Genomic DNA, 60,948 nt, shown 5'->3' with positions numbered 1-60,948 from the left:
CTGAGATCTGCTGTAGTTTAATTAACTCGGGTCTGTAAACAGAAGCGCTGTGTCTTTAAATCACTGAAGGCCTTCTCTGTCCGGCTCTTCATTACAGACCGGCCGTATATCCAGAAACTCCATCATAAAGCAGAGTTTTACTGCCGCTGGAGATTAATAATCCACTCTGACTGACACGTGTGTGTGTGTGTGTGTGTTTGTGGTGGGGGATTGTGTGCAAATGTCAAGTGTGTCGCGAATAAAAGCATCTGCTGTTTTCTGGAGAGGTCACGAAAACACGTCCTAAAGGTCACCGGCGTCCTGCTTTAAACATTTTATTCCTGAAGCCCATAAATGTGTTTCATTCCCAAATTAATGATGTCTGTCAGACTGACGGCTCAGTTTAACACAACAGCGCTGACTTTACTGTCAGATCAGCAACACCTCAGAATAAAGGGCTTTCACATTATACCACACAACAGAAATATCACTGCATATTGGGTGTGTTTAGATTCATGTTTTTATTTATAAGCTGTTTATTTCTGCTTTTGAGTTGCATTATGGGATCTTGATCTGTCCTCAAGCCACTCTTAACCTTTAAAAACCGAGTTTTAAAGTCCCCATGAAATCAGAACTGACCATGCTGATTTTGTGAGCTCACATTGACTAGTTTTGTGCTCAACAGTTCATCTGTGCATGTCTTTAAGAACAGAAACATTAGTTTGCTCTTGTAATCTTTCATTGAAATCTGAAAATGCACTTCCTGTTTGTTTTCAGTTAAATTCTCAGATTAGGTCTGTCTGAGGTATTGGGCGTGGCTAACATACTTAACCACGCCCCTCCAGCTGTCAGTGCTATGACAACAAACAGAAATGGAGAGGAGGAGGAGTCTGGTTGTAATAACTCTCCCCAAACCCTTTTCCCCATCTTTCTGAATGAAACGCCTACTTTACTACATCCAATCAGCTTGCATTAGATGAAAACAAGCCACGCCCACTGTTTTCTCATTTAATAATCTGTTTCTGTAGGAACTGCGGCCCAACATGGGGAAAAATGGTCAAAGCTTCTGGTTCATGCGGACTTCACCTATTAGACAATCTGGAATCTGAGTCCTTTTAATATCAAAAGACTGAGTAAATCACCTTTACAGCTAAACACATGTTACTAATCAATAGTTTTGATATATTTACAACAGAAAATGTACAAAATGTCTTCATGGAACATGACGTGTGTGTCTCTGTGTGTGCACCTTATATTCTTTACCAAATGTCCCCACAAGTATAGCAATACACACAGTATACATACACATACTTACTAGATGCGTGTGTATCTGTCTCTGTGTGTGTGTCTGTAAGTGTGTCTGTGTACAGGAATAACACAGGTTATCAGTGTGTAGTTTGACCTGTGTGTATGTTTTCCGGCTGTAATGCAGTGCTCTGCTGGCTGTAATTGGATAATGTTTAATGGTTATCAGCGTCTCCGTCTCTACTGTCTCTCTAACCCAGTAAACACACAGTAATCTGATCCAGAGTCAGTCTCTGTTTCTGCATCTCTGACAGGATCCAGACTCATAATGGGGTCAGAGACTCTGCAGTATATTGTCAAACAGTGACAGTCTCTATGTGCACTATGTGTGTGCATACTAGGATACATATTGAGTCTAACTTGATACATGAAAATAAAACTGACATGCAAATTTATATATATATATATATATAATTAACTAATTAACTAAATAACAAAACAAAAAAACAGCTAAATTATAATTAGACCGTCAGAAGCTGAAGAATAGGTAATTAGTAAATATTATACTATAGTAAAATGTATAACATAACTCTCTGTTAATGAAGCATACTATAGTGTTAACCATAGTGAACTGATAAACTGTAGTAAATAATGTAGAGTATACTGTAGTTTACACTACAGTAAACTGGTGTGTTGTAACATAAAATACCCTATAGTTGTAGAGAACTACAGTATTGGGTTATTTGTTTATATTACTGTAGTTGTTGTGTTACCATAGCAACTGTACAATTACCACAACAGATCAATTACTGCAGTTGTCGTGTTACCATAGCAATGATAGAATCACCACTACAGATCAGTTACTATAGTTGTTGTGTTACCATAGCAACTGTAGAATGACCACAACAGATCAATCACTGTAGTTGTGTTACCATAGCAACTGTAGAATCACCACAACAGATCAATTACTGTCGTTGTTGCGTTACTATAGCAACTGTAGAATCACCACAACAGATCAATTGCTATAGTTGTTCTGTTACCATAGCAACTATAGAATCACCACAACAGATCAGTTACTGTAGTTGTTCTGTTGCCATAGAAACTTGAATCACAACAACAGATAAATTACTACAGTTGTTGCGTTACCATAGCAACTGTAGCATCACCACAACAGATTAACTCAAGGTCTTGGCTACAGTATTTTCTATAAATGACTACAGTATTTCTTCATGTAATGTATATGCTCTTGTAGGGCTCAGCCTGATCAAGAGCAGAGAGCACACTCAATAGTGAGCGAGTGTTCTGTGTTCTCTGCCAATACATCAGTTTTAGCAGCTAATGCAGTTTATGAGGCTGACGATGAGAACACAGACCAGTTTAAGTCAATTAGCTAAGAGGACAGAGCTGGCTTAAATCAGAGCGCAGAAGAGCTTAGTCAGGACCAGCAGAGACACAGACTTCATATAAAACCTGTTCATCTGTCCGTCAGACACACAGCAGTGCTGAATCACTCCAGTGGAAGAGTAAGTAGTACACTGCAAAAAATGCTGTTCTTACTGAGAGTTTTGTCTTGTTTGTATTCTGAATATCTACAAACTCTTAAATCAGTCAACATCTTCAAGACAAGCACAAAATATAGTCTCGTTTTCAGAAATAATGAGTCAAATGAGGCAAGATTAAGATTAAAACAAGCAATATAATCTGCCAATGGGGAAGTGGAATAATCTTGCTTTTTGTTATTATTTCACATACATTATTCTCTATGTAGATAATTCTGGGGCAGTTTTTTAAATGTCCATTGTCCAAGATAAATAAAGAATTACATAATAATAATAATGTTTATAAACGGGTACTGGATGCTTTCATTAAATTGGTTTATCAATAATTTCATTTGGTTGTTTAAAATTTGTGAGCTATTTATTTACCATTCATTCATTCATTTTCCTTAGCTTAGTCCTTTTATTAATCAGGGGTCGCCACAGCGGAATGAACTGCCAACTATTCCAGCATATGTTTTACGCAGTGGATGCCCTTCCAGCTGCAAACCAGTACTGGGAAACACCCATACACACTCTTTCACACACACACACACACACACGCACACACACACACACGCACGCATGCACGCACGCTCGCACACACGCACGCACGCACGCACGCACACACACACACACACACACACTCATACACTATGGCCAGTTTAGTTGATCAGTTCCCCTATAGTGCATGTGTTTGGACTGTGGGGGAAACCAGAGCACCCGGAGGAAACCCACACCAACACGGGGAGAACATGCAAACTCCACACAGAAACACCAACTGACCCAGCCGGGACTCGGACCAGCGACCTTCTTGCTGTGAGGCCACAGTGCTAACCACTGAGCCACTATGTCGCCTCATTGATTTATTTGTTTATTAATTAGTTTATTCATTTTATTTATTTGTGTTTATTCATTGATCCATCTATTTTGTTTTGTATTAATTTGTTTATTTATTCATTCATTTGTGTTTGTTTACTTTTGTTTGTTCGTTTATTTATATATGCACTTATTTACTTTTATGTGTTTGTTCATTCGTTTATTTCTTTATTCACTTTTGTTTGTTTATTTGTTTGTTTATTCATTCATTTATTTACATATATATTTGTCTATCTTTGCTTCTTGTCTGAGATAAAGCTGTGGGTTTTTAATATGAGTGTAGCGCCAGCTAGTGGAAAATATCAGAAATTACATGACGTCAGATGTAAATAAAGCTGATGTAAACTAACTGTATTAAATAACTGCATTCTCAGTACACACACACACACACACACACACACAAACCCCTCTGGTTTACCACTGTTCTTCAAATCAGTGGATATTAGAGGGGGGATTACTGAATAATCCACATATTTAGACGCAGATGTGCTTCGTGTACAGTAATGTCTCTGTGTTTTACCAGAGTAACTTTGCTGTGGTTCTACTGGGATTTACAATGTAAACCTCACATAAACACCAGCAGTGCTTCTTTTAATGAGTATTTTTTCCGTTTTCCGTTTCTGTAATTCAGATAATATAGATCTGTAATACAGATCAGTCTATATCCGCCCACAGAGCTTAATGAAGGCACTTTTTGTCTTTAGAGGTTTAATTTAACTGAAATAATATTCTGAAATCGTTTTTAAACGCTGTGACACTTTTAACAAATCTCCATGTGTGTATATAAAGCTACATGTACATGTATCACTGTCCGAATTAAATCTCAATCTGATAAATTCATTATACAGTAAATGACACAGTTACTGTCTCCTCAACAACATTCGGTCCGCGCGGTGCATGCTGGGACTGCGGGTCCTCCAGGCGCTGGTAAAGTCTAGATGGGATACAGCTGCGGATAGTCACATCTATATAGCCTCATTTTTGTGATGCTGTCCAACATCATTAATATTTGTACATTATTGTGAGGGCTGGGTTTAAAGTTGGGGTAGGGTTAGACGTTAATGAACTACAATTTAATGGGTAATATAATAACTAATATAAATAATACTCAATAAAATTACTGTTTTTACATTACTGTGATGGCTGGGGTACATATTAATAAAATATAAGTAATGGATAATTTAATAAATAATATTAATAAGTCTGTTAACTTCCGGCCGCAGCTGTATCCCTTCTAGCAACAACCGCAGGCGCGCCTCCATCTTTAAACCCCAGAGAAGCGCTTCCGCTCCGCACCGAACACACAGATCCCGGTTTCACCGAAACATCATGACGGATTAACGGCAGGTCAGCGCTCCAACACCAGCAGAGCAGAGTCCCGGAGCCCCGAGCAGCGTCCAGCCCGCCGGCGGCTTCATTCTCGCGCTGACACACACGCAAACACGGCCGCAGCTTTTGTCCGCGCCGCTTTTGTCCGCCGTTTGTCCGGTTCCTGCCCGGTTTCTGTCTCCCGGAGCCCGGAGATGACCGGAGGAAGATGTCGGTGTCGGGACTGAAGGCCGAGCTCAAGTTTCTGGAGTCCATTTTCGACCCACATCACGAGCGCTTCAGGATCATCGACTGGAAACCGGACGAGCTGAGCTGCCAGTTTAACGTTACCGGAGAACAGCTGCTCATCATACACTGCAACATCACGGTACACACTGTATACACACACACACACACACACCGTACACAGTAAACACCCTAAAAACACACTCTGAACAAACAAACATAGATACACACTGAGAACGCAAACACACTAGACAATATACAAACCTCATACACTCTGAAAACACACTCCGAACACATCATAAACACACACAGCACACCATATATACTGATCACACATTCAAACACACACACTGTACAGTAAACCCCGAAAACACACATTGCACGCACACACACACACACACCTTACACACTGAAACCACACTGTGTATACACAGTGTACAAATACACATGGACTGCACACACTCTGAACACACACACTGATGATATATACACTGTACAGGCAACACACACGCATACAATACACAGTTAAGACACTGAACACACACACACACACACACACACACACACACACACACACACACACACACTCTCGCACCTTACACAGTAAACACACCCTGTTCACACTGAACAAACACTCTCACACAACATACAAACTGGACACACATACTGTAAACAACACACACACACTCTCTCTCTCTGATCACAAAACATACCATACACACTGATCACACATACACTATACAAGCAATACACTAAACAAACCTACACACACACCTAACACACAGTAAACGCACTGTACACAATAAACACTGAAAACACACACACAGTAAACATACACTGATTACACACAACATACTTATAAAGTATTCACACATGATATACTTATAAAGATGACACATTGCGTGCGTGCGTGCGTGTGTGTGTGTGTGTGTGTGTGTGTGTGCGCGTGTGTGTGTGTGTGTGTGTTTTATGTAAGTTCCTGCAGGTGTTGTTTTAGAGCTGTTAAATGTAGGAATGTTGATATGAACACGCTGTCAGTCAAATATTCACACACACACACACACACACACACACACACACACACACACACACACACACACACACACACACACACACACACACACACACCTCTTATCACTGCTATTGTCCACATTTACAGTCAGCAAAACTCTGACGCATTAAGGGGTTTGGATTATTTGGATAGTGCATGAAATTGTTAATGTTATGGTTTCTTGATGGTTTTATTTGACTGAATATGTAATAATAATAATAATAATGAACTATTTAAATAAAGTAAAATAAATCTTTCAGGGCTTGAGCTGTTCTCAGTTTCCAGCATCGCTGTGCATTATGGGTAATGCTGTGATCTTGCTCTTTCAGGAGTCGTACCCGTCGACGCCGCCCATATGGTTTGTGGATTCGGATGATCCGAGTCTGACTGGAGTTCTGGAGCGTCTGGAGGACGTCAGGAGGGGAAGCACACTGGTAAATCACTGTACTTTTACCACAGCATGCTTACTGTAGCATCTTTAACCTTTTAAACGGTGTTCTAACCACACGCGACGCTGCGATACACAACTAAATACAATCAAATCCTGAGCATCTACTAAATGCTGACTTACTGTTTTAGGAACGTTGTGTATATCCAATAAATGATTAAGAAACAATCATGATTGATTTTGAATATTTACTGCAAGTGTTACCCTGAATATAGCCAATGCTGCTGAAATTAAAACATAAATAAATAAATAAATAAATAAATAAAGGGTTTCACATAGGTTGAAGATTTGAACGTTAGAACTGTCTCTAGAATAATTTGCTATTCAGAAGGATAAAAATCTCAATAAATGATGAGGGAATGATCAGTTTTAAGGTGCTGTCTGTAAGTTTTTGACTTTTCTGCATCATCAAAACACCATGATATGTGTGCAGATATTCAGAAACATGCTCAGTGAACATTCTTGTTTATCTGAAAAACAATGCTGAAGTCAGATATTCTGCTTTGAATATGTGCGTTACGTGCCGAAACACTATCTTTGGTCATTTTACCCGCCCACTGCCTGTTTAGCCAATTATATTCAGCACCCGGGTTGCCAGATGGTGGAAAACAACGTATTTCATTCAGCTCCGAAAGCATGCGCCCGTGACCGAAATGGGACCTCCGATGAACAGTCGCAGACTCTGAAATGAGACGCAGATTCAGAGTTCCACATGAGGTTATTAATTAGCAAATAATATAAATATTACAGACGTAAACATTAGGTGAGCAGGTTATATTGTAACCCTGTGTCATAACAACACACTACATGACGAGATTTGCAGTGATGAGCAATTTGGCTGTTTGCACCAGACGAAACTCCACAGAAATGTAAATACAGCCATTCAGAAGCACAGAATATGCACTCAGTCATGAAATGGTGATGTTTATAATCTAATGAATACATCTTAAACCTCTTTAACACTATTAAATGTAGATGCTGAATCACTCATGTGTGTTGGTTTGCATTATTTCACAGTTCTAAAGTTTAATTTCAGATGGTTTATTGTATTGTCCAGATCTGAGCTGAACTATCTGCTGCTGCTTTCAGTATATGGCAATAAATGTGATGTAAAATGCCATTCAGACTCACATTATTAGCATTTAACACTGAATAAAGCACATGAGCTGTACCTGAGATGATCACTCTTTATCCGGTTGTTCACCTGTGAGAAATAGAAGCCGTTTCTAATATATCAATTCGAGGAGTTGATTAGGACAAAACTCATATTAACATGGAAATTATTCCTCCCATTGGGTGTGGTTGCTAGAACACAACTTAAGTCAGACTTGCTCCTCAATCTGGCAACCTGTGCTTGCGTTTGTTTTGATCTAGGAGTACAATACCTAGTTCAATCACAGGGTGTCAAATTTGCATACTGCACCTTTAAATTAGTTCTTTAAGTAGAACACAATATAAATGCTGAATATGTCATGCCTGTTTTAAAACATGACATTGCTTAAAATGATTATTATAGTTAAAAACACAATACAAGGAAGGAAATCATGTTAAAGTATTACAATTTCAAACAGAAACAATAATGATATTAATATGGATAAATGAAATAAAATACAGTAAATATATAGTGTTCTCAGCCTATCTTGAAGCTCTTGAACCCCTCTGCCCATTCTATCTCATACATTGTGATTTAACCATTATTTTAATTTAAATAAATGATGTGTTGTAAATGCTCATCTATGATTCTTTCTAACATGGTTATTATATCAAAATTACTAAAGAGTTCTGAGTATTTCTACAAAGAACTACCATAGTGGTCCACATGACTGCATGCATTTCAGTGTCTGCTACTCTTCTCTGTGACTTTAAATATGTATGCCTCTGTTGCCTTGCAACTTCTTGTTGGCAAAAGCATAACTTTGCTTCATATGTGTCTTTCAAACAGCATATTCAGTGCCTCAAAAAGCCCATATTTACTAACTATATGTAACTATACATTTATAGGCTGTTTTACTGAAAGGGTGATGATGACTTAATTAAACATGACCACAGATATTCAAAGCTTAAGAATAGTATCTCAATAGAAGCTTTGAATATAAATATGACCATCTTGTATTAGAACAGTCAGAGTGACCGCGATGGTAACTCTAATAGTTATGGGATTCTGGTAGTCCCAGTGTAAAAGAGAGCAAATGCTAGATCAGACAGCTGAAGTATTTCAAACGCTGAGATGAGTCAGGAGTCTGAGTTGACTCAGTAGTGCACACTCAGATTACATGATCACGCTGTGAATGTTGTGTAACGCTTGACTTCATTACAGCGTCGCTAGGCTGGTCATTACTGATTACTGCTGTTTGAAGCATCGTGATTACAACATCTGCTCTATTCTAAACCACCGCACCATCTTTAGATTATACACACACACACACACACACACACACACACACACACACACACATGCTGAATATTACTGTATTATTAACACACAGAGAGCTGAAGAATGACTTAAAGTGTCCTGTTATATTCACTTTCACATCTGAAAGGTCTGCAAAGCTCAATGTGCAGGTGAGTGGAGTTCTGTTCTCACTAAGAAAAGAATCATTCTGAACTGAATCGAGTCACTGGAGAATCAATCGAGTTACTGTAGCATCAAGAAAACCAATGAAGTCGCCGGAGGATCAAGTGAGTTAACCGAGGATAAATCGAGCCTCCGGAGGTTCAATCGAGCCGCCGGAGGATCAATCGAGGTGCCAGTGGATCAATCGAGGTGCCAGTGGATCAATCGAGGTGCCAGAGGATTAATCGAGTTGCCAGAGGATCAATTATGTCACTGGAGAATCAATTGAATCACCGGAGAATCAATCGAATCACCGGAGAATCAAGTGAATCAATCGGATCACCGGAGAATCAAAAAAATTAATCGAGTCACTGGAGAATCAAAAGAATCAATCAAGTCACCGAAGAAACAAAAGAGTCAATCGAGTCACCGGAGAATTAAAAAAATTTATCGTGCCACTTGAGAATCAAAAAAGTCAATAGAGTAACTAGTGAATCAGTCGAGTCACTGGAGAATCACAAGAATCAATAGAGGCACCGGAGAATCACGAAAATTAATCGAGTCACCGGAGAATCAATCGAGTCACTGGAGAGATCAAGAAAATCAATTGAGTCATGAGAGAATCTCAAGAATCAATAGAGGCACCGGAGAATCACGAAAATTAATCGAGTCACTGGAGAATCGGACAAGTCACTGGAGAATGAAGAGAATCAATCGAGTCACCAGAGAATTAAGAAAGTCAATCGAGTCACCGGAGAATCAAAAGAATCAGTAGAATTACTGGGGAATCAAAAGAGTCAATCGAGTCACCGGAGAATCTGTCAAGTCACTGCAGAGATCAAGAAAATCAATTGAGTCATCAGAGAATCAAGAGAATCAATCGAGTCACTGGAGAATCAAGAAAATCAATCGAGTCACCAGAGATTCAAGAGAATCAATCGAATCACTGGAGAATCAAGAGAATAAATTGAGTCACCAGAAAATAAAGAAAATCAATTGAGTCACCAGAGAATCAATCAAGTCACTGGAGACTCAATCGAGTTAATCGAGTCACCAGAGAATCTATTGAGTCACTGGAGAGATCAAGAAAATCAGTCGAGTCACCGGAGAATCACAAGAATCAATCAAGTCACCAGAGAATCAATCGAGTCATCACAGAATCTTTCGAGTCTTTGGAGAATCAAAAGAATCCGGTGACTCGGTTTATGATTCACAGGTCACTTGATTGATTCTCTTTAATCTCCAGTGAATTGACTCCTCTGTGATCATCAGTAAATCATGAATTGAATCATTGGTGAATCGGGAATCGTATATAAATGGAGTCATTTGTTTTGATCTTGGTTTAGTGTAAACCTGCTGTCGGAGAATTACAAAGCTAATTTAGGCAAATGTCTGCTAATATGGCAGAGCTGGGACACTTTAAAGGGATAGATCTAAACGTTGTATATAAAATAGTGCTGTAAAACTCCAGTCTGTCACATGACCCTTTAGAAATCTTACTGTTGAATTGTAGTTATGTGTGTGTGTGTGTGTGTGTGTGTGTGTGTGTGTGTGTGTGTGTTTTGAGGGAGCGTCAGGGCTGTTGATTGGACTGCTCTCTTCATTCTCAGTCTGGTTTTCATTACACACACACACACACACACACACACACACACACACACACACACACACGTGAAATGTGATCTGCTTCTGTTGTGGTTTAGTGACTGAACACAAACACACACACACGACTGAAAGAGGATCAGGCTGATCTTTATCACTGAAACAACAGATCTGGAGCACAAATGACCCATAATGTCCTGCTAATCTCACACACACGTCACCATATCCGGACACACACACACACACACACACACACACACACTAGCGCACTCGTCTTAATTACTTGTCAGATTTGTAAAATAGTTTTAATAATAATAATATTTTTGCCTTCTGCTGTATGCTAGTGCGGCTTCATCACACTGACTGTGACCTCACGAGTGTGTGTGTGTGTGTGTGTGTGTGTGTAGCTCCTGCAGCAGCTGAAGAGGCTGATCTGTGACCTGTGTCGCCTCTATAATCTCCCTCAGCATCCGGATGTGGAGATGCTGGACCAGCCGCTGCCTTCAGGACATCATACACACGACAGAAAGGTCAGCATTATTCACACACTGCTGCAGGACACACAACACACACTGAGCGTACGGTGTGTGTGTTCACGGTGTGTTAAACTATGATCGTGCACTGATACTGAGGTCTACGTGACCAGTGGAACTGCATGATCATGGTTTAATTAGCCAAAAGCTGAAGACAGACACACACTCTGCTTATGAGCGTGCTCAGTGTGTGTTCTGACTTGGATTGCACCAGTCATAACAACACTGCTGTTGTTTAACGTGTGTGTGTGTGTGTGTTATCCTGCAGCTCGGCACAACAGATGAGGTGACGTCAGAGGAGGAAGAGGAGGAGGACATGGGAGAGGTGTGAGTGTGAGAGTGTGTGTGTCTGTGTGCATGCATGTTTTTCTGTGTGTGTGTGTGTGTGTGCTAGTGCAAGTTTCTCTGTTTAACTGTGGATGGGTGTATGTTTCTCTTTGTGTGCATGTGTGTGCTCTTTACATGCGCTCATGCTTGTGTGTGTGCGCATTCACTCATGCTTATGTGTGTGTGTGTCAGCAGGACATTGATCTGGAGCACTATGAGATGAAGGAGGAGCCGGTGGAGGGGAAGAAGTCTGAGGATGATGGGATTGAGAAGGAGAATCTGGCCATCCTGGAGAAGATCCGCAAGACCCAGCGGCAGGACCACCTCAATGTAAGTGCGCATTCGGTAAGAGCCCTTTCCTTCTGTTCCTCTTCTGTTGTGTTCTGGGTCAGATGAGGGAAACTCGCTGATTGTGTGCAGTGAAGGTCAGAATCACTCGTGAAGTTCATTACTATTGATTTATCTGCACGCTGGCCTCATTCTGGCTAAATGTGTTGATGAAGGGTTTATTGTATATTTATTTATTTATTTATTGGATATGTATTTATTTATAAGTGTAATGTTGTCAGGGGATTAAATGCCATATGTTTGTTAGAGCTGCAGCATATATGGTCTCAGCATCGATATCACAGTGTGTGCATTCGCAATAGGCACATCACAGGATCTGCAATGTTGAGTTGGGGTTAAATAGTTTAGGATTATTCTATTATATAGCCATAGTTATATATTAACACGTCTTACATGAGTTTACATCACAGTTTAACCATAATGGAGTAAAAGTGTGTCATTTGCATGTATTTAAGGCCTAAGAGAGTTTAAAGCATTCAGACACGAGACGTTTTACCATCTGTAACATTAATAGAACATTATTTTACTGAATATTTAATTTGACAAGTCTTCAGTTTCTGTATCAGAGTACGATCTGATTTGGAGGTGTGTCTGAATCTGCTGTGATTGACCTGTGTTGTGTTGTGTTGTGTTGTTGTGTTGTGTTGTGTTGTTGCAGGGAGCTGTGTCTGGATCTGTTCAGGCGTCTGACCGCCTCATGAAGGAGCTGAGAGAAATCTACCGCTCTCAGAGCTATAAAAACGGTAAACTCCATTCAGCAGACTGTGCTGGAGCGACTCTGCTGCTGTTCTCTGATCAGTCTGTGTCCTCTGCTGTTCTCTGCTGTTTTCTGATCAGTCTGTGTCCTCTGCTGTTCTCTGCTGTTCTCTGATCAGTCTGTGTCCTCTGCTGTTCTCTGATCAGTCTGTGTCCTCTGCTGTTCTCTGCTGTTCTCTGATCAGTCTGTGTCCTCTGCTGTTCTCTGATCAGTCTGTGTCCTCTGCTGTTCTCTGATCAGTCTGTATCCTCTGCTGTTCTCTGATCAGTCTGTATCCTCTGCTGTTCTCTGATCAGTCTGTATCCTCTGCTTCAGGTATCTACTCAGTGGAGCTGCTCAATGACAGTCTGTATGAGTGGCACATCAAGCTGAGAACGTAAGTGTGTGTGTGTGTGTGTGTGTGTGTGTGTGTGTGTGTGTGTGTGTGTGCGCATGTGTGTTCACGACGACGACGACAATGATGGTGGTGTGTGTCTGTCTTGATCATGATGGTGTGTGTGGTTCTTGATTGTGAATATGTGTGTGTTTTATAATGGTGTGTGTGTGTCAGTGATGATGGTTGTGTGTGTCTTCATGAAAATGATGGTGTGTGTGTCTTCACAGTGCTGATTGTGTGTGTGTCTTGATGATGATGATGATGATTGTAATGTGTGTTCATTCATTCATTCACAACAACGATGATGGTGGTGTGCGTTTGTGTGTCTGATGGTGTGTGTATATGTGTGTGTTCATGATGGTGATGCTGTGTGCATGTCATCACAATGATGTTGGTGTGTATGTGTTCATGATGATGATGATGATGATGATGGTGTGTGTGTGTGTTCAGTGTGGATCCTGACAGTCCATTACACAGTGATCTGCAGGTGCTGAAGGAGAAGGAGGGAATGGACTACATCCTCCTCAACTTCTCCTATAAAGTGAGGTTCAGCTTTAGTTTAGTCATCAATATTTTAAGCAAAGTATTTTATTTATTTATTTATTTATTTATTTATATATGCCTCAAGTCTCTGATTTATTTTTTGTGTGTGTGTGTGTAAAACATAAATGTTTCATTATTTGATTGCATTATTAGTGTTTTTAAATCTCTGTTTATTTAGTTCTACTAATTATATTAGTTAATTGAAAAGCTCTTAGTTATTCTACAATAATCATAAATGTTTAGCACAGTGTGTGTGTTGTGTGTGTGTGTACAATCTAATATGTGTTTTTTTCCTGTCTTCAGGATAATTTCCCCTTCGATCCTCCATTTGTACGTGTGGTGTCTCCTGTTCTGTCTGGAGGGTAAGATTTGACTGTTTCAGATTTTTTTTAGATGTGTGTTTTATATGACTTTTACTAATTTATACGCAGAAGAATGCATCTATTATTATTATTATTATTATTATTATTATTATTATTATTATTATTATTCACTATTATTCAGTTCCTCCAGGATTTAGTGGAAAAAAAATTGTGACTAAAATGATTGTGACGAGTTTGTGCAAATTTGGCAGCCTTACTCTTATGTTTTACAGTGAATATACACACATTTACATACCTCAATTATTGTTCTTTTTTCTTTTGACCTGGAGAATCATTGATTCCTGTATTTTATATAAAGGAAACACTAAGAGAAACTAGACTTCACCCTGTGTGCGTGTGCGTGCGCGTGTGTGTGTGTGTGTGCGTGTGTGTGTGCGTGCGCGTCTGTGTGTGTGTCTGTTAATGTTATTGAGTCTGGAATGTTCTGAACTGATTGTTGTTGTTGTCAGGTATGTACTGGGAGGAGGAGCTCTGTGTATGGAACTACTTACTAAACAGGTCAGACAGAGCTTTACATGTGTGTGTTCTGTGTATCAATCATTGACTGCGTTCATTGACTCTTTGTCTCTCTGTCTGTCTGTCTGTCTGTCTGTGTGTGTGTGTGTGTATGTTCTCAGGGCTGGAGCAGTGCCTATTCCATAGAGTCTGTCATAATGCAGATCAACGCCACTTTAGTCAAAGGAAAAGCGAGAGTGCAGTTTGGAGCCAACAAGGTGAAAACAGAAACACACTTTCTGCTCTGAGGATGATGATGAGGATGATGATGATTGTGTTGTGAAGCAGGAGTTTAATTATAGTGTTTCTCTGTAACTGGACAGAATATACTAGAATAATAATTTGTCCTGGTGTTAAGATTGTCAATTAGAGTAAATACTGTATGTTTTTGAACCGTACTATAGTAAAGTGTATTATATAACTGGTCAACTGTAATAAACACTGTAGTATACTTTAGATTTCACATTCACTACCCTATAGTTGTGGAAAACTAGTATTTGGTCATTTGTTTATATTTCTGTGGTTGTTACCATAGCAACTGTAGAATCACCACAACAGATCAATTACTGTAGTTGTTTTGTTACCATAGCAACTGTAGAATCACCACAACAGATCAATTACTGTAGTTGTTGTGTTACCATAGCAACTGTAGAATCACCACAGCAGATCCATTACTGTAGTGTTGTGTTACCATACAAATGAACTCAGGTACTGTACTACAGTGTGGTAGAGTAAGCACTGTAGTGTTTGCTGTAGTGTTTGCTGTATTAGTGTGTTGGTGTGGGTTGTTGTGCATTAATAGTTTTGTGTGTGTGTTTTCAGACTCAGTACAATCTTGCCAGAGCACAGCAGTCGTATAATCACTGGTGCAAATCCATGAAAAGAACGGTGAGAAAATAATTAATCAGCATATTAATGTCTGGAAATGGAGAATCTGGACTTTATCATCAGCTGTCTCCAGTGTTATAGTGGAACACGGGCTTTAAAGACAGCATCAGTAGGAACTCATTCGTTTTGCGTGTGTGTGTGTGTGTGTGTGTGTGTGTGTGTGTGTGTGTTTTAGCTATTTTTAATGGCAAGACACTACCTTTAGGTTCAGTTGTCCAGCACTGAGCTGCATTGATTTGAAGGAATGTGTGTGTGTGTGTGTGTGTGTGTGCATGCACAAATGTGTGTGAGTCTGCACAACATGTGATGTGCTGTGTGTGTAAGGTTTATATGTGTGTGTGATAAGAGTGTATGCATGAGCATGTGTATGCAAGAGTGTACCTGTATGAGAGGGTTTGTGGTGCAATGTGCAAGAGTGTGTGAAAGTGTGTTCAGTCTCAGTAATACAGCATTGTGTGTGTGTGTGTGTGGTGTGTGTGTGTGTGATTTCTCCAGGCTGGTACACACCACCGAAAGAAGACGGCTAAATGCAGAGATGGACAGAGTTTCTCCTTCTCCTCTGCTTTCTCTCCTCTTTTTCTTCTGTCTCCATCATCTCTCCATCAGCTGTGCAGAGATCTGCCATGTTTCTACACACACACACACACACACACACACATAACCAGATCCAGCAACATCTGACTGCTTCTGTTCATTCCTGAGTCCTGAACATACACACACACACACACACACACAGACAGAGAGTCAGACTGAACTGCTGGAGTGTGTGTGGATGAACATCTCTCGTGTGTGTGTGTGTGTGTGTGTGTGTGTGTGTGTGTGTGTGTGTGTGTGTGTGTGTGTCAGAACATGCATCAGACTGCAGTGGTGAAGGTGTGTGTTCTGGGATCTGCAAGGAGACCCATAATGCCTTAAAGAGCAGGATTGTGACTGATCTGAGAGCAGCTCTTGTTCATGTGTTCTCCTTCATCCGTCAGCGTCTCCTGGACCCTATCGAGTGCACTTGTTGGGGCTGATCTGTGTTCTTCAGACAGGAGCCGTTTCTTCTTCTTGACGTTTGGACTTCAGAGATGAGGCGTCATCAAGCCGTTCTGCTGTGCTTCTGAATGAGAACACTGTGTGTGTGTGTGTGTTGAAGGCTGACTCCAGATCAGTTCCTCATTCACTCCTCTGCTGTGGGTTGATCAGCTGTGCTGTTAGCATGCTTCACTCTTACTGCAGTTCAGTTTCTTCTTCTTCAGTGTAATTTTGACAGACGTGTACAGAACTGTTTGTAAACTTGCATCCAAGTTTATGAATAAAGAATTTTAAGATATGCTGGAGTGTGTGTGTGTGTGTGTGTGTGTGTGTGTGTGTGTGTGTGTGTGTGTGTGTGTGTGTGTGTGGTGTGTGTTTGTTGTTGTATTTTTCATGCAGCTCGCACATTTAATTCCAGAATCCTGATGGAGGATCACCCACTGCTGGGAAAACATTTTAATTAAAGGAGAACTGGGCAATACTGGCTCAGTGGTTGGCACTGCCACTTCACAACAAGAAGGTAGCTGGTTCGAGCCCCGGCTGGGTCAGTTGGTGTTTCTGTGTGGAGTTTGCATGTTCTCCCCGTGTTGGTGTGGGTTTCCTCCGGGTGCTCCGGTTTCCCCCACAGTCCAACCAAATGCGCTATAGGGGAACTGATCAACTAAACTGGCCGTAGTGTGTGTATGGGTGTTTCCCAGTACTGGGTTGCAGCTGGAAGGTCATGCGCTGTGTAAAACATATGCTGGAATAGTTGGCGGTTCGTTCTGCTGTGATGACCCCTGATGAATAAAGGGACCAAGCTGAAGTCGCTTTAAAAGCAAATGAGATCCCAGCTCTCTTTTTAAAGGGGGTGGAGCTACAAACACCTGTGTGTCACCATAGCAGCAGATTCAAAGTCTAGAGGACTTCTGCTTCTCACTCAGGGCTGTTTATGTAAATGAGGGTGAGGTCATCACTTATGGGTGGGGCTTCCTTCTTCTAAACCCCTTATAAAGTGAGTTTTGCATAATATTACTTATTTACTGTATAAAACTTCAGTGCATTAGTAAGTGTGTGTTGTGTGTGTGTGTGTGTGTGTGTGTGTGTGTGTGTGTGTATTTATTATACTCAGTTCATGTTAGTAAATACACTGAGCAGTGGAGCATTATTGTAAAGTGTGATCATATTACTATAAACAACACGTTTATCTGTCAAATTGGTTTTATCTTCAGGTTTATCCACTGAAAATAATTATAAACACCATTGTAAAGTGTTTAGGTTGTTAATGATGAGAAGAGATGCTCAGTCAACTGGTGAGTAATAAAATCTTTCATGTTTATTTTTTACAGTGAACGGTTGCTTATTTCAAGTAATTAATTACGTTATTAAATTAATAAGAGATTGCTAAACTGACCCGAGTTGTGTGTGTGTGTGTGTATATGTATATATATATATATATATATATATATATATATATATATATGTATATATATATATATATGTATATGTGTGTGTGTGTGTGTTTGATAAGAAAGAGCAGAATCTGCGGTGTCTGATGATGACGAGTGTTTAATCTCCTGTGCTGGAGCTCAGTGTCCACCAGAGGGCAGCAGCACATCAGCATCACCACAGTGAGTCTCACACACACTGAGCTTCTCTTCTGCTCAGACTGATCTCAGTGCAGTGTTTACAGACAGTAAACAGCAGGCTTTTCTGTAAATTCTTGAATATCTTCAGTGTGTGTGCGCGTGCATGCAGCAGTCTCTGTGCTTCAGTAAATCCTCACCGGACACACACACACACACACACACACGCTGTGTCTCTGTGTGTTTGAATCCTCAGTATGGTGGTGTCTACATGTGTGTTTATGATGTGTGTCTGTTCATGATGCGTGTGTGTTTGTGTATTTATTATATGTGTGCTTATGATATATGTGTTCAGGATGTGTTTGTGTACTTGTGATGTCTGTTTATAATGTGTGTGCTCATGATGTGTATGTGTATTTATGGTGCGCGTGTGTGTGTGTGTTGTGTATCATGATGTGTGTGCACTCAAGATGTGCCTGTGTGTGTATGTGCGCACGTGTGTGTGTGTGTGTGTGTGTGTGTGTGTGTTTCTCTGTGTGTGTGTGTGTGTTTAGTGTTTATCTGACGCTCAGATCCACAGAGTCTGTAATACACCGATAGCAGACACTGATGGACACTGGCCCGACACACACACACACACACCACACACACACACACACACTCGTATTGGTAAATTGAATTTGTGTGTGTGAGCTGGAGTTGTGCTGTGGTCGAGCCGCTCTGTCTGTCCTCTCAGTGTCTGCTGTGCTGGAGATAAGAGAATATCAGATTAGGAATATTATGTAGATTCATGTCTGACAGGAGATCAACCTTCACTTATGTAGACTGTATATACACACATGTGTGTGCTCAGTGGTTAGCACTGTGGCCTCACAGTAAGAAGATCGCTGGTTCGAGTCCCGGCTGGGTCAGTTGGTGTTTCTGTGTGGAGTTCCCATAATGCAGTTCACCACCGCAAATAAACACAAAATACACTCACAATATGGAAACTGTTGATTATCAGAGATGCTTTTACCAGCGTGTTGTTAATGAACAGAAGCCCGTCCCCTCACTTAGATCAGTATAGATCTCCCTGTACTGTTTGTCTCTGGACAGTACTCAGTATTGGTATCCACTGATGACATGAGAATAAACTGTATTTGTTTGACACAAAGCCTGAATTATCCAGTATTTAATAATCAATAATGTTCATTCCTGCTGATCGGATCTCTCAGATGAGCGTCTTGTTCAGTGAAAACACGGGCTTCAGGCCACACCTTTCATTGTTTACAGTGTTCAATTGTTTAATCTTCCTCTGAGGATGGTGCAATTACACGTGTCAGAGTCGACAGTCAAAATGAAGGAGTGTTAAAGCGTCCTAAAACACAAATGAGCTTCAGCACACTCGACTGAGGTAAATCCCAATGAAAGATGGAGGAAAAGAACACAATCACTGCTATAAAAACAATAAAACAAATACAAACGGTAGATTCACTTATCATTTAGAGATATCTCTTAATATTTCCATTTAAAGGCCATATATTATGCAAACTCACATTATGTGGGGTTTAAAACCCAGTAGTGTGTGGTGTGTGTGTGTTGTCAGCAGTGTGTGAATATCTCCAGCAGTCTCTGATGCTGAACAGTAATGAATTGTGTTTATTATAATCAGACTTGATGCAGAAAACACTTTGATTGACATTCTTCCTTTGTACGTGTCATCAGAGGGGGAAAGCCCCGCCCACTAGTGCCCATCTCTCCATCTCATTAGCATAAACAGCAGCCCTGAGTGAGAAGCAGCCGTCTGTCCATTAGCCATTAGAGTGTTTGAATCTGCAGCTATGATGATGCATATGCATCTGTAGCTCCGCCCTCTTCTGAAAAGAGCACAATCTCATTTGCATTTAAGCGACAGTCACCAAACACCACAATTAGGATCAAAACCTGAGAGGGTCAGTTTCAGAGAGCTGGAGAACATTATCTGTGTTATTTCTCAGCTCAAACCTCACTACAACACACTCAGAGACAGCAGAGACGTGTTGTACAGCTTATAAAAGGGTCTTCTTTAAGTTTAACAGAGCTTTTCACATGTCGTTATTTCATTATTAAAGCTGTTAGATTTAGCAATGTGCTGAAAATCTTGTGAACAGCACTTGGGCAACATCTGACACAATTAAAGGATCACAGGAGGGCGAATAATGCTGTGTTCATCTGTTGCTCTGCACACACGTGTGTAAAACCGGACGCTGAGCACATTAAAGCTGTCCTCTGATTGGTCCGCGTGTCAGTCGAGCTTGATTAATTACCCATGGAAGCCCATGCAGGTTATGCTAATGAGGCCGTTCTCATAAGTAGGCTATCTATATGCAGAGCCGGACTGTAATAATCTGCTCGTTTATTACTGTTAATGTGTTAATGCTGAGGAGGAGCAGATGAAGAAGCAGATCACACACACACACACACACCTGCAGATCTGATGCTCAATAGTTTCCGTCTAAAGATGTGAGTTAGATTTATGTGTATAACTGTAATCCTGCATAAATCATCAGTGAGTAGATCAGTGTGTCCATCAGTGCTGCACAGTAGAGCATCACCTCCTCAGCTCCTGCTGCTCCTGCACAGATCTCACTGAGAGAAGTGGAGTCTGCTGCACTGGTGGGATTCTCCACTGTGCTGTTTGTTCTCCTCTAGTAAATGAGCTGCAGACCAAGACCAAACGCAGTGATCGCGCTGAACGCAGTGGCTTCCGGAGGACGTGAGACTGGAGTGCAGACAGATGCTCAAGACAGTTCTGGAGGGAATCATAAGAGAAGAAGAAGAAGAATACTGAAGCACTGTGATGACGGACTGACGGAGGACTGAGGCCTTTTACTATCAGCACAACAACATTTCACATCTGCTGGACACATGGAGATCTGCAGACCAACATTAATGATGTAAAGACCCTCACAACACCATTTATATCTGATCAGCATCTGAGAGGAAACTACACACACACACACACACCCACTACAGCTCATCACAGCACAGTTTATCTGCATTTATTATTATCCAATACAAAGTTTGTCCTACTCAGTTGTGTGCAGTAGTGTTGTCATGATACTGGAATTTCCAACTTCGATAGCATATACCTTTAAAAATATTGGCTAACACTTTATTTTTGATGGTCCCTGTTGCACATTTTGTTGACTAAAAGTTGCATTGCAACTACATGCCAATTACTATTAGACAGTCTGCTTATTATCTGCCTATACCGCTCCTTCAACAGACATTTAACTGACTATAAGAAACTTGCAAGTACACCAACCCTAACCCCATCCCAACAGTCTACTTATAATCTTTTGAGAATTAGTTCACTGAAAAAAGTGTTTGCATGCAGAACTGTTGAATTTAAACAAACAAATTAAATTTAATAATGTTCAACTTAATTTGTTTGTTTAAATTCAGCCCAAATAAATTGTTTAAATCATCTTTGAATATTTTTTTTCAGTGTTGGCATGTAGATGCAATGTAACTTTAAACAAAATGCTTAAAGGGACCTAAAAATCAGGTGATAGCACATATGGATGCTCAATGCTGTGTGGAACAAATCCTGTAACATTAAAACTGTACAAATGAAGGATGAACGGAAATAACTAAACCATATACAAATGGTAAAACCAGGGACAAAAACCAGTTGTTGAGTCTAAAATGCAATAAATTACAAAATAATGCAATCTCATCTTATTTTCTGATTAAAAGAAAAGAGAAAAATGTTCAAATTAAAGAAAAGAGAAATATTCAAATCCTAATATTGGTATTAATTATTCATCTACGCGCTGGTGAGCAGATCAGCTGTGAGAGAGCAAAGCCAGGATCAATACTAACCAAAAGTAAGCATGTGTCATATTTCAGTATCAATATATTGATATTTTGACAACACTAGTGCGCATACGATTTCTTTTACCAGCATTTTCAAAAATGATCCTCATCTAAGCATTTTTATTATGCGATGATCCAAAATATAATATAAGTGAATGGAGGCATAGGTAATGTCTGCTGTGGCTGCGTCTCATTTCTCAGTCTACAGTACACTCGGCTGCAGCTCTCGACTCATTAATGCTGGTCTCAGATCAGTCCATTTGTCCAGAAACCTGAGAGCTGTAGTGGTCAGTAAAGTGCTGTGAGTGTGAAGCTGATCCACTGAGTCCGATCTCACACACACACACACACACACACGCACACACACGCACACGCACACACACAGTAGATTCAGATTGGTGAAGAATCAGGTGAGGACAGACTCACATGAAAGTAATAGTTGTAGTAAGTACTTGACTGAATCAGTTTGTGTATCTACAGCTGCCATGATAACGCAACCATTTCGACAATTATATTGATTATTATATATTATCTGTTAAATTACACATTAGAATTGTATTTATTAACGTCTACCCCAATCCTAAAGCCCTCCAGTAATGTAAAAATATTAAGTATTGTTATCATTCATTCATTCATTCATTTTCTTTCAGCTTGGGTCCTTTTTTTAATCTGGGGTCGCCACAGCGGATGAACCACCAAATTATCCAGCATATAGTTTACGCGGCGGATGCCCCTTCCAGCTGCAACCCAGTACTGGGAAACATTGTTATAAGTTGTCACAAAAGTGATGCGAGTCTCCACAGCTGTATCCTTTCTACTTTTTACTGTGTTTAGGGAGGGGTAAAGTCTAAAAGGGATACAGCTCCAGATACATCTACTGAATGCTACTAACTGTGTGCGGGTTTGTGTGTGTCTGTGAGTGTGTGCTGGCGTGCCGATGGCCTTATGACAACATTTCAAGGGTGTTGCGGATGAAAGTAAAGAGCAGGGGTTGGGGGTGTTTTGGGGCCCCTAATAGTATCCCTGGGGGCCCCAAAATGGCGTGGGCCCTTAGAATCATGCTACTTTTCCCTCTTTGTGGCACCCCTGGTGTGTGTGTTGCTGTCTGTGTGTGCACATTAAGAAAAGCAATTTAAATCCAGAGGTGAGTAGTTGTGTATCTGCTCTCCTTCAGGTCTTCTCCTCCTCAGTCTGCAGTTTGTGTTTTTTTCTTCAGCAGGTTTCCACAGGTAAACTCTAATTAAATCTTAATCAATCGCTGTGGAGTGGAGAGTAATAGATAGATGTGTGTGTTCTGTGTGATCAGTCAGTGACGGTGAGTGTGTTTCTGCTGGTAATGAACACTAACACACTCTCATTTATGGTGTGTGTCTGTGTGTGTTTTTATATCCCAGTGGGGACTTAAACCTGAATGCACACAGACTCATGGGGACTTGTGTTGTTGTGGGGACCTGAAATGATGTAAATATGCTGATAGATCAGGCAGAATGAAGGAGTGTGAAGGTGTGAAGTGCAGAGTGTGTGCTGTGAGGGTGGAGTTCAGGGGGAGACCAGAGAATATACAGTGTGTACAGTACAGACATCAGTACAGCTGTGTGTGCGCATGTGACTGTGACTGTGTGTGTGTGTATGAGTGACTTCAATGTGTGGTTGTGTGCGAGCATGTCTGAGTGTGTGTGTAACTGTGTGTGCATGTCTGTGTAGATGAGTGTGTAAGTGTGTGCATATGTGTGTTTGTGTCTGTCTGCATGCCTTCTGTGTGTGTGTGTGTGACTGTGTGTCTGTGTATGCGGGAGTGTGTGTGCATGTATGTATGTGTGTGCATGTCTCTGTGTATGAGTGTGTGTGTGTATGTGTGTGTCTGATGTTTTGGTTTCTCTGCTCTGCTTCAGGCAAGTCCTTTTAAATGCGTAGTGTGTGTGTGTGTGTGGTGTGTGTGTGTGGTGTGGTGTGTGTGTGTGTGTGTGTGTGTGTGTGTGTGTGTGTGTGTAAATGAGGTGTCTCCTCCGGCTGCTGGCAGGATTCTAATAGCGGATCTGACATGTTTTATGGGCAGTAGTGAGTAAGGCGAGGGTCTTCATCTGTTCTGATGAAGGTGAGGAGTGAACAGCAGCCGTCTCTGCAGCAGGAGGAGTTATGAAGCAACGGCAGAAATCAAGACCTCCAGTGTAGGAGGATGAAGAGCGCAGGGGTGTGTGTCTAAGTCTGTGTGTGTGTGTCTGTCCCAAACAGCATACAAATGTGGGCCACTTTAGGCAGTCATGTGGCACTGGTGGTCTTCTTTCGGCCCAGACAAAATGAACGTGAGCTTGAAGTGGCCCACCTGTACAAAGGGGGCCAAAGATTCCAGTTCATATATGGGCCATTTGAGGCAAAGATTTGGCACTTATGGCAAAATGGAGTCTGTATGTGAATCTAATGTGGCCCATGTGGAAAATGGTCAATGTGGCCCAAATGACAGAGGACAAATGTGGGCCACAGATGGCAAAACTATGGCATAGTCATTTAAGGGTAATCTGGGTCTAAACCCAAAGTGGCTCACATGTAGGTGCACATCAGGACCAGTTATTATATTAACAAATGTGGGCCACTAATGGCAAATATTCAGCACAGTAAGCTCTGGCTAATGTGGCTGTTAGCTTAAAGTGGCCCAGAGAAGATATGGAAAATGTGGCCCAGTTATCTTAAAACATGTATGAACCACTTCTGGCAAATATTCAGCACAGTAAACTCTGGCTATGTGGTCCGGATGTAAGTGTCTGGTGTGTACCAGATCTGGGCCAGAATAAAAGCAAACTGTGGCCCAGAATAGGGTCAGTTCTGGTTCATTTGGTTGAATTCTGGCTGATGTGTGGTATTGGCTTATTTGTGGCCCAGATCTGGTAAACAGGAGCGGACCACCCAAGTGCCATCTTTCCAGGCGGTAGGTGGGCCGGATGAAAGTGTTTGATGGGGCCGGATTTGAGCCACATTAATTTTGCTATCTTGTGTGTGTGTGTGTGTGTGTTTGTGAGCATGTGTGCAAAATTTTCATTGATAAATCTGGATATTTCAGAGACATAAAATCAATAAAGTCTGCGTGATATGATATCATATTGAGAAAACTAACAAAAAATAGAAAAATATTCAGATATTAATATTAATATAACAAATTATTGAGGGATAAACCTTCTTATAGTTTGGCTCCAATCAAATATGTAGTAAAATAATCTATAACATCTAAAAATAAATGATGAACCTGTAGAAATAAAGGAAGAGAGGATGAACACACACACACACACACACACACACACACACACTCTTACACTCAATCATACACATGCACAAAACACATAAGACACATACTCTATCCTCTTTGACACACACTCGCGCACACACAGCCTCTCTTTCTCTTACACATTCTCACACACACACTCAGTGATTGTCTTTCTCTCTCTTACACACACACTCACACACTGCCTCTCTTTCTCTCCTACACACACTCTCATATATACACACACTCTCACACGCCCTCTCGATGCCTGTCTTTCTCTCTCTTACACACACACACACACACACACACACACACTGCTCCACCTGTGCTGATAAGATGTTGATCCAGGACTCTTATCTGAGCTCTGGGTGTTGTTCATCACCGCTGCTGTTAGCCTTTAGCCTCCACACACACACACCCACACACACACACACACACACACACTCTCAGTAATCCTTCATAATCGACTGCAGCAGCAGTGGACTCACACAGCCGTACAGACTGCCCTGCGCTTCACACACACTGAGTTGTGTTACAGATGTGCAGCTCATGATAAACCCGTCATCCTGTCATTATGCTAATAATAAAATAGTAATGAGGGCGTCATGGTGGCGCAGTGTGTAGCACAATAGCCTCACAGCTAGAAGGTCGCTGGTTCGAGTCCCGGGGTGTTTCTGTGTGGAGTTTGCATGTTCTCCCCGTGTTGGTGTGGGTTTCCTCCGGGTGCTCCGGTTTCCCCCACAGTCCAAACACATGTGCTATAGGGGAACTGATCAACTAAATTGGCCATAGTGTATGTGTGTGTGTTTATGGGTGTTTCCCAGTACTGGGTTGCAGCTGGAGGGGCATCCGCTGTGTAAAACATATGCTGGAATAGTTGGTGGTTCATTCCACTGTGGTGACCCCTGATGAATAAAAGGACTAAGCTGAAGGAAAATGAATGAATGAATGAAAATATTAACAGTAATTGTGAAAATCGTAACTGTCTAACATTAGAGGTCTGAAGCTAAATAACATCTTATTAAGTCTTAAATGCACACACTCTAAAAAAGTGCTGGGTTGTGTTAACCCAAATTGACCCAAACATGTGGTTTGTATCACCTGTTTTTTTTACCCGTTTTTTTGCCTGTTTGTTTACTGTTGCTGTTGCCATAGTTACTGATGATGATGTTCACCTGTGCATTGTTTAGTTTCTCGTTATGGTCTGTGTTTAATTCAGTTCAGCTCGTTTTCATTTCTGTAGAGCTTTATACAATGTAGACTGTGTCGAAGCAGCTTAAGCCCAGAGTTCACTTCTGTTTCTGGTCTAGTATTGTTTCTGTGTGTGGTTTTATAACAAAAGTGACTTCATTTTGTAAATAAAATAAGCAAAAATGGGTGGCACAGTGGCTCAGTGGTTAACACTATGGCATCACAGCAAGAAGGTCGCTGGTTTGAATCCCAGCTGGGTCAGTTGGTGTTTCTGTGTGGAGTTTGCATGTTCTCCCCGTGTTGGTGTGGGTTTCCTCCGGGTGCTCCGGTTTCCCCCACAGTCCAAACACATAGTGTATGTGTAGTGTGTGAGTGAGTGTGTCTGGGCGTTTCCCAGTACTGGGTTGCAGCTGGAAGGGCATCCACCGTGTAAAACATATGCGGGAATAGTTGATGATTCATTCTGCTGTGGCGACCTCTGATAAATCAGAGAATAAGCTGAAAGAAGATGAATGAATGAATGAAGCACAAGTCCACCACTCTTTTATTCTGGTTTAATTCTCCTGCATAGTTTTGACAGTCATCTCATTCAGTCCTCATGTGTTTGTTATTGAAGATGTGTCCAGACTCTGCTCAGTGTGTGTGTGTGTGTGTGTGTGTGTGTGTGTTTATTAATTGATCAGCCGTCTCTCCTCTGCTCTCAGACTGATGTAAAGTGACAGATGAAACACAGCTAATTGAAAAGCCTTCTGGCAGCTAATTTCACCCGACAGCAAATACATTTTTCAGCGTTTCGCTCCTCCAGTGCAGTCCTCAGCTCATAAATACTAAAACAAAGACTTTCCAGCAAACAAGACGGCAGAGATTTATGGCTCGATCAACAGGCGTCTTTACATGGGAACCGAGCATGTGACGTATAAACCATGAAACACACAGAACGTCATGTTTTGACTCTTTAAGATGAAGGCTCTCAGGAATCATCGAGTTTTATCAGACATTCAATAAGAACATCAATTCAACTGTTTTCCAAGCTTATATGTAAGGGATCAAGTACATCCAGGCGGTGGTTACTGCACTATAATGCTAAACTAAACTAACTATTAGACACAAAACATTAATCTGAGCTCTAATAATTTACAAACTCTTTAATCAAATGTAAAGCTGAGCAAAATTGCTGAATGCAGCCGACAATAACTCACTTGTATTGTTGTTATTCAGCCACAAGGTGGCGCCAAACAGTCAAGAAAAGAGGCGAGAAATGAGCATATATAAATATATATACACACGTCTCTTTTGTTTATTACGCATCTAACTAAATCTAATATCTTATGATTTTGATCTAAACGCACCACTAAGGCACTGCTGTGGGTCAGTAAAATAACCACTGTGAGTGATACTGAGGAGCAGGTTTCTGGAGGGTTTTGGCAGTCCTCAGAGCATAAAAATAAAAGTGAGCTGATGTGAATGTGAGCTGCAGAGTCTGATCTCCAACTGCTGTCTGTAATGATCAGGCTGTAATTAGCAGCTGGCGTTGAGGAGAGATGCTCAGGTGTCATCAGGTGGAGTTTGATGCTCGTGTTGCCGATCCTCAGATGATTTACCTGTTTGCTTTGCTCCTGGATGACGTCTAGTCTTAAATGTGTCTTTATAGCTGAGCTGTGTGTGCATTACTCTCCTCAATATAATCTTATCAAATGATCTCATGCCTAAAGGAAAAACACGATTATTTATCTGGTTTTCAGGAGAAACTCTTCATTTTGACTCAGTATTCTGAACACAACACTATATTTACTGCTGGTCTAGAAAACTAGTTAAGAGTTCAGAGATATCTGGACTAGAAACAAGACAAAACTCAAACTAATAAAAGGGTTTTTAGCAGTGTGTGTGCGTGCGTGCGTGGTGTGTGTAGTTAGTTTCTCCTGCGTCTCCTCTGTTCTTCAGGTGTTGTGATTGTGTTTTTCACACACTCTCAGACTCCTGAACACCAGCTGAGTCTCAGTAAAGGCTCGTCCTCTGAGTCTCCTGTGCTGCGGAGAAACGTGGACACACACACACACACACACACAAACACACCAAACACACACACACACAACACACCCACACACACACACACACCACACACACACACACACACACACACACACACACAGTAAGAATCTGTACACGGATGCCATCTGGTTTGTCTATTCCTCATTACTAGACCTGTGAAAACACACACACACATACAAACACATGCACAAACATGCACACACACACATACACAAAAACACACACTTACTCGTACACATGGTTTGCCAGGACTCATACTTGTAATGTATTTTATACTGTAAAGCACTTATTATATGGTCCTCCTCAACCCTACCCCCAAACTCAACCCTCAATCTGCACTTTCACATCCTCACAGTCCTTCATTCTGCATCATTTATCAGCTCTTTTCCTCATGGGGACCAAACAAATGAACACACAAGATTAAAATTTACTGGTATTACTGTACTTGTGGAAACATTTGGTCCATATAATGTATGGAATACACACACACACACACACACACACACACACACACACACACACACACACATACACACACACAGCCTCTCAGTGCTGGTCTGGACGTTAATGAAGCAGAGTGTGTGTCCACAATCTCTTCTCTGCGGTCAGAAAGCGGAGCATCTGTTCTCATCAGACGACCTGTGACTCTCTGTTAAATCACATTATACTCCACGTTAGAGGACACACACACACACACACACACACACACACACAGCTACATCCAGATAAATGGGGCTCATTTACACACTATACGGTATGTATAGTCCTGTATATACGCTAGTGTAGATTATATTCTATCCTGTAATCCTCTGGTTTGACAGACTTATAGACAACAGGAGGGTTTAAAGCATTACAGCGGACACTTTATCGTATTTAAAATGCTAAATGTGTATATATAACTCATTTAGTCAGTTTTATTTGATGCACAGTGTTGTTAGCATGTGTTTTGCGCTGAACTGAACTGAGATCTGCTGTAGTTTAATTAACTCGGGTCTGTAAACAGAAGCGCTGTGTCTTTAAATCATGAAGGCCTTCTCTGTCCGGCTCTTCATTACAGACCGGCCGTATATCCAGAAACTCCATCATAAAGCAGAGTTTTACTGCCGCTGGAGATTAATAATCCACTCTGACTGACACGTGTGTGTGTGTGTGTGTTTGTGGTGGGGGATTGTGTGCAAATGTCAAGTGTGTCGCGAATAAAAGCATCTGCTGTTTTCTGGAGAGGTCACGAAAACACGTCCTAAAGGTCACCGGCGTCCTGCTTTAAACATTTTATTCCTGAAGCCCATAAATGTGTTTCATTCCCAAATTAATGATGTCTGTCAGACTGACGGCTCAGTTTAACACAACAGCGCTGACTTTACTGTCAGATCAGCAACACCTCAGAATAAAGGGCTTTCACATTATACCACACAACAGAAATATCACTGCATATTGGGTGTGTTTAGATTCATGTTTTTATTTATAAGCTGTTTATTTCTGCTTTTGAGTTGCATTATGGGATCTTGATCTGTCCTCAAGCCACTCTTAACCTTTAAAAACCGAGTTTTAAAGTCCCCATGAAATCAGAACTGACCATGCTGATTTTGTGAGCTCACATTGACTAGTTTTGTGCTCAACAGTTCATCTGTGCATGTCTTTAAGAACAGAAACATTAGTTTGCTCTTGTAATCTTTCATTGAAATCTGAAAATGCACTTCCTGTTTGTTTTCAGTTAAATTCTCAGATTAGGTCTGTCTGAGGTATTGGGCGTGGCTAACATACTTAACCACGCCCCTCCAGCTGTCAGTGCTATGACAACAAACAGAAATGGAGAGGAGGAGGAGTCTGGTTGTAATAACTCTCCCCAAACCCTTTTCCCCATCTTTCTGAATGAAACGCCTACTTTACTACATCCAATCAGCTTGCATTAGATGAAAACAAGCCACGCCCACTGTTTTCTCATTTAATAATCTGTTTCTGTAGGAACTGCGGCCCAACATGGGGAAAAATGGTCAAAGCTTCTGGTTCATGCGGACTTCACCTATTAGACAATCTGGAATCTGAGTCCTTTTAATATCAAAAGACTGAGTAAATCACCTTTACAGCTAAACACATGTTACTAATCAATAGTTTTGATATATTTACAACAGAAAATGTACAAAATGTCTTCATGGAACATGACGTGTGTGTCTCTGTGTGTGCACCTTATATTCTTTACCAAATGTCCCCACAAGTATAGCAATACACACAGTATACATACACATACTTACTAGATGCGTGTGTATCTGTCTCTGGTGTGTGTCTGTAAGTGTGTCTGTGTACAGGAATAACACAGGTTATCAGTGTGTAGTTTGACCTGTGTGTATGTTTTCCGGCTGTAATGCAGTGCTCTGCTGGCGTAATTGGATAATGTTTAATGGTTATCAGCGTCTCCGTCTCTACTGTCTCTCTAACCCAGTAAAACACCAGTAATCTGATCCAGAGTCAGTCTCTGTTTCTGCATCTCTGACAGGATCCAGACTCATAATGGGGTCAGAGACTCTGCAGTATATGTCAAACAGTGACAGTCTCTATGTGCCACTATGTGTGTGCATACTAGGATACATATTGAGTCTAACTTGATACATGAAATAAACTGACATGCAAATTTATATATATATATATATAATTAACTAATTAACTAATAACAAACAAAAAAACAGCTAAATTATAATTAGACCGTCAGAAGCTGAAGAATAGGTAATAGTAAATATTATACTATAGTAAAATTGTATAACATAACTCTCTGTTAATGAAGCATACTATAGTGTTAACCATAGTGAACTGATAAACTGTAGTAAATAATGTAGAGTATACTGTAGTTTACACTACAGTAAACTGGTGTGTTGTAACATAAAATACCCTATAGTTGTAGAGAACTACAGTATTGGGTTATTTGTTTATATTACTGTAGTTGTTGTGTTACCCATAGCAACTGTACAATTACCACAACAGATCAATTACTGCAGTTGTCGTGTTACCATAGCAATGATAGAATCACCATACAGATCAGTTACTATAGTTGTTGTGTTACCATAGCAAACTGTAGAATGACCACAACAGATCAATTCACTGTAGTTGTGTCCCATAGCAACTGTAGAATCACCACAACAGATCAATTACTGTCGTTGTTTGCGTTACTATAGCAACTGTAGAATCACCACAACAGATCAATTGCTATAGTTGTTCTGTTACCATAGCAACTATAGAATCACCACAACAGATCAGTTACTGTAGTTGTTCTGTTGCCATAGAAACTTGAATCACAACAACAGATAAATTACTACAGTTGTTGCGTTACCATAGCAACTGTAGCATCCACCACAACAGATTAACTCAAGGTCTTGGCTACAAGTATTTTCTATAAATGACTACAGTATTTCTTCATGTAATGTATATGCTCTTGTAGGGCTCAGCCTGATCAAGAGCAGAGAGCACACTCAATAGTGAGCGAGGTGTTCTGTGTTCTCTGCCAATACATCAGTTTTAGCAGCTAATGCAGTTTATGAGGCTGACGATGAGAACACAGACCAGTTTAAGTCAATTAGCTAAGGGACAGAGCTGGCTTAAATCAGAGAGCGCAGAAGAGCTTAGTCAGGACCAGCAGAGACACAGACTTCATATAAAACCTGTTCATCTGTCCGTCAGACACACAGCAGTGCTGAATCACTCCAGTGGAAGAGTAAGTAGTACACTGCAAAAAATGCTGTTCTTACTGAGAGTTTTGTCTTGTTTGTATTCTGAATATCTACAAACTCTTAACTCAGTCAACATCTTCAAGACAAGCACAAAATATAGTCTCGTTTTCAGAAATAATGAGTCAAATGAGGCAAGATTAAGATTAAAACAAGCAATATAATCTGCCAATGGGGGAAGTGGAATAATCTTGCTTTTTGTTATTATTTCACATACATTATTCTCTATGTAGATAATTCTGGGGCAGTTTTTTAAATGTCCATTGTCCAAGATAAATAAAGAATTACATAATAATAATAATGTTTATAAACGGGTACTGGATGCTTTCATTAAATTGGTTTATCAATAATTTCATTTGGTTGTTTTAAAATTTGTGAGCTATTTATTTACCATTCATTCATTCATTTTCCTTAGCTTAGTCCTTTTATTAATCAGGGGTCGCCACAGCGGAATGAACTGCCAACTATTCCAGCATATGTTTTACGCAGTGGATGCCCTTCCAGCTGCAAACCAGTACTGGGAAACACCCATACACACTCTTTCACACACACACACACACACACGCACACACACACACACGCACGCATGCACGCACGCTCGCACACACGCACGCACGCACGCACGCACACACACACACACAACACACACTCATACACTATGGCCAGTTTAGTTGATCAGTTCCCCTATAGCACATGTGTTTGGACTGTGGGGGAAACCAGAGCACCCGGAGGAAACCCACACCAACACGGGGAGAACATGCAAACTCCACACAGAAACACCAGCTGACCCCAGCCGGGACTCGGACCAGCGACCTTCTTGCTGTGAGGCCACAGTGCTAACCACTGAGCCACTATGTCGCCTCATTGATTTATTTGTTTATTAATTAGTTTATTCATTTTATTTATTTGTGTTTATTCATTGATCCATCTATTTTGTTTTGTATTAATTTGTTTATTTATTCATTCATTTGTGTTTGTTTACTTTTGTTTGTTCGTTTATTTATATATGCACTTATTTACTTTTATGTGTTTGTTCATTCGTTTATTTCTTTATTCACTTTTGTTTGTTTATTTGTTTGTTTATTCATTCATTTATTTACATATATATTTGTCTATCTTTGCTTCTTGTCTGAGATAAAGCTGTGGGTTTTTAATATGAGTGTAGCGCCAGCTAGTGGAAAATATCAGAAATTACATGACGTCAGATGTAAATAAAGCTGATGTAAACTAACTGTATTAAATAACTGCATTCTCAGTACACACACACACACACACACACACACAAACCCCTCTGGTTTACCACTGTTCTTCAAATCAGTGGATATTAGAGGGGGGATTACTGAATAATCCACATATTTAGACGCAGATGTGCTTCGTGTACAGTAATGTCTCTGTGTTTTACCAGAGTAACTTTGCTGTGGTTCTACTGGATTTACAATGTAAACCTCACATAAACACCAGCAGTGCTTCTTTTAATGAGTATTTTTTCCGTTTTCCGTTTCTGTAATTCAGATAATATAGATCTGTAATACAGATCAGTCTATATCCGCCCACAGAGCTTAATGAAGGCACTTTTTGTCTTTAGAGGTTTAATTTAACTGAAATAATATTCTGAAATCGTTTTTAAACGCTGTGACACTTTTAACAAATCTCCATGTGTGTATATAAAGCTACATGTACATGTATCACTGTCCGAATTAAATCTCAATCTGATAAATTCATTATACAGTAAATGACACAGTTACTGTCTCCTCAACAACATTCGGTCCGCGCGGTGCATGCTGGGACTGCGGGTCCTCCAGGCGCTGGTAAAGTCTAGATGGGATACAGCTGCGGATAGTCACATCTATATAGCCTCATTTTTGTGATGCTGTCCAACATCATTAATATTTGTACATTATTGTGAGGGCTGGGTTTAAAGTTGGGGTAGGGTTAGACGTTAATGAACTACAATTTAATGGGTAATATAATAACTAATATAAATAATACTCAATAAAATTACTGTTTTTACATACTGTGATGGCTGGGGTACATATTAATAAAATATAAGTAATGGATAATTTAATAAATAATATTAATAAGTCTGTTAACTTCCGGCCGCAGCTGTATCCCTTCTAGCAACAACCGCAGGCGCGCCTCCATCTTTTAAACCCCAGAGAAGCGCTTCCGCTCCGCACCGAACACACAGATCCCGGTTTCACCGAAACATCATGACGGATTAACGGCAGGTCAGCGCTCCAACACCAGCAGAGCAGAGTCCCGGAGCCCCGAGCAGCGTCCAGCCCGCCGGCGGCTTCATTCTCGCGCTGACACACACGCAAACACGGCCGCAGCTTTTGTCCGCGCCGCTTTTGTCCGCCGTTTGTCCGGTTCCTGCCCGGTTTCTGTCTCCCGGAGCCCGGAGATGACCGGAGGAAGATGTCGGTGTCGGGACTGAAGGCCGAGCTCAAGTTTCTGGAGTCCATTTTCGACCCACATCACGAGCGCTTCAGGATCATCGACTGGAAACCGGACGAGCTGAGCTGCCAGTTTAACGTTACCGGAGAACAGCTGCTCATCATACACTGCAACATCACGGTACACACTGTATACACACACACACACACACACCGTACACAGTAAACACCCCTAAAAACACACTCTGAACAAACAAACATAGATACACACTGAGAACGCAAACACACTAGACAATATACAAACCTCATACACTCTGAAAACACACTCCGAACACATCATAAACACACACAGCACACCATATATACTGATCACACATTCAAACACACACACTGTACAGTAAACCCCGAAACACACATTGCACGCACACACACACACACACCTTACACACTGAAACCACACTGTGTATACACAGTGTACAAATACACATGGACTGCACACACTCTGAACACACACACTGATGATATATACACTGTACAGGCAACACACACGCATACAATACACAGTTTAAGACACTGAACACACACACACACACACACACACACACACACACACACACACACACACACTCTCGCACCTTACACAGTAAACACACCCTGTTCACACTGAACAAACACTCTCACACAACATACAAACTGGACACACATACTGTAAACAACACACACACACTCTCTCTCTCTGATCACAAAACATACCATACACACTGATCACACATACACTATACAGCAATACACTAAACAAACCTACACACACACCTAACACACAGTAAACGCACTGTACACAATAAACACTGAAAACACACACACAGTAAACATACACTGATTACACACAACATACTTATAAAGTATTCACACATGATATACTTATAAAGATGACACATTGCGTGCGTGCGTGCGTGTGTGTGTGTGTGTGTGTGTGTGTGTGCGCGTGTGTGTGTGTGTGTGTGTTTTATGTAAGTTCCTGCAGGTGTTGTTTTAGAGCTGTTAAATGTAGGAATGTTGATATGAACACGCTGTCAGTCAAATATTCACACACACACACACACACACACACACACACACACACACACACACACACACACACACACACACACACACACACACACACACACCTCTTATCACTGCTATTGTCCACATTTACAGTCAGCAAAACTCTGACGCATTAAGGGGTTTGGATTATTTGGATAGTGCATGAAATTGTTAATGTTATGGTTTCTTGATGGTTTATTTGACTGAATATGTAATAATAATAATAATGAACTATTTAAATAAAGTAAAATAAATCTTTCAGGGCTTGAGCTGTTCTCAGTTTCCAGCATCGCTGTGCATTATGGGTAATGCTGTGATCTTGCTCTTTCAGGAGTCGTACCCGTCGACGCCGCCCATATGGTTTGTGGATTCGGATGATCCGAGTCTGACTGGAGTTCTGGAGCGTCTGGAGGACGTCAGGAGGGGAAGCACACTGGTAAATCACTGTACTTTTACCACAGCATGCTTACTGTAGCATCTTTAACCTTTTAAACGGTGTTCTAACCACACGCGACGCTGCGATACACAACTAAATACAATCAAATCCTGAGCATCTACTAAATGCTGACTTACTGTTTTAGGAACGTTGTGTATATCCAATAAATGATTAAGAAACAATCATGATTGATTTTGAATATTTACTGCAAGTGTTACCCTGAATATAGCCAATGCTGCTGAAATTAAAACATAAATAAATAAATAAATAAATAAATAAAGGGTTCACATAGGTTGAAGATTTGAACGTTAGAACTGTCTCTAGAATAATTTGCTATTCAGAAGGATAAAAATCTCAATAAATGATGAGGGAATGATCAGTTTTAAGGTGCTGTCTGTAAGTTTTTGACTTTTCTGCATCATCAAAACACCATGATATGTGTGCAGATATTCAGAAACATGCTCAGTGAACATTCTTGTTTATCTGAAAAACAATGCTGAAGTCAGATATTCTGCTTTGAATATGTGCGTTACGTGCCGAAACACTATCTTTGGTCATTTTACCCGCCCACTGCCTGTTTAGCCAATTATATTCAGCACCCGGGTTGCCAGATGGTGGAAAACAACGTATTTCATTCAGCTCCGAAAGCATGCGCCCGTGACCGAAATGGGACCTCCGATGAACAGTCGCAGACTCTGAAATGAGACGCAGATTCAGAGTTCCACATGAGGTTATTAATTAGCAAATAATATAATATTACAGACGTAAACATTAGGTGAGCAGGTTATATTGTAACCCTGTGTCATAACAACACACTACATGACGAGATTTGCAGTGATGAGCAATTTGGCTGTTTGCACCAGACGAAACTCCACAGAAATGTAAATACAGCCATTCAGAAGCACAGAATATGCACTCAGTCATGAAATGGTGATGTTTATAATCTAATGAATACATCTTAAACCTCTTTAACACTATTAAATGTAGATGCTGAATCACTCATGTGTGTTGGTTTGCATTATTTCACAGTTCTAAGTTTACTTTCAGATGGTTTATTGTATTGTCCAGATCTGAGCTGAACTATCTGCTGCTGCTTTCAGTATATGGCAATAAATGTGATGTAAAATGCCATTCAGACTCACATTATTAGCATTTAACACTGAATAAAGCACATGAGCTGTACCTGAGATGATCACTCTTTATCCGGTTGTTCACCTGTGAGAAATAGAAGCCGTTTCTAATATATCAATTCGAGGAGTTGATTAGGACAAAACTCATATTAACATGGAAATTATTCCTCCCATTGGGTGTGGTTGCTAGAACACAACTTAAGTCAGACTTGCTCCTCAATCTGGCAACCTGTGCTTGCGTTTGTTTTGATCTAGGAGTACAATACCTAGTTCAATCCAGGGTGTCAAATTTGCATACTGCACCTTTAAATTAGTTCTTTAAGTAGAACACAATATAAATGCTGAATATGTCATGCCTGTTTTAAAACATGACATTGCTTTAAAATGATTATTATAGTTAAAAACACAATACAAGGAAGGAAATCATGTTAAAGTATTACAATTTCAAACAGAAACAATAATGATATTAATATGGAGTAAATGAAATAAAATACAGTAAATATATAGTGTTCTCAGCCTATCTTGAAGCTCTTGAACCCCTCTGCCCATTCTATCTCATACATTGTGATTTAACCATTATTTTAATTTAAATAAATGATGTGTTGTAAATGCTCATCTATGATTCTTTCTAACATGGTTATTATATCAAAATTACTAAAGAGTTCTGAGTATTTCTACAAAGAACTACCATAGTGGTCCACATGACTGCATGCATTTCAGTGTCTGCTACTCTTCTCTGTGACTTTAAATATGTATGCCTCTGTTGCCTTGCAACTTCTTGTTGGCAAAAGCATAACTTTGCTTCATATGTGTCTTTCAAACAGCATATTCAGTGCCTTCAAAAAGCCCATATTTACTAACTATATGTAACTATACATTTATAGGCTGTTTTACTGAAAGGGTGATGATGACTTAATTAACATGACCACAGATATTCAAAGCTTAAGAATAGTATCTCAATAGAAGCTTTGAATATAATATGACCATCTTGTATTAGAACAGTCAGAGTGACCGCGATGGTAACTCTAATAGTTATGGGATTCTGGTAGTCCCAGTGTAAAAGAGAGCAAAATGCTAGATCAGACAGCTGAAGTATTTCAAACGCTGAGATGAGTCAGGAGTCTGAGTTGACTCAGTAGTGCACACTCAGATTACATGATCACGCTGTGAATGTTGTGTAACGCTTGACTTCATTACAGCGTCGCTAGGCTGGTCATTACTGATTACTGCTGTTGTGAAGCATCGTGATTACAACATCTGCTCTATTCTAAACCACCGCACCATCTTTAGATTATACACACACACACACACACACACACCACACACACACACACACAACATGCTGAATATTACTGTATTATTAACACACAGAGAGCTGAAGAATGACTTAAGTGTCCTGTTATTTCACTTTCACATCTGAAAGGTCTGCAAAGCTCAATGTGCAGGTGAGTGGAGTTCTGTTCTCACTAAGAAAAGAATCATTCTGAACTGAATCGAGTCACTGGAGAATCAATCGAGTTACTGTAGCATCAAGAAAACCAATGAAGTCGCCGGAGGATCAAGTGAGTTAACCGAGGATAAATCGAAGCTCCGGAGGTTCAATCGAGCCGCCGGAGGATCAATCGAGGTGCCAGTGGATCAATCGAGGTGCCAGGGGATCAATCGAGGTGCCAGAGGATTAATCGAGTTGCCAGAGGATCAATATGTCACTGGAGAATCAATTGAATCACCGGAGAATCAATCGAATCACCGGAGAATCAAGTGAATCAATCGGATCACCGGAGAATCAAAAAATTAATCGAGTCACTGGAGAATCAAAAGAATCAATCAAGTCACCGAAGAAACAAAAGAGTCATCGAGTCACCGGAGAATTAAAAAAATTTATCGTGCCACTTGAGAATCAAAAAGTCAATAGAGTAACTAGTGAAATCAGTCGAGTCACTGGAGAATCACAAGAATCATAGAGGCACCGGAGAATCACGAACATTAATCGAGTCACCGGAGAATCAATCGAGTCACTGGAGAGATCAAGAAAATCAATTGAGTCATGAGAGAATCTCAAGAATCAATAGAGGCACCGGAGAATCACGAAAATTAATCGAGTCACTGGAGAATCGGACAAGTCACTGGAGAATGAAGAGAATCAATCGAGTCACCAGAGAATTAAGAAAGTCAATCGAGTCACCGGAGAATCAAAGAATCAGTAGAATTACTGGGGAATCAAAAGAGTCAATCGAGTCACCGGAGAATCTGTCAAGTCACTGCAGAGATCAAGAAAATCAATTGAGTCATCAGAGAATCAAGAGAATCAATCGAGTCACTGGAGAATCAAGAAAATCATCGAGTCACCAGAGATTCAAGAGAATCAATCGAATCACTGGAGAATCAGAGAATAAATTGAGTCACCAGAAAATAAAGAAAATCAATTGGAGTCACCAGAGAATCAATCAAGTCACTGGAGACTCAATCGAGTTAATCGAGTCACCAGAGAATCTATTGAGTCACTGGAGAGATCAAGAAAATCAGTCGAGTCACCGGAGAATCACAAGAATCAATCAAGTCACCAGAGAATCAATCGAGTCATCACAGAATCTTTCGAGTCTTTGGAGAATCAAAAGAATTCCGGTGACTCGGTTATGATTCACAGGTCACTTGATTGATTCTCTTTAATCTCCAGTGAATTGACTCCTCTGTGATCATCAGTAAATCATGAATTGAATCATTGGTGAATCGGGAATCGTATATAAATGGAGTCATTTGTTTTGATCTTGGTTTAGTGTAAACCTGCTGTCGGAGAATTACAAGCTAATTTAGGCAAATGTCTGCTAATATGGCAGAGCTGGGACACTTTAAAGGGATAGATCTAAACGTGTATATAAAATAGTGCTGTAAAACTCCAGTCTGTCACATGACCCTTAGAAATCTTACTGTTGAATTGTAGTATGTGTGTGTGTGTGTGTGTGTGTGTGTGTGTGTGTGTGTGTGTGTTTTGAGGGAGCGTCAGGGCTGTTGATTGGACTGCTCTCTTCATTCTCAGTCTGGTTTTCATTACACACACACACACACACACACACACACACACACACACACACACACGTGAAATGTGATCTGCTTCTGTTGTGGTTTAGTGACTGAACACAAACACACACACACGACTGAAAGAGGATCAGGCTGATCTTTATCACTGAAACAACAGATCTGGAGCACAAATGACCCATAATGTCCTGCTAATCTCACACACACGTCACCATATCCGGACACACACACACACACACACACACACACACTAGCGCACTCGTCTTAATTACTTGTCAGATTTGTAAAATAGTTTTAATAATAATAATATTTTTGCCTTCTGCTGTATGCTAGTGCGGCTTCATCACACTGACTGTGACCTCACGAGTGTGTGTGTGTGTGTGTGTGTGTGTGTAGCTCCTGCAGCAGCTGAAGAGGCTGATCTGTGACCTGTGTCGCCTCTATAATCTCCCTCAGCATCCGGATGTGGAGATTGCTGGACCAGCCGCTGCCTTCAGGACATCATACACACGACCAGAAAGGTCAGCATTATTCACACACTGCTGCAGGACACACAACACACACTGAGCGTACGGTGTGTGTGGTTCACGGTGTGTTAAACTATGATCGTGCACTGATACTGAGGTCTACGTGACCAGTGGAACTGCATGATCATGGTTTAATTAGCCAAAAGCTGAAGACAGACACACACTCTGCTTATGAGCGTGCTCAGTGTGTGTTCTGACTTGGTATTGCACCAGTCATAACAACACTGCTGTTGTTTAACGTGTGTGTGTGTGTGTGTTATCCTGCAGCTCGGCACAACAGATGAGGTGACGTCAGAGGAGGAAGAGGAGGAGGACATGGGAGAGGTGTGAGTGTGAGAGTGTGTGTGTCTGTGTGCATGCATGTTTTTCTGTGTGTGTGTGTGGGTGTGCTAGTGCAAGTTTCTCTGTTTAACTGTGGATGGGTGTATGTTCTCTTTGTGTGCATGTGTGTGCTCTTTACATGCGCTCATGCTGTGTGTGTGCGCATTCACTCATGCTTATGTGTGTGTGTGTCAGCAGGACATTGATCTGGAGCACTATGAGATGAAGGAGGAGCCGGTGGAGGGGAAGAAGTCTGAGGATGATGGGATTGAGAAGGAGAATCTGGCCATCCTGGAGAAGATCCGCAAGACCCAGCGGCAGGACCACCTCAATGTAAGTGCGCATTCGGTAAGAGCCCTTTCCTTCTGTTCCTCTTCTGTTGTGTTCTGGGTCAGATGAGGGAAACTCGCTGATTGTGTGCAGTGAAGGTCAGAATCACTCGTGAAGTTCATTACTATTGATTTATCTGCACGCTGGCCTCATTCTGGCTAAATGTGTTGATGAAGGGTTTATTGTATATTTATTTATTTATTTATTGGATATGTATTTATTTATAAGTGTAATGTTGTCAGGGGATTAAATGCCATAGTGTTTGTTAGAGCTGCAGGCATATATGGTCTCAGCATCGATATCACAGTGTGTGCATTCGCAATAGGCACATCACAGGATCTGCAATGTTGAGTTGGGGTTAAATAGTTTAGGATTATTCTATTATATAGCCATAGTTATATATTAACACGTCTTACATGAGTTACATCACAGTTTAACCATAATGGAGTAAAAGTGTGTCATTTGCATGTATTTAAGGCCTAAGAGAGTTTAAAGCATTCAGACACGAGACGTTTTACCATCTGTAACATTAATAGAACATTATTTTACTGAATATTTAATTTTACAAGTCTTCAGTTCTGTATCAGAGTACGATCTGATTTGAGGTGTGTCTGAATCTGCTGTGATTGACCTGTGTTGTGTTGTGTTGTGTTGTTGTGTTGTGTTGTGTTGTTGCAGGGAGCTGTGTCTGGATCTGTTCAGGCGTCTGACCGCCTCATGAAGGAGCTGAGAGAAATCTACCGCTCTCAGAGCTATAAAAACGGTAAACTCCATTCAGCAGACTGTGCTGGAGCGACTCTGCTGCTGTTCTCTGATCAGTCTGTGTCCTCTGCTGTTCTCTGCTGTTTTCTGATCAGTCTGTGTCCTCTGCTGTTCTCTGCTGTTCTCTGATCAGTCTGTGTCCTCTGCTGTTCTCTGATCAGTCTGTGTCCTCTGCTGTTCTCTGCTGTTCTCTGATCAGTCTGTGTCCTCTGCTGTTCTCTGATCAGTCTGTGTCCTCTGCTGTTCTCTGATCAGTCTGTATCCTCTGCTGTTCTCTGATCAGTCTGTATCCTCTGCTGTTCTCTGATCAGTCTGTATCCTCTGCTTCAGGTATCTACTCAGTGGAGCTGCTCAATGACAGTCTGTATGAGTGGCACATCAAGCTGAGAACGTAAGTGTGTGTGTGTGTGTGTGTGTGTGTGTGTGTGTGTGTGTGTGTGTGTGCGCATGTGTGTTCACGACGACGACGACAATGATGGTGGTGTGTGTCTGTCTTGATCATGATGGTGTGTGTGGTTCTTGATTGTGAATATGTGTGTGTTTTATAATGGTGTGTGTGTGTCAGTGATGATGGTTGTGTGTGTCTTCATGAAAATGATGGTGTGTGTGTCTTCACAGTGCTGATTGTGTGTGTGTCTTGATGATGATGATGATGATTGTAATGTGTGTTCATTCATTCATTCACAACAACGATGATGGTGGTGTGCGTTTGTGTGTCTGATGGTGTGTGTATATGTGTGTGTTCATGATGGTGATGCTGTGTGCATGTCATCACAATGATGTTGGTGTGTATGTGTTCATGATGATGATGATGATGATGATGGTGTGTGTGTGTGTTCAGTGTGGATCCTGACAGTCCATTACACAGTGATCTGCAGGTGCTGAAGGAGAAGGAGGGAATGGACTACATCCTCCTCAACTTCTCCTATAAAGTGAGGTTCAGCTTTAGTTTAGTCATCAATATTTTAAGCAAAGTATTTTATTTATTTATTTATTTATTTATTTATATATGCCTCAAGTCTCTGATTTATTTTTTGTGTGTGTGTGTGTAAAACATAAATGTTTCATTATTTGATTGCATTATTAGTGTTTTTAAATCTCTGTTTATTTAGTTCTACTAATTATATTAGTTAATTGAAAAGCTCTTAGTTATTCTACAATAATCATAAATGTTTAGCACAGTGTGTGTGTGTGTGTGTGTGTACAATCTAAATATGTGTTTTTTCCTGTCTTCAGGATAATTTCCCCTTCGATCCTCCATTTGTACGTGTGGTGTCTCCTGTTCTGTCTGGAGGGTAAGATTTGACTGTTTCAGATTTTTTTAGATGTGTGTTTTATATGACTTTTACTAATTTATACGCAGAAGAATGCATCTATTATTATTATTATTATTATTATTATTATTATTATTATTATTATTATTATTCACTATTATTCAGTTCCTCCAGGATTTAGTGGAAAAAAAATTGTGACTAAAATGATTGTGACGAGTTTGTGCAAATTTGGCAGCCTTACTCTTATGTTTTACAGTGAATATACACACATTTACATACCTCAATTATTGTTCTTTTTTCTTTTGACCTGGAGAATCATTGATTCCTGTATTTTATATAAAGGAAACACTAAGAGAAACTAGACTTCACCCTGTGTGCGTGTGCGTGCGCGTGTGTGTGTGTGTGTGCGTGTGTGTGTGCGTGCGCGTCTGTGTGTGTGTCTGTTAATGTTATTGAGTCTGGAATGTTCTGAACTGATTGTTGTTGTTGTCAGGTATGTACTGGGAGGAGGAGCTCTGTGTATGGAACTACTTACTAAACAGGTCAGACAGAGCTTTACATGTGTGTGTTCTGTGTATCAATCATTGACTGCGTTCATTGACTCTTTGTCTCTCTGTCTGTCTGTCTGTCTGTCTGTGTGTGTGTGTGTGTATGTTCTCAGGGCTGGAGCAGTGCCTATTCCATAGAGTCTGTCATAATGCAGATCAACGCCACTTTAGTCAAAGGAAAAGCGAGAGTGCAGTTTGGAGCCAACAAGGTGAAAACAGAAACACACTTTCTGCTCTGAGGATGATGATGAGGATGATGATGATTGTGTTTGTGAAGCAGGAGTTTAATTATAGTGTTTCTCTGTAACTGGACAGAATATACTAGAATAATAATTTGTCCTGGTGTTAAGATTGTCAATTAGAGTAAATACTGTATGTTTTTGAACCGTACTATAGTAAAGTGTATTATATAACTGGTCAACTGTAATAAACACTGTAGTATACTTTAGATTTCACATTCACTACCCTATAGTTGTGGAAAACTAGTATTTGGTCATTTGTTTATATTTCTGTGGTTGTTACCATAGCAACTGTAGAATCACCACAACAGATCAATTACTGTAGTTGTTTTGTTACCATAGCAACTGTAGAATCACCACAACAGATCAATTACTGTAGTTGTTGTGTTACCATAGCAACTGTAGAATCACCACAGCAGATCCATTACTGTAGTTGTTGTGTTACCATACAAATGAACTCAGGTACTGTACTACAGTGTGGTAGAGTAAGCACTGTAGTGTTTGCTGTAGTGTTTGCTGTATTAGTGTGTTGGTGTGGGTGTTGTGCATTAATAGTTTTGTGTGTGTGTTTTCAGAATCAGTACAATCTTGCCAGAGCACAGCAGTCGTATAAATCACTGGTGCAAATCCATGAAAAGAACGGTGAGAAAATAATTAATCAGCATATTAATGTCTGGAAATGGAGAATCTGGACTTTATCATCAGCTGTCTCCAGTGTTATAGTGGAACACGGGCTTTAAAAGACAGCATCAGTAGGAACTCATTCGTTTTGCGTGTGTGTGTGTGTGTGTGTGTGTGTGTGTGTGTGTGTGTGTTTTAGCTATTTTTAATGGCAAGACACTACCTTTAGGTTCAGTTGTCCAGCACTGAGCTGCATTGATTTGAAGGAATGTGTGTGTGTGTGTGTGTGTGTGTGCATGCACAAATGTGTGTGAGTCTGCACAACATGTGATGTGCTGTGTGTGTAAGGTTTATATGTGTGTGTGATAAGAGTGTATGCATGAGCATGTGTATGCAAGAGTGTACCTGTATGAGAGGGTTTGTGTGCAATGTGCAAGAGTGTGTGAAAGTGTGTTCAGTCTCAGTAATACAGCATTGTGTGTGTGTGTGTGTGTGTGTGTGTGTGTGATTTCTCCAGGCTGGTACACACCACCGAAAGAAGACGGCTAAATGCAGAGATGGACAGAGTTTCTCCTTCTCCTCTGCTTTCTCTCCTCTTTTCTTCTGTCTCCATCATCTCTCCATCAGCTGTGCAGAGATCTGCCATGTTTCTACACACACACACACACACACACACACATACACCAGATCCAGCAACATCTGACTGCTTCTGTTCATTCCTGAGTCCTGAACATACACACACACACACACACACACAGACAGAGAGTCAGACTGAACTGCTGGAGTGTGTGTGGATGAACATCTCTCGTGTGTGTGTGTGTGTGTGTGTGTGTGTGTGTGTGTGTGTGTGTGGTGTGTGTGTGTCAGAACATGCATCAGACTGCAGTGGTGAAGGTGTGTGTTCTGGGATCTGCAAGGAGACCCATAATGCCTTAAAGAGCAGGATTGTGACTGATCTGAGAGCAGCTCTTGTTCATGTGTTCTCCTTCATCCGTCAGCGTCTCCTGGACCCTATCGAGTGCACTTGTTGGGGCTGATCTGTGTTCTTCAGACAGGAGCCGTTTCTTCTTCTTGACGTTTGGACTTCAGAGATGAGGCGTCATCAAGCCGTTCTGCTGTGCTTCTGAATGAGAACACTGTGTGTGTGTGTGTGTTGAAGGCTGACTCCAGATCAGTTCCTCATTCACTCCTCTGCTGTGGGTTGATCAGCTGTGCTGTTAGCATGCTTCACTCTTACTGCAGTTCAGTTTCTTCTTCTTCAGTGTAATTTTGACAGACGTGTACAGAACTGTTTGTAAACTTGCATCAAGTTTATGAATAAAGAATTTTAAGAAATGCTGGAGTGTGTGTGTGTGTGTGTGTGTGTGTGTGTGTGTGTGTGTGTGTGTGTGTGTGTGTGTGTGTGTGTGTGTGTGTTTGTTGTTGTATTTTTCATGCAGCTCGCACATTTAATTCCAGAATCCTGATGGAGGATCACCCACTGCTGGGAAAACATTTTAATTAAAGGAGAACTGGGCAATACTGGCTCAGTGGTTGGCACTGCCACTTCACAACAAGAAGGTAGCTGGTTCGAGCCCCGGCTGGGTCAGTTGGTGTTTCTGTGTGGAGTTTGCATGTTCTCCCCGTGTTGGTGTGGGTTTCCTCCGGGTGCTCCGGTTTCCCCCACAGTCCAAACACATGCGCTATAGGGGAACTGATCAACTAAACTGGCCGTAGTGTGTGTATGGGTGTTTCCCAGTACTGGGTTGCAGCTGGAAGGTCATGCGCTGTGTAAAACATATGCTGGAATAGTTGGCGGTTCGTTCTGCTGTGATGACCCCTGATGAATAAAGGGACCAAGCTGAAGTCGCTTTAAAAGCAAATGAGATTCCCAGCTCTCTTTTTAAAAGGGGGTGGAGCTACAAACACCTGTGTGTCACCATAGCAGCAGATTCAAAGTCTAGAGGACTTCTGCTTCTCACTCAGGGCTGTTTATGTAAATGAGGGTGAGGTCATCACTTATGGGTGGGGCTTCCTTCTTCTAAACCCCTTATAAAGTGAGTTTTGCATAATATTTACTTATTTACCTGTATAAAACTTCAGTGCATTAGTAAGTGTGTGTGTGTGTGTGTGTGTGTGTGTGTGTGTGTGTGTGTGTGTATTTATACTACTCAGTTCATGTTAGTAAATACACTGAGCAGTGGAGCATTATTGTAAAGTGTGATCATATTACATATAACAACACGTTTTATCTGTCAAATTGGTTTTATCTTCAGGTTTATCCACTGAAAATAATTATAAACACCATTGTAAAGTGTTTAGGTTGTTAATGATGAGAAGAGATGCTCAGTCAACTGGTGAGTAATAAAATCTTTCATGTTTATTTTATTACAGTGAACGGTTGCTTATTTCAAGTAATTAATTACAGTTATTAAATTAATAAGAGATTGCTAAACTGACCCGAGTTGTGTGTGTGTGTGTGTATATGTATATATATATATATATATATATATATATATATATATATATGTATATATATATATATATGTATATGTGTGTGTGTGTGTGTTTGATAAGAAAGAGCAGAATCTGCGGTGTCTGATGATGACGAGTGTTTAATCTCCTGTGCTGGAGCTCAGTGTCCACCAGAGGGCAGCAGCACATCAGCATCACCACAGTGAGTCTCACACACACTGAGCTTCTCTTTCTGCTCAGACTGATCTCAGTGCAGTGTTTACAGACAGTAACAGCAGGCTTTTCTGTAAATTCTTGAATATCTTCAGTGTGTGTGCGCGTGCATGCAGCAGTCTCTGTGCTTCAGTAAATCCTCACCGGACACACACACACACACACACACACGCTGTGTCTCTGTGTGTTTGAATCCTCAGTATGTGTGTGTCTACATGTGTGTTTATGATGTGTGTCTGTTCATGATGCGTGTGTGTTTGTGTATTTATTATATGTGTGCTTATGATATATGTGTTCAGGATGTGTTTGTGTACTTGTGATGTCTGTTTATAATGTGTGTGCTCATGATGTGTATGTGTATTTATGGTGCGCGTGTGTGTATGTGTTGTGTATTCATGATGTGTGTGCACTCAAGATGTGCCTGTGTGTGTATGTGCGCACGTGTGTGTGTGTGTGTGTGTGTGTGTGTGTGTGTGTGTGTGTGTTTAGTGTTTATCTGACGCTCAGATCCACAGAGTCTGTAATACACCGATAGCAGACACTGATGGACACTGGCCCGACACACACACACACACACACACACACACACACACACTCAGTATTGGTAAATTGAATTTGTGTGTGTGAGCTGGAGTTGTGCTGTGGTCGAGCCGCTCTGTCTGTCCTCTCAGTGTCTGCTGTGCTGGAGATAAGAGAATATCAGATTAGGAATATTATGTAGATTCATGTCTGACAGGAGATCAACCTTCACTTATGTAGACTGTATATACACACATGTGTGTGCTCAGTGGTTAGCACTGTGGCCTCACAGTAAGAAGATCGCTGGTTCGAGTCCCGGCTGGGTCAGTTGGTGTTTCTGTGTGGAGTTCCCATAATGCAGTTCACCACCGCAAATAAACACAAAATACACTCAAAATATGGAAACTGTTGATTATCAGAGATGTTTTACAGCGTGTGTTAATGAACAGAAGCCCGTCCCTCATTAGATCAGTATAGATCTCCTGTATGTTTGTCTCTGGACAGTATCAGTATTGGTCATCCACTGATGACATGAGAATAAACTGTATTTGTTTGACACAAAGCCTGACATTAATCCAGTATTAATAATCAATAATGTCATTCCTGCTGATCGGATCTCTCAGATGAGCGTCTGTCAGTGAAACACACGGGCTTCAGGACACACTTTCATTGTTTACAGTGTTCAATGTTTAATCTTCCTCTGAGGATTGGTGCAATTACACGTGTCAGAGTCGACAGTCAAAATGAAGGAGTTAAAGCTGTCCTAAAACACAAATGAGCTTCAGCACACTCTGACTGAGGTAAATCCCAATGAAAGATGGAGAAAAGAACACAATCACTGCTATAAAAACAAATAAAACAAAATACAAACGGTAGATTCACTTATATCATTTAGAGATATCTTTAAATATTTCCATTTAAAGGCCATATATTATGCAAAACTCACCTTATGTGGGGTTTAAACCCAGTAGTGTGTGTGTGTGTGTGTGTCAGCAGTGTGTGAATATCTCCAGCAGTCTCTGATGCTGAACAGTAATGAATTGTGTTTATTATAATCAGACTTGATGCAGAAACACTTTGATTGACATTCTTCCTTTGTACGTGTCATCAGAGGGGGAAAGCCCCGCCCACTAGTGCCCATCTCTCCATCTCATTAGCATAAACAGCAGCCCTGAGTGAGAAGCAGCCGTCTGTCCATTAGCCATTAGAGTGTTTGAATCTGCAGCTATGATGATGCATATGCATCTGTAGCTCCGCCCTCTTCTGAAAAGAGCACAATCTCATTTGCATTTAAAGCGACAGTCACCAAAACACCACAATTAGGATCAAAACCTGAGAGGGTCAGTTTCAGAGAGCTGGAGAACATTATCTGTGTGTTATTCTCAGCTCAAACTTCACTACACACACTCAGAGACAGCAGAGACGTGTTGTACAGCTTATAAAATGGGTCTTCTTTAAGTTTAACAGAGCTTTTCACATGTCGTTTATTTAATTATTAAAGCTGTTAGATTTAGAAATGTGCTGAAAATCTTGTGAACAGCACTTGGGCAACATCTGACACAATTAAAGGATCACAGGAGGGCGAATAATGCTGTGTTCATCTGTTGCTCTGCACACACGTGTGTAAACCGGACGCTGAGCACATTAAAGCTGTCCTCTGATTGGTCCGCGTGTCAGTCGAGATTGATAATTACCCATGGAGCCCTGCAGGTTATGCTAATGAGGCCGTTCTCATAAGTAGGCTATCTATATGCAGAGCCGACTGTAATAGATCTGCTCGTTTATTACTGTTAATGTGTTAATGCTGAGGAGGAGCAGATGAAGAAGCAGATCACACACACACACACACACCTGCAGATCTGATGCTCAATAGTTTCCGTCTAAAGATGTGAGTTAGATTTATGTGTATAACTGTAATCCTGCATAAATCATCAGTGAGTAGATCAGTGTGTCCATCAGTGCTGCACAGTAGAGCATCACCTCCTCAGCTCCTGCTGCTCCTGCACAGATCTCACTGAGAGAAGTGGAGTCTGCTGCACTGGTGGGATTCTCCACTGTGCTGTTTGTTCTCCTCTAGTAAATGAGCTGCAGACCAAGACCAAACGCAGTGATCGCGCTGAACGCAGTGGCTTCCGGAGACGTGAGACTGGAGTGCAGACAGATGCTCAAGACAGTTCTGGAGGGAATCATAAGAGAAGAAGAAGAAGAATACTGAAGCACTGTGATGACGGACTGACGGAGGACTGAGGCCTTTTACTATCAGCACAACAACATTTCACATCTGCTGGACACATGGAGATCTGCAGACCAACATTAATGATGTAAAGACCCTCACACACACATTTATATCTGATCAGCATCTGAGAGGAAACTACACACACACACACACACCCACTACAGCTCATCACAGCACAGTTTATCTGCATTTATTATTATCCAATACAAAGTTTGTCCTACTCAGTTGTGTGCAGTAGTGTTGTCATGATACTGGAATTTCCAACTTCGATAGCATATACCTTTAAAAATATTGGCTAACACTTTATTTTTGATGGTCCCTGTTGCACATTTTGTTGACTAAAAGTTGCATTGCAACTACATGCCAATTACTATTAGACAGTCTGCTTATTATCTGCCTATACCGCTCCTTCAACAGACATTTAACTGACTATAAGAAACTTGCAAGTACACCAACCCTAACCCCATCCCAACAGTCTACTTATAATCTTTTGAGAATTAGTTCACTGAAAAAAGTGTTGCATGCAGAACTGTTGAATTTAAACAAACAAATTAAATTTAATAATGTTCAACTTAATTTGTTTGTTTAAATTCAGCCCAAATAAATTGTTTAAATCATCTTTGAATATTTTTTTTTCAGTGTTGGCATGTAGATGCAATGTAACTTTAAACAAAATGCATTAAAGGGACCTTAAAAATCAGGTGATAGCACATATGGATGCTCAATGCTGTGTGGAACAAATCCTGTAACATTAAAACTGTACAAATGAAGGATGAACGGAAATAACTAAACCATATACAAATGGTAAAACCAGGGACAAAAACCAGTTGTTGAGTCTAAAATGCAATAAATTACAAAATAATGCAATCTCATCTTATTTTCTGATTAAAAGAAAAGAGAAAAATGTTCAAATTAAAGAAAAGAGAAATATTCAAATCCTAATATTGGTATTAATTATTCATCTACGCGCTGGTGAGCAGATCAGCTGTGAGAGAGCAAAGCCAGGATCAATACTAACCAAAAGTAAGCATGTGTCATATTTCAGTATCAATATATTGATATTTTGACAACACTAGTGCGCATACGATTTCTTTTACCAGCATTTTCAAAAATGATCCTCATCTAAGCATTTTTATTATGCGATGATCCAAAATATAATATAAGTGAATGGAGGCATAGGTAATGTCTGCTGTGGGCTGCGTCTCATTTCTCAGTCTACAGTACACTCGGCTGCAGCTCTCGACTCATTAATGCTGGTCTCAGATCAGTCCATTTGTCCAGAAACCTGAGAGCTGTAGTGGTCAGTAAAGTGCTGTGAGTGTGAAGCTGATCCACTGAGTCCGATCTCACACACACACACACACACACACGCACACACACGCACACGCACACACACAGTAGATTCAGATTGGTGAAGAATCAGGTGAGGACAGACTCACATGAAAGTAATAAGTTGTAGTAAAGTACTTGACTGAATCAGTTGTGGTGATTCTACAGCTGCCATGATAACGCAACCATTTCGACAATTATATTGATTATTATTAATATTATCTGTTAAATTACACATTAAATTGTATTTTATTAACGTCTACCCCAATCCTAAAGCCCTCACAGTAATGTAAAAATATTAAGTATTGTTATTCATTCATTCATTCATTCATTTTCTTTTCAGCTTGGTCCTTTTTTTAATCTGGGGTCGCCACAGCGGAATGAACCACCAAATTATCCAGCATATGTTTTACGCGGCGGATGCCCTTCCAGCTGCAACCCAGTACTGGGAAACATTGTTATAAGTTGTCACAAAAGTGATGCGAGTCTCCACAGCTGTATCCTTTCTACTTTTTACTGTGTTTAGGGAGGGGTAAAGTCTAAAAGGGATACAGCTCCAGATACATCTACTGAATGCTACTAACTGTGTGCGGGTTTGTGTGTGTCTGTGAGTGTGTGCTGGCGTGCCGATGGCCTTATGACAACATTTCAAGGGTGTTGCGGATGAAAGTAAAGAGCAGGGGTTGGGGGTGTTTTGGGGCCCCTAATAGTATCCCTGGGGGCCCCAAAATGGCGTGGGCCCTTAGAATCATGCTACTTTTCCCTCTTTGTGGCACCCCTGGTGTGTGTGTTGCTGTCTGTGTGTGCACATTAAGAAAAGCAATTTAAATCCAGAGGTGAGTAGTTGTGTATCTGCTCTCCTTCAGGTCTTCTCCTCCTCAGTCTGCAGTTTGTGTTTGTTTTCTTCCAGCAGGTTTCCACAGGTAAACTCTAATTAAATCTTAATCAATCGCTGTGGAGTGGAGAGTAATAGATAGATGTGTGTGTTCTGTGTGATCAGTCAGTGACGGTGAGTGTGTTTCTGCTGGTAATGAACACTAACACACTCTCATTTATGGTGTGTGTCTGTGTGTGTTTTTATATCCCAGTGGGGACTTAAACCTGAATGCACACAGACTCATGGGGACTTGTGTTGTTGTGGGGACCTGAAATGATGTAAATATGCTGATAGATCAGGCAGAATGAAGGAGTGTGAAGGTGTGAAGTGCAGAGTGTGTGCTGTGAGGGTGGAGTTCAGGGGAGACCAGAGAATATACAGTGTGTACAGTACAGACATCAGTACAGCTGTGTGTGCGCATGTGACTGTGACTGTGTGTGTGTGTATGAGTGACTTCAATGTGTGGTTGTGTGCGAGCATGTCTGAGTGTGTGTGTAACTGTGTGTGCATGTCTGTGTAGATGAGTGTGTAAGTGTGTGCATATGTGTGTTTGTGTCTGTCTGCATGCCTTCTGTGTGTGTGTGTGTGACTGTGTGTCTGTGTATGCGGGAGTGTGTGTGCATGTATGTATGTGTGTGCATGTCTCTGTGTATGAGTGTGTGTGTGTATGTGTGTGTCTGATGTTTTGGTTTCTCTGCTCTGCTTCAGGCAAGTCCTTTTAAATGCGTAGTGTGTGTGTGTGTGTGTGTGTGTGTGTGTGTGTGTGTGTGTGTGTGTGTGTGTGTGTGTGTGTGTGTGTGTGTGTGTGTGTGTAAATGAGGTGTCTCCTCCGGCTGCTGGCAGGATTCTAATAGCGGATCTGACATGTTTTATGGGCAGTAGTGAGTAAGGCGAGGGTCTTCATCTGTTCTGATGAAGGTGAGGAGTGAACAGCAGCCGTCTCTGCAGCAGGAGGAGTTATGAAGCAACGGCAGAAATCAAGACCTCCAGTGTAGGAGGATGAAGAGCGCAGGGGTGTGTGTCTAAGTCTGTGTGTGTGTGTCTGTCCCAAACAGCATACAAATGTGGGCCACTTTAGGCAGTCATGTGGCACTGGTGGTCTTCTTTCGGCCCAGACAAAATGAACGTGAGCTTGAAGTGGCCCACCTGTACAAAGGGGGCCAAAGATTCCAGTTCATATATGGGCCATTTGAGGCAAAGATTTGGCACTTATGGCAAAATGGAGTCTGTATGTGAATCTAATGTGGCCCATGTGGAAAATGGTCAATGTGGCCCAAATGACAGAGGACAAATGTGGGCCACAGATGGCAAAACTATGGCATAGTCATTTAAGGGTAATCTGGGTCTAAACCCAAAGTGGCTCACATGTAGGTGCACATCAGGACCAGTTATTATATTAACAAATGTGGGCCACTAATGGCAAATATTCAGCACAGTAAGCTCTGGCTAATGTGGCTGTTAGCTTAAAGTGGCCCAGAGAAGATATGGAAAATGTGGCCCAGTTATCTTAAAACATGTATGAACCACTTCTGGCAAATATTCAGCACAGTAAACTCTGGCTATGTGGTCCGGATGTAAGTGTCTGGTGTGTACCAGATCTGGGCCAGAATAAAAGCAAACTGTGGCCCAGAATAGGGTCAGTTCTGGTTCATTTGGTTGAATTCTGGCTGATGTGTGGTATTGGCTTATTTGTGGCCCAGATCTGGTAAACAGGAGCGGACCACCCAAGTGCCATCTTTCCAGGCGGTAGGTGGGCCGGATGAAAGTGTTTGATGTGGGCCGGATTTGAGCCACATTAATTTTGCTATCTGTTGTGTGTGTGTGTGTTTGTGAGCATGTGTGCAAAATTTTCATTGATAAATCTGGATATTTCAGAGACATAAAATCAATAAAGTCTGCGTGATATGATATCATATTGATGAAAACTAACAAAAAATAGAAAAATATTCAGATATTAATATTAATATAACAAATTATTGAGGGATAAACCTTCTTATAGTTTGGCTCCAATCAAATATGTAGTAAAATAATCTATAACATCTAAAAATAAATGATGAACCTGTAGAAATAAAGGAAGAGAGGATGAACACACACACACACACACACACACACACACACACTCTTACACTCAATCATACACATGCACAAATACACATAAGACACATACTCTATCTCTCTTTGACACACACTCGCGCACACACAGCCTCTCTTTCTCTTACACATTCTCACACACACACACTCAGTGATTGTCTTTCTCTCTCTTACACACACACTCACACACTGCCTCTCTTTCTCTCCTACACACACTCTCATATATACACACACTCTCACACGCCCTCTCGATGCCTGTCTTTCTCTCTCTTACACACACACACACACACACACACACACACACTGCTCCACCTGTGCTGATAAGATGTTGATCCAGGACTCTTATCTGAGCTCTGGGTGTTGTTCATCACCGCTGCTGTTAGCCTTTAGCCTCCACACACACACACACACACACACACACACACACACACACACACACACACTCTCAGTAATCCTTCATAATCGACTGCAGCAGCAGTGGACTCACACAGCCGTACAGACTGCCCTGCGCTTCACACACACTGAGTTGTGTTACAGATGTGCAGCTCATGATAAACCCGTCATCCTGTCATTATGCTAATAATAAAATAGTAATGAGGGCGTCATGGTGGCGCAGTGTGTAGCACAATAGCCTCACAGCTAGAAGGTCGCTGGTTCGAGTCCCGGGGTGTTTCTGTGTGGAGTTTGCATGTTCTCCCCGTGTTGGTGTGGGTTTCCTCCGGGTGCTCCGGTTTCCCCCACAGTCCAAACACATGTGCTATAGGGGAACTGATCAACTAAATTGGCCATAGTGTATGTGTGTGTGTTTATGGGTGTTTCCCAGTACTGGGTTGCAGCTGGAGGGGCATCCGCTGTGTAAAACATATGCTGGAATAGTTGGTGGTTCATTCCACTGTGGTGACCCCTGATGAATAAAAGGACTAAGCTGAAGGAAAATGAATGAATGAATGAAAATATTAACAGTAATTGTGAAAATCGTAACTGTCTAACATTAGAGGTCTGAAGCTAAATAACATCTTATTAAGTCTTAAATGCACACACTCTAAAAAGTGCTGGGTTGTGTTAACCCAAATTGACCCAAACATGTGGTTTGTATCACCTGTTTTTTTTTACCCGTTTTTTTTGCCTGTTGTTTACTGTTGCTGTTGCCATAGTTACTGATGATGATGTTCACCTGTGCATTGTTTAGTTTCTCGTTATGGTCTGTGTTTAATTCAGTTCAGCTCGTTTTCATTTCTGTAGAGCTTTATACAATGTAGACTGTGTCGAAGCAGCTTAAGCCCAGAGTTCACTTCTGTTTCTGGTCTAGTATTGTTTCTGTGTGTGGTTTTATAACAAAAGTGACTTCATTTTGTAAATAAAATAAGCAAAAATGGGTGGCACAGTGGCTCAGTGGTTAACACTATGGCATCACAGCAAGAAGGTCGCTGGTTTGAATCCAGCTGGGTCAGTTGGTGTTTCTGTGTGGAGTTTGCATGTTCGCCCCGTGTTGGTGTGGGTTTCCTCCGGGTGCTCCGGTTTCCCCCACAGTCCAAACACATAGTGTATGTGTAGTGTGTGAGTGAGTGTGTCTGGGCGTTTCCCAGTACTGGGTTGCAGCTGGAAGGGCATCCACCGTGTAAAACATATGCGGGAATAGTTGATGATTCATTCTGCTGTGGCGACCTCTGATAAATCAGAGAATAAGCTGAAAGAAGATGAATGAATGAATGAAGCACAAGTCCACCACTCTTTTATTCTGGTTTAATTCTCCTGCATAGTTTTGACAGTCATCTCATTCAGTCCTCATGTGTTTGTTATTGAAGATGTGTCCAGACTCTGCTCAGTGTGTGTGTGTGTGTGTGTGTGTGTGTGTTTATTAATTGATCAGCCGTCTCTCCTCTGCTCTCAGACTGATGTAAAGTGACAGATGAAACACAGCTAATTGAAAAGCCTTCTGGCAGCTAATTTCACCCGACAGCAAATACATTTTTCAGCGTTTCGCTCCTCCAGTGCAGTCCTCAGCTCATAAATACTAAAACAAAGACTTTCCAGCAAACAAGACGGCAGAGATTATGGCTCGATCAACAGGCGTCTTTACATGGGAACCGAGCATGTGACGTATAAACCATGAAACACACAGAACGTCATGTTTTGACTCTTTAAGATGAAGGCTCTCAGGAATCATCGAGTTTTATCAGACATTCAATAAGAACATCAATTCAACTGTTTTCCAAGCTTATATGTAAGGGATCAAGTACATCCAGGCGGTGGTTACTGCACTATAATGCTAAACTAAACTAACTATTAGACACAAAACATTAATCTGAGCTCTAATAATTTACAAACTCTTTAATCAAATGTAAAGCTGAGCAAAAATTGCTGAATGCAGCCGACAATAACTCACTTGTATTGTTGTTATTCAGCCACAAGGTGGCGCCAAACAGTCAAGAAAAGAGGCGAGACAAATGAGCATATATAAATATATATACACACACGTCTCTTTTGTTTATTAGCTGCATCTAACTAAATCTAATATCTGTCGCAGTGATTTTTTTTACAGTGACTTATTGCGAGAGGACTTGTTTAAGTCCCATAATACTGGTTAATCAATTTCGCAAATGTTTTTTATCGACACTTAAACTAAAATATCTGTAAATTTAGCTCCATTTTGTAATGGAAGTGCAACTCCTTTTGAAGAATGAATACTGATGCTATTAAACACCACAGAACATGTAAGAAAAACAGTATCAAATGTAAAATCAGCACAGGCTCATCAGAAATATCAGCTTCCGTCTACATTTTTGTGAAACTGAAAAATTTAGTAGGTGATATGAACACTAGGGGGCAGTATGATGACAACTTTTTGTTGCTGTTCACACTAATGATGTTTCAAGGGACATGTTATTGATTAAAAAATATATTGTTGTCATGCAGTTCTATGCACAACACCAAATAAACACCACAAACAACTTAGCGACAAGAGGCATCTCATCGAAGCGTACATGCATCTGAAACAGAGCAAACGTAACCTAAATAACATTTCAGATACAAACACATACATGTACATGTTTCGCAAATAATAGATGGCGCCCTCTAGTGGATTTGCCATCTAAAACGTACAAGAAAGCACACCTAGAGTAATGCAATTCAGATTCGCAAAAAAGTAGACACTGCCCTCTAGTGGATTTGTCATCTAAAACGTACAAGAAATGTGGAGTAATGCGTTTCAGATTTACATAAAATGTAGACAAATGTAGGATTTATCATCCGAAACGCCCAACAAAACATATTCAGAATAACGTATTTCAGATTCACAGAAATGTAGACAGCTCCCTCTAGTGGATTTGTCATCTCAAACGTACAACAAAACATATCCTGAGTTACGCATTTCAGATTTGCAAAAATATAAACGGCGCCCTCTAGAGGATTTGAGCCTGTGTTGTTTAAAACAAAACAAAATAAGCACTAGTACCTATGTCCTTTATATATTTAACAGTAAAATCTTTCTGTTCACCATGAACGAGAGCACATCTGGTGGACTGAATACCTGCAGCTGGATAATCACTCATTCTGGAGATATATTCAATGAACTGAGAGACAGAGAGAGAGAGAGCTGAGGGTCTGAAACTGTAATGCTGTGCTGCTGAAATTGAGCTTTTGTTGGAGAATAGAGAGAGAGAGATTGAGTAAACAGATGTTGTGTTGGTGTCAGAGATGCAGACTGGCATTAATACTGCAGATCGATCGCAAATCCAGCCAATCGTGAATTGAGATTCAAGAGGTTTGACCAGCAAACAGAGCCAATTGACTTTTTTTGTCACTGTTGTTCTACAAGAAGCCTGTGGGGACAGAACAGGGAAGACAGATCATGCAGAACCAGTTTAAATGCACAATAATTCTGTCATCAATCTCTCAGGAAAAATACTGGATATGAGTTCAGATGACAGAAAAAAATGATTCCATAAATTGGCAAATTGCTCACTGTCAAAATATCTGAGGAGCATATTACACCTCATTGTGCTTTCATATGCAAGAATGCAAACAAACAGAAACACTACACATCTTCATGCTAAGAAATAAATACTTTCAGTACATGTCCACACATTAATATATCAGTTTATACACTATTATTGCATTTGAGTAATCTTTTTCATTGGTTGAGCCAATCATTTTATTACAGTTTTAGTAGTTTACTGTACATTCTTGCAAAATAAACGTATTTTTTACTCCTATATTTTTAATATTTGTAGAGTGTACACCATAAATAACATCACTAATAAATAACAGATTATTTTTATAGTAGCTTTTTTCAAACACACACACATATATATATATAGCTAAACATCTAGGCCAAAGTATATTTTTATTTCAAGAATTCGACTGATTTTCAGCATTTCCTCACACTATTAAACCATGAACGTCATCTTAAATCAGAAACAAATGCTATTATTTTTAAAGTAGCTGTTAAAAATCAACCTTTTGCTATTCACTTTTAATTTGAAGAATTTGAGTCTAATTTTCAGCATTTCTCCACAACTTTATATCATAAATAGCTAAATGAAATGTGCTGTGTAACCTGCGCTTGAGTGTTTAATAGAATCTATCATTGAAGAGAGTCAGACAGAAGAACTGAGCAGTGACCCACATGCATTATAGACCCGCTGGACTTTCCTGGAAGTCAGAGATCAGTGTTAAAGACGAGCTCAAACACTTCACCTCCACCCGAGGACAAAATTCACTTGTCCTCATAATCTTTAAGCTAATACCATAACCTTCTCTCCCCCTCCAAACTTTTCTTCACTTCTGCTTACATGTAATGACTTTAGGGCGGGGATATCAGCTGGGCGGTGCTATCAATAATTTAGGGCGGCGCTCTCAGTTCTTTAAGGCAAGGCTATCAGTCCTCAAGGGCGGGGATATCAGTCATTTAGGGCGGAGCTATCAGTCTTTCAAGCAGGGCTACCAGTTCTTTAGGGTGGGGCTATCAGTCATTTAGGGCGGAGCTATCAGTACTTTAGGGCAGGGCGATCAGTCCCTTACGGCAGAGCTGTCAGTAATTTAGGACGGGGCTATCAGTTTTTTAGGGTGGAACTATCAGTCATTTAGGGCGGGACTATCATTTGCTTTGGGTGGAGCTATCAGTGATTTAGGGCAGAGCTATCAGTCCTTTAAGGCGGACCTGTCAGTCATTTTGGGCGGGGCTATCCATTTTTTAGGGTGAAACTATCGGTCCTTTAGGGCGGGGTTATCAGTCCTTTAGGGCAGGACTATCAGTTCTTTAAGGCAGGTCTATCAGTCCTTTACGGCAGAGCTGTCAGTAATTTAGGACGGGGCTATCAGTTTTTTAGGGCGGGACTATCATTTCCTTAGGGTGGAGCTATCAGTGATTTAGGGCGGAGCTATCAGTCCTTTAAGACGAACCTGTCAGTCATTTAGGGTGGGGCTATCAGTCATTTAGGGCAGGGTTATCAGTTTTTTAGGGTGGCGCTATCAGGCAGGACTTTAACACCTTTAGGGTGGAGCTATCAGTCCTTTAGGGTGGAACTATCAGTCATTTGGTGCAGGGTTATCAGTCCTTTAGGGCGGAGCTATCAGTGGTTTGCGTTAATTTGCATGAAACATCAGTTTCATCTATTTTCTGTATTATTTGTAATTTCAGTGCTAAAAATAATTTAGCGTCTCTGCATTCTGGTCAACTCTGTTGCATCGGTTATACAAAAGCAGAACCAATGTCAGCTCTGTTACTGTCATAATAGTAATGGTTTAAAGATTCTAAAATGAAACATTCTCTGTCATATTTAGGCATTTTGCATTATTTTACATTAATAAATGACTCCGTTTGCTGCTAATTCTACAGTTTTTTGTTTATCATTCTAGAAATGTAAAGAAAGGAATGGAATATTCCTGAAATGTTCCTGTAATTCTGGAATGATTCTTTAAGGAAGCAGCAGTGATCTCAGAGCATCAGGAGTGCTGTGATGGGCTCTGCTGTGATAATGACATCATGCTGGAGGAGTTTCACTCACAAACAGGCTTTCAGCTCAGATTAGAGTCCCGATGCCAAGACTTTAGTTAATTGGAAGTGTTGCATTGGAAGGTTTATGAGCTTACACTGTACTGTGAGAAAGATTGGACGCTAAACTATTGGCACGGTGGCATTAGTTATTACATCAGCAGACTCCAAACAATCTCTTTGGTGCAATAAAAGCAGCCCGGCTGATCAATAAATGCCTCTTGAGCCATAACTCCAGAATCATTGTTTCTCTGATGAGAAATCCTCCTTTCTGCCCCATTATTGATTCAGTGAATGAGTGTCAGCTCTGTGCTCTATAATAACTTGATAACTGCTGTCTCAGAGCTTGACCTTCTTACTGTAAAACTGATTTATTAATTCAGTGACTCAAACCAAACCA

The 60,948-nt window shown here is 40.8% G+C and overlaps 1 protein-coding gene and 1 pseudogene across 1 annotated transcript; both read left to right on the top strand.

The window, feature by feature from the left end:
* The first annotated feature begins 4,876 nt into the window (after nt 1-4,876).
* Nucleotides 4,877-16,309, top strand: LOC130245917 (ubiquitin-conjugating enzyme E2 Q2-like; annotated as a pseudogene).
* A 17,971-nt stretch (nt 16,310-34,280) lies between these two features.
* LOC130245956 (ubiquitin-conjugating enzyme E2 Q2-like) lies at nt 34,281-45,668 on the top strand. Its single transcript, XM_056478757.1, is given in 14 exon segments — nt 34,281-34,705; nt 35,942-36,046; nt 40,609-40,683; nt 40,685-40,710; nt 41,003-41,063; nt 41,259-41,393; nt 42,069-42,153; nt 42,483-42,543; nt 42,994-43,084; nt 43,389-43,447; nt 43,920-43,968; nt 44,088-44,183; nt 44,789-44,855; nt 45,352-45,668. Coding segments are annotated over 14 exon segments (1,101 nt in total). The 5' UTR covers nt 34,281-34,546; the 3' UTR covers nt 45,384-45,668.
* Nucleotides 45,669-60,948: the final 15,280 nt, after the last annotated feature.

Source organism: Danio aesculapii, chromosome 18 (assembly GCF_903798145.1).
Source record: "Danio aesculapii chromosome 18, fDanAes4.1, whole genome shotgun sequence".
NCBI classification, from domain to species: domain Eukaryota; kingdom Metazoa; phylum Chordata; class Actinopteri; order Cypriniformes; family Danionidae; genus Danio; species Danio aesculapii.
Note: the sequence above shows the minus strand (reverse complement) of the source record. Positions and strands in the feature narration are given on the sequence as shown.